The sequence below is a fragment of the Oxyura jamaicensis genome, chromosome 1, assembly GCF_011077185.1.
Source record: "Oxyura jamaicensis isolate SHBP4307 breed ruddy duck chromosome 1, BPBGC_Ojam_1.0, whole genome shotgun sequence".
NCBI classification, from domain to species: domain Eukaryota; kingdom Metazoa; phylum Chordata; class Aves; order Anseriformes; family Anatidae; genus Oxyura; species Oxyura jamaicensis.
Window position 1 is genome coordinate 116,809,244 of NC_048893.1, and position 72,089 is coordinate 116,881,332.

The 72,089-nt window shown below is 39.3% G+C and overlaps 2 protein-coding genes across 2 annotated transcripts; both read right to left on the reverse strand.

The window, feature by feature from the left end:
• Positions 1-7,595: 7,595 nt before the first annotated feature.
• On the reverse strand, positions 7,596-40,029 carry PRRG1 (proline rich and Gla domain 1). Its single transcript, XM_035316035.1, has 4 exons — positions 39,944-40,029; positions 23,595-23,644; positions 19,226-19,386; positions 7,596-11,518 (listed from the first exon to the last, which is right to left on the reverse strand). Exons 2-4 carry the CDS (start codon positions 23,602-23,604, stop codon positions 10,994-10,996), a joined length of 696 nt encoding a protein of 231 aa, XP_035171926.1. The 5' UTR covers positions 23,605-23,644; positions 39,944-40,029; the 3' UTR covers positions 7,596-10,993.
• Positions 40,030-69,682: 29,653 nt separating this feature from the next.
• LOC118175213 (cilia- and flagella-associated protein 47-like) lies at positions 69,683-71,796 on the reverse strand. Its single transcript, XM_035341218.1, has 3 exons — positions 71,455-71,796; positions 70,642-70,802; positions 69,683-70,002 (listed from the first exon to the last, which is right to left on the reverse strand). Exons 1-3 carry the CDS (start codon positions 71,500-71,502, stop codon positions 69,972-69,974), a joined length of 240 nt encoding a protein of 79 aa, XP_035197109.1. The 5' UTR covers positions 71,503-71,796; the 3' UTR covers positions 69,683-69,971.
• Between the last annotated feature and the right edge of the window lie 293 nt (positions 71,797-72,089).

Genomic DNA, 72,089 nt, shown 5'->3' on the forward strand with positions numbered 1-72,089 from the left:
TCTTCGGTCTGCTTCTCCTAGCCTCTCCCAGCAGGTGGGAGGAACATATTCCATATATATTCTGTTATACTCCAACACATGGAATTTTAACAGATGGCATCACAGGTCATCCAGAGGACTGTTGTGGGAAAGGGGACAGAAAACAGAAAGTAGCTGTGCAGCAACAGCCTGAAAAAGATCCCACCCAAGGAAAAGAAAAGGTTTATTTATTTATTTATTTATTTAATGAGGTAGACATGCTATAACATTTATAAAATTGTAATAAAAATAATTCTAAAAATGATTTAGTACCCATCTTAATCACATTCTGTATCTACAGATGTCAATAGCTACCAGGACAGTATTTTATGGACCTTTTTTGAGGTCACAGGATATTTAAAAATACAAGGGCTACAATTCAGGATGTTTAAAGAGCACTCAGGGGGAGAGATCCCTCTTTTACATCTCTGGTTTCCTAAGAAGAACACCTCTCCTGCACATGCTACAAGATTTACAGTAATCTGGTTGCTTCATTTTCTGAAAACACAGGGCTCGTCTACTAGATTTTACATTGTTTGATGGAAGATTGAACAAAACCTTGGTTTTATGCCAGCCTCCTACTAATAGATCGTGATCCTTTAACTCATTTTTCCTATCACAGACAGAGAGTGGAGCACCACAACTTGACCATCTTCCTTTCTGCCTACTCCAAAAACCAAAGGGTGATAAAAACAACAGGCAAGATGGGACGAGGCACACATCTGTTGAATCAGTGTTCTGTGACTTAACGAGATTTTTTAGAGCCCTTAACCCAGTGGACTGTAACAGCTCAGGATGCCTAAACCAAGAAACATTTGGGAGAACTTCGCCGCTGAGCAACAGTGGGGGAAGGAGGATGTGCAACATCATAGGCTGCTCCTAACATTACAAGCGCCGACTGATTTTCCTTTCTAAATCCAGATTTATTGTTTGGGGCCATCACCAAATTGTTCTTTGTTTTCCCACTATGAAACAGATGGCATAAATGTGCTCTGCAGTTTTATTGCTGTGTTATCATTTCATCGTGTCATGCTCAAACCAGTAGGTTCATTCACTCTACAATAAAACTTTCATTCTGCTGTGCTGTCTGTGGATGCATTGAATAAAACGGCAGTTAAAAAAGTTGCAAGTCGCTAAATCAATATTCCATTATTTGTCTCATATTGATTTTATTAGTGATAGAAATGCAGCTCAACAACTGATAAAAGCTCGAAATGGTTACTGGGAAAAAATATAATGAGAATAGACTTGTGCAAAACCATTGCATTTTTAATCTTTCATTTCATTTCTTTATAGAAGTTTAACACATTTCCCCAACATGATTATGGCTGACAACATTGCTCAGCTCTGTTCTTTGTGAGGCTGCTGAAACTACAAGCAGAAAGAATCTTTCTCAAGGTTATACACAAGTGAAAGAAAGCTCCCAATATAAATTTGCCTTGACACAGACTAGAATAAAACAGAAAGCCTAGTCTGTGAAGAGATGTTCTAAGGAGCGATTAGTTCAAGAGGAACATGACTTAGAGGGAAAATACCTGAAATAAAGCAAGATACAACTCTTCCCCGTTCTTTATTAGTGCTTTTCAAACACGGCAAGTCATCTGTGCAGCACATTTAATCATTTAAGGCCAGAGGCAGCCACAGAAACTTGCTACTCTAACCTCAGAGGTATTCTCATTACCCAAGGTGGAGTGGAGTTGATACCTGAATATATAAACATGTACAGAAATCCAACTGCAACCACTCCTTTGATTTAAGGTGAAATAGAGCAGACCACACTCTACTGGCATTTCAAACAGAGCCTTAAAAGAGAAAGGCCAAGGAGAGATGCTGCTGACAGCAATTCTCTCCTACAAGAAAAATAATGCAAAGGTCTCAGCTTTAGGGGACACTTGCCCTGTACAATTAGCCTTACACACACCGCCAAAGGAGCAGAAAGGCAATTTCGGCATGCCAGCGAGCCTCCCATTCGCCCTCTCTCTCGAGGCTGACTCTTTCACACAGATACCGTGAGTGCCTGAACTGGCCAGTCCGGTTCAGTGGACCAGTATCTCTGGTTACCGTGATGGTGACTGGTCCCATGTCTCTGTTTTGATGATCTTCCCACGGGGGATTTGCTGGGCAACTTGGTATCAACCTTTGCACAGAGACAAGCCACGTCAAAGCAGAGAAGTGTGCATTAACTTGATCCAGATACAGACAATAATGTTATAATGATATCAGAGATACATGTACATGAAAAAAAATAGTGATCTGAAGGACTTCTAGCACTCATGTTCTGCTATTAGTCTAACTGTTTCAATTGACCTTCAGGCCTCTTCTTTTTTCTTTTTTTTTTTTTTTTTTTTTTTTTTTAATTTAAAAAAGAAAAATCCTTGACCATTATTTAGTTGTATCACTTTATATATGGCATTAAAAGAGACCTTTTAACGTTTCCAAGTGCCCTTCCAATAATTAGACTTGCAGAAACCACCCTGTAGCATTCCATTAAAATAAATTTACTCACCTGCCAGCAGCTTAAATACCAAAGTGAGGAAAGCAATGTACATCAGACACTGGACAGAGATGGCAGGAACATTACGAAAGCACCCACATAATTTCTGTATCCTCCTTTCAAACCCTTATAAGAAATGCAGCTTTTACAACATGTCCCCAAGAAGTTAAAACTTGACACAAGTCAGGGGGAGAGGCAACTGCACGGACCTGGAGAGCTCCGGATGCACAGACAAACCTCCTTTGCAGGAAAGAATCCCACTGAGATGTTGCTACCTGTGGTTGCAGGGGCATGGCACAAGGAGAGCAGTGATATCTCAGGTAGATCAGTCCAAGGACGCTTAGGGGTTTGCAAAGCAGACCTGTTACCTCGGGCTGCACAGATCTCACAGCACTGCAGTTATTTATGTCTCACTCGTGGACTGAGCAGTGCTTTCTGCATGAGCTTTGGTCACACAGAGCACACTGCATGCAGAAAAATGGCTTTCCACAGTGACAATATCTGCTCTAAAGGGTCTAACTTTCTGGTCACACACAGTTGGCAGCCAGGTGTCATAGGGCGTGCACCGCAGGCACTCCAGGACCACATCCCCTTGATGAGGTTTCCATCAGTGCCGGATGCCCTTCTTCAGGAGGGGGAGGACAGCATCTCTGCCATCTCTGCGTCACCCAGAAACGTCTCCAGAGCATCTGTGCTGAATGTTAGCCAGCCTCAGAACAACATTCCTCCCCTGGAATATATGTATTTTTTAATAAACTTTTCTATACTGAGAAGTAATTTAGTGGAGTTAAAAGTACTCGTGACCACACCAGCTTTGATGAAAACAAGCAAGAGAACTTGCACTGGCAAAGACTTTGCAGGTTCCAAATGGAGTTTGTGATCAAGAAAGTGTAATGAAAGGTTCCTGGTACCAGCACACAAAAACCAAGAGGATCGGCTCAACCCCAACCCCAATGGTATACTTGAGTAGAAAACGAATAGTCGGCTTCCAGCAATGCAGAAGAAGCTAATTAAGTAAATTAAGTTTTTTTTGTAAGTAGTTTAAATTCACTGTACATAGAAAACTGCGTACAAAATAGCAAAATTTCAGGGCATTTTGAAGTTTGAAAAAGATGAAATGAAGACTACTAGCCTAGTCTAAGTGCAAAGCAGCCTAATGCCCTGCAGTGGAGAAAACCCGAGTACAAATCCTCGCTGCAGGGACGTGGGAGAATGGTGAGGTGAGGGCACGAACCAGCCTTCCTCGTGGGCTGGGGTCTGCTAAAAGCACCAGACTCATGTCTGGTGGTGTTGGTATTGTGACTGTGAACAAGCTTTGGGCAGACGATGTTGGGCTGATGCCGAATAGTAAATGTTGAAATCTGAAAGGATTTTAGGACAGAAAATCCTCCTTTAAACAGTCCTTTTTTTTTTTTTTTTTTTTTTTTTTTTTTTTTTTTTCTCCCCTCTTCTAAAAAATACATGCAATGAATACACCAACTTTTATGTACTTTGCTGTAACAGCATCTGAAATATTTTAGTGGGGGAACAGAACAAGGAGGTATTGTTTTTCAGCAGTGCTATTAAATAAACCGTGGAAATCAGCAAGCTAGGAGGGAAAAAGAGTAAAGCTAAGCATTTACCTTTTTACCGTTACTAGTCGTATCTGATTAAACATGTTAGATATTTTTTGTTTTGCAAAAGTTATTAAATTGTTAAAAAAAATATCTGGAGCTCAGACTGACAGTGAAAGTTATATAAATGTTAATCCCAGTTCTTATAGCCGACAGCTCCACTCCTAGCTCTGCTTTGGCTGCTTTGCCCAGCTCAGGGTCCCTCAAGCAGCGACTGCTGCTCTGCAGGGTGCGGTGCCGGGTGGGCTCATGCTGGGGCAGGTGGCAGAGCTGGGCTGTGCGGGCACGGCGTGGATGAGCCAGATCATGCTCTGCTCCCGGGAGAAGATCACAAGTGTGTATGTTAGTTAGAGCAACGTTTTGTTCTCCGCTGGCCCTGCGCCTCAGCACCCACACGCAGAGAAGCAGAGCTAACCCATTACAGTATGCTTATTGTGGGCAAAACTCGCAGGAGCACCACCACACAATTGCCAGGCTTGTACTAATTGCTGGGGTGGCTGCCCTCCTCCCAGCCCACACGTCTCACTAGCTGGGCTGCCAGGCTGCTGCCCACGCAACACGAAGCTGTGCCACCCATCCCTGGCTGCACATCAAGCCCTCTCAGATTCATTGGGCCCTCTCAGAGTAGCAGATTCAGCCTCAGTTTTGAGGTCAGCATTTATTTATTTATTGCATGGAAAGCTGCTCTTTACATTTTAAAGTTGCTATTTACCTTCCATCTTCCCCCCTTGGCAGGTGCTTTCAGAGGAATTTGCTTACCGTTGCCTCCCACTACTAGCAAATGAATACGCATGTGCCCAGACTTTATGATTCCAGCACAGCTGAACTTGTAGGTGAGTTGGGAACAACCCAAGCAACGATTCCACGTGGCTGTTCAATGGGAGAGGTGCAATTAGACACCAATCAAACATTCAGATGCCAAGTCCATGTGACTGCACGCAAAAGGGAGATAAGCGATAAATCCCACTACTGGGTTGCACAGCAGAAATCAGAGTGGAGTTCTCTGGTGTTATTTAAAACTCTAGTGAGGTGGGTAGATTAAAAAATCCTGTCTAACCAACTCACCTTTCAGGTAGATGCAAATGAATGTTCCTGCCCTCTGAAAGAACAACCTATGGCTATAATAAAACCGCAAGCAGAAAAACAGACAAACACACACACACACAATAAAAATATCAGTAATTTATTAGTAAATGGAAATAAATGACTTCTGAGAAGATGGCTTAGCAGTATGAGCCAGGGAATAATTTAGAGCAGGTCACATCATCTATTTTTTCCAACTATCCCTTTTCACAGAAAATCCTGGGAAGAAATGCTGTGTGCAATGGCTTTGATCTTGGAAATGACCCATCTGTGGTGACTGCTTCAACTGCAGTTAGAAGGTCACAGATAACAGCCTGTGCCTCACACTGTTTAACAGCAGACTGATGCCTGTATCCGGCCACAAATCCATGCATTCAGCCCCTCATTTATGTTTGTCCAGCACTGAAACGCTGCATGAGGTGTGACCGAGCCAGCAAGGTATGTGAGCAAGACTGGGTCCCAAGCCCTCACGTATGCAGACCTTGCAACAAGCGGTCACTGACTAAACAAGGCAATCCTTGTGCACAGCAAAGAGCTGCCATTGTGTCAGCGATGGCAACGGAGTAAGAAAATAAAGAAAAAATAAAATCGAGAGTCTCTGACCTATGGAATTGGTTCAGGGCCTGTTCTGCGGGAAAACATCCTACGGCACTGAAAGGTCAGGGAGACAGCCTGGTACAGACTACTCCTTATGCAGAGATTTCATTACTGGGAGTATCTGAATAAATTTTCTGTGTGTTTCCTTCTTGTTTTAAGCTTCTCAGCCAGCCCAAGGAGCCATGTAGGTATGTACAAAGCTTCCAGCTGGAGAAGGAAACAGCAGGTGATGCTAAAAGTTTTTTTCTTAGTTCTTGTTGTTTCTGAGACAGGGGGAAACAGCACAGTAGTTGGTGTGTTTATATTGCATGATATGCTGGAACAGGATAGTGAAAGAACACCTACTAACATTGCAGAGAATTAAATGGAAAGCAAATGGTACATAGTATAACATAATCAAGAGAATATAGACAAGGACTTTCTTGCAGTGACTTGTTATGTAGCATTCAACAACCCATCACCAAGTCAAAAATGCAATTACTGATCTCCTACTGCAAGAAGAAAAGTGTAATTCAACTTTTTGGCAAAGCTCAAAGTTCAATTACCCCGTAGCAAATCAATCAGACGCATGTGCAGCAAGCAATGAAGTAGTGCAGATGTCACCTCCCTGCTTTCAGCTAACGTTGCTTTTCTTAAAAATCGGTACGCAGCACTAGGAAAATATTTGTAAGTTTACAACGTTCACATTACACAAAGATAAAAAAGAATCTATCAGTGTGATTTAGAACAACAGGGAACAGTGTTCAAGGCATATGAAACAAATAATGAACATTCATCACAAGTAACCTGGAGTGATGACTTGGTTTTTATAGACACCAAGATTTATGACACCAGCTCAGCATTATATCCTCCACATTTCAATAGCTAGGAGCCAGGCAGACAGAGGCAATCATGCATTGAGCCATGTGCAAACATGTTAGCCAGTGCTGATGGATGTGTGGTCAGCACTCTGGACGTGTATATGCACAAGCAAGCGTCACTTAACTGCAAACAGCGCTCTGTTCCAACGACACTGTTCTGAGCTCTGCAAATAAAAACATACCAACAAAGAAAGTGAAGTACTACACTATGCATACGACAGCTTGGGAAGTTGCACACAGTTCCTCTTTTTGCACTTTTGTGACTTTTTGCACTTTTTCTTAATGACCAGTGTAAAACTGCACTTGTGTTCACGACATGCCTTCTGTAATGCTTTGCTTACCTCTTCCAACTCCAGTCATATAGTAAACTAGTGAAAAATACCAGGGACATGTCTTCTTTACCAGCAGCTGAATGAGAAAGGAAGACACAATTTCTCAGCTGGAATAGGTATCGTTAGCTTCTAGCACATATCACTATAAAAGGTCTTTTTATTGCTATTAAAGCATCATTCAATCATTGCAGAATGAATCACAGAGCTGATGCAAAATTCTGCACTCATTTTTTCAAACGGCTGAAGCCAACGATGAAATTAAGCCATCTTGACTACATTTTTTTTCTACAGTGTACTGTTTCCTTTTGTTGTAACAAAGGATAATTTCTGCTCTCCCTCTCTGCTTGTGACTTTTATTTAACTACGGCTACAACAATTATTTTTCTTTAATGGAAAATAACCAAATTCACACATCTTGATGTTCTTCCAAAAGTCTATTTTTCATCAATCTACCCAAACCCAAAATTATATTTTCAATCATCAAAAAAAATTTTCACTGCAACTGATAATTACATTTAACAATGGAAATTGAAAGGCCACCACTTAAATATACAGTTAATACTTCAGTTGTGTAGAATTGATATTTTGAAGCACTGGAGGCATTTAAAAAATTTTATTTAGCATATTCAAAAACAAACGTTACAAAAATTTTTCTATAAACATAGGCAAGAATGTTTAAATACGATAATTTAATGTAAACCAAATCCCTTTAAAATACTCAATACTGTAATCAGAGGTTATTTACACTCAGTGAAGACAGAACAACCTCCACTAATGCTAATCATCATCTAAGCACAATTAATTTCCATAATTTCTTAAAGAGTGACACTTAAATGTAAGATTTTAGTGGGTAAATCATCTGAGTCCTAATACATGATGAAATTTAGTGTTACATTCAAAAGTGGGAAAAGCCGTATCCTGACTGTTCATGTCATCAGTGAAGGCAGTACTGCATTCAGACTTGGAAAACCTTCAGAGAAGTACAACGAGAAATTCATAATGTTTATTGCATGATAATGCAATTACAGGATAACAATATTCAGCAAGTGCCCTGGAAAACAAAGCTGTATAAAAACCCGCTACAAAAGAAATTTTATTCTTCAATCAGATCAAAAAAGCCAGCCACAAGTCTAAATTAGTTTCTCACATTTCACAAAGAAAAACAAAATATTTGGTAATTTGACATTATTCCAACAAGAAGAAAGCTGTTTGTGTCTCAGAGGAAATACATTTGGATAACTGGCACATGCAGATTGTTTATTTATGAAAGTTTATTCAACAAGACTTAAATTTATAGCCCAAAATAGCATTCATATTTGTGCATGGATGCAGAAAAGGCATAGCCCAATAAATTCTAGTCACAGATCATTTTCAATATTTGGTTGTGGCTTTTTTGGGAAGACAAACATGTTTGCATTGCACATAAAACTATCTCCAGGATGCAGCAACATATTCTACTTAAGAAATAGAAGTGTGAAAGCCATTAAAACTGGTAGTGGAATACAGACCAAAAACGACAACAACAAAAAAAGGTGGCTCATCTCTAAACCAGATTGCCCATGGTCAGGGGTAGACAGCTGCTGAATGACCTAATGTGAAATTGGTGAACTCCATGCATTTCCTACATGAAAGTCATATATCCAAACAGAAAAGTTACTGCTAAAACTGCCAGCTGTGCTGGCAGGCACAGAAGATGCCAATATGGCATGGACATTGATACCAGCTCGTTGAGGTGGCTCCTGCAGACTGAGATGAGGCACTTCGTTTTGGTAATGTCTGGCTAAAGGCAGTTCAGTATAAAAGGAGCTTTAACTTCTACAAGTGACAATTTAGGTCCAGAGCTAAAACCACTTCAAAAGAAAAGGTGAGACAGTTTAAAAACAAGATCTAAGGCAATTCTTACAACAAATGCCCAAAATATATTGTAATAATCTGCCCAAAATCTGTCATAAATAATAAAAAGTCTCATCCTTTTTACTACAGTTTGGCCTGGAGTTCCATCCATTAACTCCAATAAATTTGCCTTTGCAATTGAAGAACCCCAGTAGACAATTCCAATAGCCTACTCTTTGCCAAAAATGAGAATATAAAATTAATTACAGGATCCTAACTTCATTTGTCAATCCACTGTATCAAATTATTACAGAAGTGTGCATAAGCACATCCATGTATGATCATACATTTTTTTTCAGCAATTTTCTGTAAACTTCCTTAGGTAAAAGATGGGCCAAGGTGCCATGAGATAGTAGATGCCAGCATGCATCTCAGAAATTAACCGAGGACATTAGCAGTGGTTTGAAATGGATGGCATCGGTGTTTCATTTGGAAGAAGATCCAGCTTCAGTTTTTTGTTTTAAGAAAACCAACATAACCCAGTAATCTTTCAGGGCTAATTACATTTCAATTGGTGCTAACGGATTAGTAGAAAACAACAATACTGAAGTTAATGCCATGTTACGTTGGTGTGAGAAGAAAAAAATGAAATGAATATTGATAAGCTAAACTGAATGATCAACTCTTAAATTAAGCAGGAAAAAAGAACCACCACACTACAGCTTGCATCAGCTGAACTACTATCAGTATCTAAACCACTTGGTTGAAATTCTATAGAAGCGTCTACTTTAACTTGCATTAAGCCTGACAGAAATACACATCTCTTCAGCCTCAAAAAGTCACTCCAAACTAACACTTGAGTGTGTGTCTGCGTTGTGTTCTTAGAAAGGCAACACAGTGGGTCCTCATGGTTTGGCCTGATGTCAGGTAGACTCTACAGCTCGCATATGGAGATAGCTGAGCCACACTGGCCACAGAGTTTCTGGAGCCAGCCTTGATTACCATGCTTCCCAGCACCTTGCTTGAATGAGCAAATGTGAAATCAGCAATAAATACTTCAGGTGTTGAAGAGGTATCAAAAATGCCTGCAACGGATTTCTATAGCCCCTAATACAAGATGCACACATGGTACATTTAAGTATGCAAGAGGAAAAATATCAGGATTTGAGGAAGGGGATCTTACTGTTGGGGAAAAAAAGTCACACACCAAATGCTTTTCCTTTTTCCATTTAAAAAGGAGAGTAATATCTTTGGGTTCATACGTTTATGGATAATGGATAAAATCCTGGTCCCAGTGAAGACTATGCTAGTTTTGGTATATGCTTCCAAATAAGCAGGATTTTATCCAATGTTTCAGCATTTCACTCTTTAGTGTTGCGTGAGTTTTCAAGTTGTAAAGTTATAATATGCACACATCTCATCCCTAGAGCACAGGAATAAAAAACAGATAGGAAAACTGAAAGGAAAAGCAGAATACAAAAAAAAGTACTCATAAATTCACTAATCACTGTCTTCAATTATTAGCTTCTAAACATGAATTGTAATAGCAAAAGCTTTCGAATGCACCTTCTCTGCTAGGGCTCTGAAATTATTGCTATTAAGCCAGCATACTCTAATATACTGGTTTGAACACAAAGGCATACTGCTCTTGGCCCATCCAAAGGCCCAGGATAGGACGCAGCACATAAAAATCCAAGTGAGAAAAAGGAAATGACCAGACAAGAGGCAATACTGAAAAATTAGTCCCATTTGGTGTAAATACGTTTTTAAAACATTGCTTAACAATTCCCCATTCTCAGGCAATTCTCAGATTCTGCATCAAGAAGGGAAGGGGATTCCACAAATCTTGTGGGGAGTGTGGACAGCATTTGGAATAAAACAAGTGAAATCCTTCAAAGCAAAGATACTTCTGAGAAGTACGACAGAGCACCACATTTGTACATGCACTTACACTCTCAATACAGGTTCCTTATCGTTTAAGACCCACTATAGGGGAAAAAGAAATCCAAGACCCAAAAAACAAGTGATTCTAAAACAAAAAAGGAAGTTCATTATACAGGTCCATTAAATTACAGAAATGCATAATAAGCCAAGATAAAGTGCTACAAAATGATTAGTTTTTTTTTTTTTTTTTTTTTTAAAGTCCATAGCATTTTTCCTGTTTTACTTAGTACTGGTGATAACAGGAGATAGTGCAATTGCAGTGGCTGAACTGGAATTCACAATGTCTTCGTATTGTGGGGGTGGATCTAAATGTTGTTCAGTTTCACTTCTTCGCATACTGATTTCACCCGTGGCTTCCTCATAGGAAGGAGGAGGATCACAGTTTGACAGCCTTGTGGATATTGAGTCTGACTGTGCATCTGTATAGCTCAGACCTCCAGGAGAGAGCCCACTGACTTCATACATTTCCTCCTGTGGGGAATGAACAATGCTGAGAGGCTGCGGAAGCGAACCTCTGCCGTCAGACACAGCACCATCACCCATTGCTTCGTGGGCTCCCCTACGCACGTACACCGACTGTCTACGTGTTTTCTTTTTAAAGAGGCATCTCCATATGACAAAAATGACAATGAGGATAACAAAAAGGCCAATGATTAATGGAAATGCAAGGTAAAATGAATACCAGCTATGTCCTGTGTTACTTTCTCCCTGAAGTCCATTTTTGTAGACTTTCCAGAACTCCTTCTAGAAGAGCAAGACAGGATATGTCAGAAACGATAAGACAGTTAAAAACAAAAGAACAAAACAAACACTTTAATCAATCAGTTGCGAATGAATGAGGAAAAAATGGCATTTCAAATACTGATGATCAAAATGAGAACTGGCATGAATAAGCACACAAAATAAATTTTCAAATTTTCTTCTGATGTGTTTAGTGATACAAAAGGCTTTTTAAAATTTCTTAACACCAACTCCTTGCTACTTGTAACAATCCTGTATTGGCACTTAATATTTAAAAACCTGTAGCATAGGAATAAGCAAGAAATCTAATCTGCATGCGCATCAGCCATGCGGTGGATCAAAATTTTTCAGAACCACTCAAGCTCAAAGTTATTATTGTTTAATTATAATGCACTGATACAATTTGACAGGGAAATATGGTTCCAGAATGTCAGACCAATTTAGCAAAGCACAACTATTTTGAACTGTCATTTCATAAATCAGACTTCTCCCATCCTCTCACTCATAAAGCAATTGTTGTCAGCATATTCTGAGTTGCTTCAAATCCTCTCTTTATAGTTAAATATAGCTTCATCAATGTGAGAATATTACATGGCTTACTTATTAATTTCTAGGAACTTTGACAACACAGCTACAGATACATGGAACAGTGAGAAGTGAAAATACAAACAAGCGAAAACAAAGATGAAGGGGGATACTACTACTTCAAATAGTTTTTGCTGTATTATTAATACGCAAAAGCAGGAGCACAAAGATCACATCATCATCCAATATTCTCTAGAGTGAACGCTGTGCAAAGCTAGTACAAAGAAAACATACCCTGCCTCAAAAAAGTAGTCATCCTTGTCTGTAATGTGTGATCTCTGTCAAGAAATACTTCCACTGTGTTTTATAGCAATGTATAATTTAATAAAAATAAAATAATAATAATAAAAAACCACCCCTGCCAGAAATCCTGAGGTCTCTGCTTCCTTTAAAAATGCAGAGACCCGAACCTCTTCATATTCACGCTGGCATCTATTTTAAATAACACACATATTACATTCAAGTATTTAAAAAATACTCACCAGGAAAAATGACATAGCCATTTCTCAGTTATTAGTAAATTCAGGTTGCAGACTGACTTTGTGAACAGACAAATCAGATCTATATCCCCCCTCAGTTCAGGACTGCTCCCACATGAGCAGCATTACATAAATACTGCCACCAAATTGATCTCAGCCTGAGTCCAGAAGCAGTCTGGCCTCTTTAGTGTGGAGGCTAAGCTTGCCCTGTGCAAAGCTGGGACCTGGACAACGTGGGTGAAACACAAGCTCACACTGATTCTAAGAATATACAAAGAATATACTAAGGTTAAGAACAATACCGTGTTCCTGGAAAGAAAACTGGCTATCACATTTTTTTTTTTAAGCAATACATTACATTGTTCTTACCCTTACACTCACTGCAATGTCCAAAAAAAGTCTTATTCCAGAGCAATCCAGAATCACGTGTGTTTCATAATTTCCAAGGCTTGACATCACAAGCAAGTCACCACAGTGCCCCTCTGATACAAACCCTGATTTAAATCATCTCAGCTACGTCAGGCAGCATTCACTTCAAACAAAGTAAGCAAGTCTTGGAAGATGCACTAACCCCTCTAAATACTTCTCTACATGGGCCTGGATGCACTGCTCCACAGTGAATCCCAGAGCAACTGTGCTGACTTCGGAAAAGCTTACGGGGAAAAAATGAAATTAGCTGCACAACTGAGGCCTAGGGTTCTCTGCATGATAGGAAAGAAACAAAACCAAACACTCCATCTTTCCCCACCAAATCAATAGGCAATTAGGTAGGTCTGTTACTTATTACCTTTCCAGCTGGTTTGAATAAAACAAACTAGATCTTAAATTGAATAAACAAACACATTCTCAACTAAAAAAAGCAGAAAAAAGATTCATTAGCATTATTAACTACTATTATCTGTACTGGAACCAAGCTTCCCACTTCACTGCTCTGCTACCTCAGCAGCAGCAAAGGAATGATATACAATGTTTATTTCTGAGGCAAAAACTGCAAAGTTTTACTTGAAGTCAGCAAATATGCTATGCAAGGATGCATCTTTTTAAAGACTATGTAGAGGAGATAGGCAGTTTTGATGAAAACTAAAAGAAAAAAACAACAACACAGTTCTGCCTTTGTAATGTACTTTATGTTGGACACTGTAGAGGAAATGCACCCTCCCCAGTGTAAGGGTAGTAAGCTGTGATTGGTATTTTAGTAAAGTTTCCCCATTACTTCTAGCTCAGCATTATCTGCTGGAGAAATGTCTCCTCACCTCTTTCATGAAGCTGAAATACCAGCATTGCTCCTTTTCACTCTTGTCACCAGAGTGGCAGGCAGGCAGTTCAGAATAGGTGACATGGCAGGGGGGCGGTCAAGTTAATAGTGTAACCAGACAGGTGCATAAAGAGCTTAACATAAGAGTTTAAATTGCCTTAAGGATGAAAGTAGTTTAGAGTCCACTTTCATTTACATGCAAGACAAAGGAAATTCCAAGGCACTTTGTACACGCAGTCATCTGCCGAAAATTGCAGTGTTTCAGGTCTGCGGCTGTGTTACAGAGACAAAGGAATAAAGTTCCTCACAGGTGAGAAACTGCTAAGAAACACTTGTTTAGTCACTCTGAAAAATGCTTTCTTTTGATTTTCCCCTTTAAAAAAGAAGTTGCTAGTGTATTAAACCTGAGGTTTCCAGCTTGCAGTTTTGCAAGCCAAGTATCAAAGCGAACCACAAAAACTGTTAGTTCCAGAATTTACGGGAAGTGCAGGAAACTAATACTTCAGCTTCGAGCTACTCAGCTGCCAAGCATCTCCCCACTCTGCTCTGTTATTCCACAGCTATGCCGCATGGTAAAATCATGGTACACAAGGAGGACAAGCTACCTGGTCTGAGTCAAATAATGCTCATCACCAAATAGAACCAGGGGGAACTCGGATGAGTTTGCACAGTGTGGGAGTTGGTACAAACTGCTATGAAAAAAGAAGAGAGGAAAATAATAATGAAACCCCAGGAGGTAGCTGTAGAACTCATACAGAAGTTAAAGGGTAATTTGAAAGTTGGAACACTTACAGCACAAACATCCCTTCCATAGTGGCTGGTCTCTTAAACCAAGGAAATAAAAGAGGACTGTCTTTCTACTTGGAAAAACTATGAACTCGTGGTTTATGAAAGGGACACTCCAGCAATCATTTACCCTCAAGCACTGCATAGCTGGGCTGAAAAAACTAAGTTAAGCAGGCCACAGAATCAGATAACTGCAATGGAAATGACTTAGCATCATCTAGTATAAGTTACCACCAAGAACTACTTTTCTGCATATTTCTTACTGCTTTAGCATACCCCGTCCAAAATAAAAAGAATTCTCAAAGGCATCATAAATAGACATTTACAGACAAGCTGTCAGTTTGTTTGTTTTTTTCCCCTTGTGTATCTTTTATCTATTCAGAACAGAGTCAACTTCAGTCAACTGGATCTGAATGCTGAATTAAACAAGGGGTCCACATGAAAGTTAAGTCTTGCACACTGCTGTGAATTTCAGCAGAGGCCTTTACTACATTTGGCAGCACTGTCAACCTTGAATGACTCTTGGTCCATTGTCTGACTTGTCTTAAAGTTGGACTAATAATATGCCAATCAGGAGAGTGTTTAGCATTCAGTAGGTAAATGATATGAACAAAGCAATAACGGGAAGTGAGAGTACCTGCTATACTATTTTCTTCTGGTCTGCCCTCAATTTCAGATGACAGGAAAGAATTCATATCTTCTCTCCTGGGTATTTACCAGCATTCACAATTAGATACAAACTGATGCTAGAAACCTTATTTGATCACATCATTTTAGATCTGGTGCCAAGTTTTGAGATGCTTTCCAAACTTTCTAGTGTTTTTTATTTTGAGTTGTTTTCCTAGATTAGAGTTATACAGAGGATCTTGCAACTTGTGCAATATTTAAAATAAAGTTTGTGGGAAATACAGAACCCTTACAAAGATTTTTTTTTTTTTTTTTTAATCTTCATGCAGTATCGTTTTAAAAAAACTGAGTTAATGGAATTGAAATGAATATCAATGCTTCAGTCACTCCCAGGTATTTTGCACAGTAACCTTTCTGCAAATCTTTAAGCTTCCCAACAACTTTCGACTATGGACTAGTGACCACATACAGTGCTATCTGTATTATGCTATAGCTTCTACATATAGCTTTAGATCAGGTGTAGGGTTCATGTAACCCATTATCTTCTGACAACAATCATAGATTGCCACAAAGACTGTAAACATAGCCAGGCAGTGATACTCTCCCAGCTTTCATGTCTTTGTACTTCAGAAACTTCCATCAGCCAAAGCTGACCCCTTTTATTCAATGGTCCCAGATTGATTTACCAATATTATTTTAATCTTTTATATCCTCCTTTTCTGAAGCTATGTAAGTTTTTAGCATCCAAGACATCTTGTGGCAAAGCAGTCCACAGCTCTACTACCCGTGGTGAGAAGAGATGGTTCTATTTGCTCTGAATCTGCACCTTATCTTCTTTGAGGTCCTTTTATCTCTCCTGTCAGAAAAATGTCAAACAACTCTGTTCAATCTTCATACTCCTTACAGACATCTACCACATGTTCCCTGATTCAACTATTTCCAATATATTATTGTTACACAAGTATTTTCATCTCTATAGTCATCTCACTGATCCTCTGGAACTTCCCCAGCTACTTATTTAATATTTAATATTTTATTTACTTATTTTATTTCTTTTTAAAAGATAGGGAGGTCAGAGCTGTACATGATATGTTATAGATGCAGGTGCATAGTTGTGTAACTACATTCTCCATTTTGTTCTCTATGCCTTTACTAGGATTCTTAACTTTCAGGTTTTTGTTTGACTGCTGGGCATTATCAAGACAAGTTTTCACTGATGATTTCTAAATCTGGATCTTGTTCACAAGGCAAACATACATAAAAGGAACGTTCCCTTTTCCCCAGCATGCATTACATTCATCAACACTGAATTTCATTTCCTATTTCCCCCCCCCCCCAATCAGTACCACACACTTCTGCAAATTCTTTGCTGTCAGCTCTAGCCTTCACTATCCCGTTAGTTTCATCTTTATCATTAATTTTATAATTTTAAGTAATACTTCTGAAGATATTGTCCCCAGTGCTACACAATATTAAAGGCATTCAATACTTTCATGACATCTGCCTGTATACTTAACGTACACAATGCTAACTTCCATGAAAACCGGTGCATCAAAAATAACTTGAGGGGACTGCTTGGTATTTTAATAATACAAGATCAGATGTTGCCCATCTCCTCAGAGGACTGCAGAAAAGCAAAGGACCAAGTGGACAATTAAAAAAAATACAAAAGGGTGATTATACAAAATAAGTTACCATGAGATAAATAAGCTATATATTCTTCTTGAATTCCAGTCTATCTATACAATAAGATCATTGTGTCTTTGTTATTATGAACATACTGTGTTACAACCTCAGTCTACTGCACCTTCATTCCCAGAAATCAAGTCTTATTAAATGGCTGTAAAGATGGATACAACTGCAAGATAAAGGACCAAATAAAGCCTAAGTAAATGATGCTGGTTGGGCATGACTGCACTTTAGCAGAGTTTGGACACTAGCGAGCTACCAGCAATGGAATTAAGCAACTAAAAAAAAGGATATAGTAGTAGAAAAGTATAGTGGATCAGGACCTCACTGGAAATTCGCTCTGCACTGTGACAAAGGTTGTGGCACAACGGGAAGTGTAACTATGTCTACTTTAGTATTTCTCAAATACCTCTGCAAGGGAAAGGGTTTCTACTGAAACACAACATGTTCCTCAACATTTAATAGTGGAAAAGAAGCTGAAGTGAGAGGCAACACAATTGTAGAACATCTAGAGTTGGAATGGACCCACAAGGATCATCAAGTCCAACTCCTGGCTTCACACAAGCCTACCTAAAATTAAACCCTATGTCTGAGTGTTGTCCAAATGCTCCTTGAACTTCAGCAGGTTCAGTGCTGTGACCACTGCCCTGGGGAGCCTGTCCCAGTGCTGGTCACCAGTTTGACCTATCACTGGTGAACATGTTTAGGCTATTAGTGATACTGTGCTAGATCTTTATGTAAGTTGCGTCATTGTACACACTACTGTTAATTACACAATGAGCTATCATTAGGAATAATCACACCAAGTCAAATTTGGGAGGCAAAAAACACGTCTGTGCATGCACTTTAAAGCTTTGGAAAGAGGAGGATTTGCAGAGACCACCACACATCCTTATTGCTTCATTTTATAAATAAGAAAGCTTTCATTCCAGCCTTTTCCACCTTTCCACCTTCCCATGTATGACCACCAACAAAGAGATGCCAAGAACTTGAAATGTCCATTACGTCTTTACAATAACCTTTTTTTATTATTATTATTTAATGTAAAACACAGCCAGTAAAGATTAGGACATACCACCTGGACAAATTCTGAAAGAAGTTCATAATGCTCCCTGTGTCACTTTGCTCATTAGCCTTGCCTGCACAATTTCCCTGTGCAAAAACATGAGAGATGGAAACTTTTTTTTTTTTTTGAAGAGAAGTTTTCTGGGTCACATTTTCTAGCACCTGTTTTTCATGTTAAGGGTTATCCTCAACTTCAGCCCCAATTTCAATCAGGTCTGTCCTGAATTAGAAAAAAAAATCCTTGACTTTTGCATTAAATATGTCAGATGACACTATCAAAAGCTTGCATATTGTTCTTATTAGTTGGGAGGCAATTTAAGATAGGTTGGGTATAACGTGCAGCTATTGCATGCAGAGCCATTGGGCCACAATCTTCTTTTGAGAAGCCAACAGACTTACACAATAATTCTGTGTGGGCAGTATCTGCTTCATTCCAGTCAAGTTAATATATCACTGCCCTTGCATAACATACAGCAGCACTGAAATTTTTACTCTTTCCATATTTTAGATCACTGCTGCTTAACAATACACTCTGGGGACCTGCAGAAGTTACCTTCAAGAACGACATTTATCTTTTCTTATTTTTACAACTGTGAATAATCTGGCCACTGAACGCTTTGGTCAGCTACACTGGCACATGGGATATAAAGTCTATTTGAAATGGAACACTTTTTGATTCGTGTGCTCATTTCATGCGAACATATTCCATAAATAAGGAGCAAGGTAAGTGAAGACTTGTGATCTCTGCTTCTATATATTCTGTAAAAGTCCCAATGCCATCATTTCATCCAAGCAAGACAACAGCATCTGTGATATGTAGGTCAGACTTAAGTGTGTGATGATACAAAAACCAGTACACATGCTATTTGGGTAAGTAGTGCTGCCAAACTACATAATGACAGATTTGTCTATGTTTCATCAAGTGGGGGTATTTATTTGTGTTCCTTTTCTTCTCAGCTGCCAATTTTCACTTTTTTTTTAAGAGCATAATTATCTTTGAGATTTCTGTCCCTTTCAAATTCAGTTTAATTTGGATGAAAGATTCAAAATTTATTGCTGTGGAATCTAGCCATCTCCACTGTTGACCTTATTTGCAGAAAGAACCGTGTCAAAAAAAAAAAAAAACAGATCTAGTGTAATGTTAGAAAACATACAAACATTCAGCACACCCCAAAATTAATATCAAAACACCCCACCCATCTACAAATACACACCAAAACATACCGTCTTTTCTTCATTTTCAAAAGCTTCTCTTGCTTCTTCATAGGTACAGATTTCTTCTCTGCATTCGTGTTCTATATCACCTTGCTTTAATTCTTCCAAAAATTTGTTGGCTCTTGGATATCTTTTTAACACAGAATTGGCTTTGTTCTCTGCTAAGAACACTAAATAAGAGGAAAGACAAGAAGGGTCACTACTGAAATAGATACCCAAAACCTCATGGTAAAACTGCTCAAAGAAAACGCATGTGTGAGAAACAAAAATCTTTTTTCAAAGTCTTCCCCTTTATTTAATATGATAAAAAGCCTTACTAGTTTTGTTCACTATTATGAGCATTCAGGACTACGATTTCAGTAGTTATTGCTACTTCATAAATGTGATGGACCCCAGTCCCACATCATGTTCATGTAGGCTTAAACAAGACTGAAGCCTGTGCCTAAGAAGAATGCTCAGAACAGACAGGCATATGCTCAGCTCAAGTAATTTCTTAAACTAAGATGACACAGAACAAACAAAACCTGCTTGAGAACATCAGAAAGATATCTGCAACTGCCTGAGGACATCACAGCCAGAACACTCAGAAGTTTTTGATGACATAAATATTTCTGAATATTACCTAGTCATACACACCAGAACAGCTGTCTTTATCAAAGTTTAATTCCATCTGCTTTCCTAAGCAACTTTGAAGCAGACTTGCTGCCTTCACTCCAGAAATGTCAGCCATGAAACAGCAACTCTTTTGAGGATGTAGAAGTAGTCTATTCTCTTAAATCATACACAAAACCTACTTTATTTGATGAATCAAATCAAATAACCCCAAAAGGCAACCAGTTATGACAAAGGTATTCTTTTGTTTGCTTTCCTTAGTTTTCTGTTCAAAGAAGAGAACTGGAAGTAATCTTCTGATCCATTCCTTGAGGGAAAAATTCAATTTCTGTGTTAAATTCCCTGACCAAACGATTTCTACAATAACACAGAGCAACTGAATATTGCACTGATTTTGCACATAGCAAAATCCAGTAGACTGATTCACTCAAAAGGTGTATCTGCAGTGAATGGTGCAGAAATTTTCCAGGTATTTCAGGTCAGGAAGCATAAAGGTCATGCCAACTCAACACCACTCACGGCCTCTCGCTGCTAGCAATAGGGGATCTTTATTCAATGCATGACCATACTAACCCACTCATACAGCCTTCCTGACCTATGCTACCATTTCTGCACTGGCTCATTTACAGCTAGCCTGGGACCTCCAGTACGGTAAGACGACAAACTCTCCTTGTCTGCAGAAGGACAGGAACTAAGTGGTATTAACAATGATTTATCTATGACTTTCTAAGAATCAGTTTGCTACTTTTTCCTTAATCATCTTATTTGAATACTAAAACAGGATTTGCAGCAAGTCTACAAAGACAGGTCACTATACTTTTCCTTTCTCATAAGTTAGACGTGGTAGCATTTTTCAGCAAGGAAGATACTACCACAATTAGTCTCACCTACTTCACATTAATTTCATTCTGTTAAGTCGCTGTGATGTGTCTACTTTGTTATAAATCAGTAGACAGTCATCTTCCTTTTGAAAAAGACTAAGTATTTGAAGATTAAACTTCAATATACTGGTCATTCCTATACTTTTCAGTTGAATACATGTGGTATGTGCATGTACCACACAAATTACATTATTCATAATGCTGCCAGAGATTCAGTGCATACTACTCTACAACTGCTCCTACTGTAATTTTGATTTCTGATAGCATCACAGACAAACGCATGGGCACCTCTTACTGTGTAAGTACATAATATAAACAGCACATAAATCAATTTTTAAAAGTCTCTTCAAAAAAAAAAAAAAAAGATAGCTTCTTTCTGTTTCCCACACAGTCCTCCTGACTCTCCTCTAGGCCTGAAGAACCAGCTTGCTTTCCACATGCCTCAGCAATCAGGAAGAGTGATGAGAAGGAGGATTTGGCCACATCAGGAAACCAGCATGCAGCCATGTATGGGGATGAACTGCCCATGCTCTACCTACTCCTCAGCAACTCCTCTTGTGGGCATTCTTGAAGTAGAACAAGCTACAGCCAAAACACTTTTAAAAGTAGAGTCACTGAAGAGTAGATAATGCACTGTAAATCAACAGTTTCCCTTCCTTCAGAGGATAAAACCTACAGAATTTCATTTCACAGATAGAATCCATCTTTGAAAATAGAAAACAGGAAAACAATTTTGCTTTGCACTGGATGCAGAGGGAAAAGAAATAGAGAAAAAAAGAGGTAGCTGACAACATTCTGTTTTGAGAATTCTGGCTCTCGGAAAGATAATAAAAATCTGTTTTTACACGGACTTAACCAAATAAACAAACAGAGTAAAAGTTTAAAAGCTGCTATACCATGAAATATTGCATTCACTACATATTGTCATGAGTTTCTAGGTAATAGTTTAGTTTTCCAAAAAACAGCAAAGCATACATTTCTGCTGCAAAACGCATTGACAAAGAACAGCAGAGTGCTAAAACAATTCAATATTCAAAAATGGCCAATATGGAAGAAAATTCACCTTTTTTGTTTAGCAAGTCACATTCAGAAAGTTTATCTTCTCTCACAATATAGAAAATGCATATCTCAAAAAGACAAAAAAGCCTACTGAGGATAATAAACCCCACACCATGTTAACCCTGAATGTATCTGCTAAATAATGCTCTGTGATTAGTCCAGACCAGGAATGGCTTTTGACCCTGCAATACTGGAAAGAATGAAGTATAAAATCATTAATTTGTTTTGCTCTGCCATTTTTAAAGCTCTGCATACCCCTTATGACTTTAAATCCTCATTGAGAAGTCAATACCAAGGCTGCAAGGAAACAAAAACATGCACTGATCAAAGCAATCTTGATTGAGATACTGATTGAAATACAGTGATTTAATGAGAATCACTCATTGCCTGATGAATCCTATAAAGAGAGATAATGGCACCATATTGCAGAAACCACGTTGACTTCTTAGTATTCTATGACTGTCATCATGGGGATATTCTGTTATAATTACGGAGGAGGGTGTAAAAAAATAAAAAATAAAACACTCTTTGGGTTGGATTGTCCATCTAACCAAGCTATAACAGGGCTGAATTCACTGCAGCTGTTACTACGAAGCTGAAAATGATTAGGGAAGAATGGTGTGGCAAGAATAAAAGAAATACAATTAAACTTTATTTTTTCACATTGTCAAGGAGATTAACTAGCAAATTCAGATAAAAGAAAAAAATCAAAATAATGATTTTGGTATTAAGATAGACACAGAAACAAATAATCTAAAATCTCTTCTTTCTCCGCATATTTTTATAGAACATAGATGAAGGTATACAACTACCAAATATAATGCATTGGAACACATTTCTCAAACATACTTGCACTCAGTGCAGTGTGTAACTAATACTCATTTTTTAGCAAGCTCTTATGTATCAGAAAGATACAAAAAACCCTTTCCAAAGTCTTCATTTGACATTATTTTTGGAGAGAGTAATATAGTCTGATCATTTTATTATACGTTCTCAGGAAAACCTGTGGTTTTCTATTCACACAATGAATAGATACTCTAGCAAGGTGAAGGTCAACCAGAATCAAGAAGAGTCAGGCAAGGGCATGAGTGAGGATAAACATGTCTCGGCCTGCCAGCTTAAGCTATCACAAAGAAAATTGGCTTCAGGTCTGTAGCGACAGAGAAATAGGGAGCTGCAGTGTGGGAAAAGCATCCTGATACACAGAAATGCTGCAGAAGCAAAGCCAAGGGCATTGTGGACACCAAAGGCAGCTCTATTGAGGCAGCTGTTGACACTCCCCTTTTCTGACTCTTTACCAACACCCAAGCAGATTAAAACTTCTAGCAAATACTAGAAGTGAGCATTTTACTTTAAATAAAAAGCTGCAGCTACTGATAAATGTGAGTCTTTCTGTAGGTGATCTTAATAAAACTATTTGGTTTGCACAGGGGAGAACATATAAAAACATTTTGATCATCTTTTTATAAAGCTTAAAGAGTGACTTCTGCTGTGAGAACCTGGAGTTACTGGAACAAGTTTAGGATGCAAGGCTGGAAAATCAGCTCTGCAGTCTCTGCTCTACAGCCAGGTTTCAAAGGTCCATGAATGAGTTTCTGATGCTCATTATTATGGTCCACATTTAATATCTATGTCAGAACAGTAGTACAATTCCAATTCAGTTTAGTATGGACAAAGAGCTGTATCATATGTAACACCAAAATCAGTTCAATAGCAAAGAACATTTCCTGTGCAAACAGATTTGGATTTTCAGTGGAGGACAATTTGGGGGGAGTGCTTCATGGGGAAAAGTAAAGAATACACAATCATATCAAAGCTAAACTTACCACTATCCATGATGATTACTGTCAAGGCACAGAACTTGCAAATATCAAATCTGAAAACGAAAGAGGAAACATCCTGTTGAGCTTGTGAATCATGATGAACTGGGAAAAGTTTATAATAATATATGGGAATTGAGAGAAACGTATAAGAGCGTTGGAAACCCTGTGGTAAAGATTTATCCCCTTTTGAATTGCATCACTCCTGCATACATATTAGCTTTGGTAGTGTACGAGTACTATCCAACAAATGATGACTCTTGAGAAAGGGTGAATGCTTCAACCTTTTTCAAAGCATTTCATATTTAGAAGAGGCAAAGATACTAATTTGAAATATGTGTATATAATTTTAAACTAATCTGCAATCTCTGTTTTACCCAAATCAACTTAAAAGGTTAAACTACTTGTATCTTATCCAAGACTCAAATTCATTCTGCGGAGAACATCACGTCAACTCATTACCTCTAGTTTATGGATCAGATTTTTGAGATCAGAATGAACACATGCAAATTCAGAGGCTAGTGATTAAAACAGGATGCCTGCGTTAAGTTTGAGGGTAGAACAAAACCTGCAATTTGGCAAAGGAACTCGCCATACATGTAAGGATCCAGCCCGGCCTACAAGAACTTACATGTACATTATACCTCATCTTGGAAGGAGAACAGACAAAAGATGCACTCAGGCAAGAAAAGGCCTGAAGCTCATTGTACCCACCAGGCAGAGAGCCAGCAAGAGCCACACCTGAAGGCTGCAATAGCTAGCTGAGAGACTGTTTTCAGTTTCTTGGAGTCTTTGTTAGTATGAGATAAGAAAATAAAAGCTTTCAGCAAAGGACTAGAAAGGTGCAGCTGTCTAACCAAGCTGGTAGAACACCACATGAGGTTAAAGATTTTTTACTAATAAATTACCAACTCCTAAAGATTAGCATTAGTTCTACTTCAGAGGCCAAGTTACACATCAACATATCATTCTATACTCCTGCCCACAATCTCCTTAAAACCAAAACCTCACAGGCAAACATCTCCATAAAAAAGTGTTAATAGTGTACAAGTGTTGGCTGTAGCGGCTGCAATAAAGAGGGAAAGTTAAGGCTTCCAGCACAGCCCTTCCAACACTAATTTGTCTAGAAAGAGCAGGCTGCAATACTTGTTAGAAATGCTGCTGAAGTGAATGGAGCTCTATAAAAACATCCCAGTCTACTAACAGAATTGTAGGACTGGGACTAAATGAAATGTGGGTCATGGGAGTAAACTGATTTTAAAGCAAGTTCATCAAGTCTCTGCGAAGGTAAATAAATGCAAATAAATAGTGAAGATTAAAGCACTGAAATCTCACCACCATGTTTAGTATATCATTACTAAGTATGCTAGGGTAACAGAAGCAGAGGGCTTACATTTTTTTCAGGACATATACAGTCTCCTCCAATAGCCCTACTTTTTCTTAGCAGACTACTCCATGCAAAGACAAAAACACCTTTGCCACTTGCTTGTTCAATAAAGCTGACATTAGCACAGCTTTCTGGTTAGTCTCATCTGTATAAACAAAATACTCGTGTTGAAGAAATTGCTAAACTTTTAGTAATAAACAGATCGCAAAAAATCTGTTTACTGGTAACTATTTGTTTCATCTGATGCAACGTAAGTTTCTTTCCCCATTTATTATCCTCCAGTTTCAGAAAGCTTCCTTGCAACAGCTCCTCAAACAGCATTAACAGCAATAGAGGAGCAAGACCCATGAGCAACACCCTCTCCCACCCTCAGCTCATCTGCTGTAATGCAGTAGATGAAATGAAACTTGCCAAGCTTCTTCCCTTTAACAGTGACTTTTAAATTTTGTTAAATTTTGTTAAGTTTTGCTTAGCCTTTAATATTTCAGCCTTATAACAAATAACTTGAACGTAGATTTCAACATCAGCACTTAAGAAAATGCAAAACATACATCCCCATCCACACTCAGTGAGTCACAACTAGATATCTCTGCCTACAGGGAGGTTTGGTGGAAATGTGGGCCCTGATGTCCCCCTTCCCTGCTAAGGGAAGTTTTCCACCAGGAGCTGAGTCTGATACAGTCTAGGTGTGCAGTGCTGCCTTTGCATCTGGCATAAGGAGCTTCGTACATCTAATATTTGGGAATAAGAATCAGAATATTGACATACAGAGATTGTAGAACTATGGGAAACACATAGATGAGAAAAAATACCTTTTGTTTTCTTCACTGGAAATTGATGCAAATATATTATGAACTAGTGATGAAACAGAGATTTGCTCAATTGGCAGCAAAACACAAGTTACAGCTCTTCTTACCCTTCCTTCATTACAGAAGGAATCAGTGCACGCTTCTCCAGGAGACATCAAATCCATCTTTCCAGTCACCATGGTGCAAAAACTTCATCAGTCTACACTAGATTCTTATGGCAATGACAAGTATTTGTCATTTGATCCCTCAAACTAATTACAACCCTTTTCCTCCAAATGTGCATCATTCTTTTTTATGGTCCCCTGCCTTCCCTCCCCCTCTTTATCTGCCCAACCTTCTTCGTTTCCCAGCCTCCTGCTCTCCCTCAGCTCACGGCTGGTTTCCTGCATCCCACCACCTGCTGGGCAAGAGGCTGATTTGGGACCCAGGCACCGACTGCCCTGCTGCAACGCAGGCAGGACAGAAAACTTCAGCTCACTGAATTTTCCCACTACAGAAGATTTTCCCACTACGGAAGAACTTCTTGGGTCTTTGCCCTCTACTTAATCATCCCTTCCCCCAAAGGGAAAGAGATTAATAATATTTCAGTCCTCTACCCCCTGACAGTTTTGGTTCAAATTGACTAAATTTGTTTGGAAAAAGGGTTTGAATGCAGAGAAGTACATGAATATTTTTCTTTTTTTCCCCTTCATAAACAAGCTAATAAAACTGAAGAGGGTTGGCAACACTATAGGAACATCTTGACCTGCTATTGACTCATTTACTCCCCCACACAACTTTTTAAATTTAGTTTCCTGCTTTTTAGTCCTCAAAAACCTCACTGAAGGCTAGGATGGCCCTATGGTGTCAGAACAATGTTTTTCTTATATATTTATATACATACACAGACACTCACCAATGCAAGAACAAAGTGGCCACAGATAATATCTTACTAGTGACGCTAATGCTTGTTATTTCAGGAAACACTCTTCATCCAAGAGTCAGTCATACAGTAGACAGCATGGGTAGTGCTACAGCTGAGCATCAAATTCTGCGTTCAGCAGTAAGCTGACGTATTTGACCAGCGACTGTTCAACAGAGGATCTTTTCTGAGCACATACTTGACCATCAGAATGATGGTAAAAAATACGAAACAAAAACAAACACTAACACGATGAACCACCCACCTGCAACAGAATATAAAGACTCAATGGGAAATAAAATGAGTTATACAGCCCATATGAGACAGCAAAGGAGACCTACCAAAGCCTGTGCAATAGCACAGCACTATTTACCAGCACTACTGTGATCACCAAAGGGCTGTAGCATCTCACCAAGAAGCATTTTACATGAAAGCTTATGAAGCTAACATTGAAGCAAACCAAGCTGTACGCTTTTTTTTCCCCATATCTAACCTAAGTATTTTTTCCTCAATTTTTACCTAAAATCCTGTTCACACCTTGTACACACTATGTATAAGCACAAATCACAGAATATTTTTACAAACATTTCCCAAGCTGTTAGTCATAGCCTAGCAATGCAGCGTATCCCATAAATTGGGATAACTAATTTCAACAACAACAGTTGTTGGCCCAAGATAATATTTCTGCAAGATTTTTTTTTTTTTGCATTTATTAAAATAACCACATTCTGTTAGCAAGTACTCTTCTCCTGGCTACATTTCCTGTGTACCACATACCATTAAGGGGCAGAGGATCTGACAGAGGGCACAAGTCCAATTTGCCTTTGCTATTCTTGCTCACTGCCTGTCATGTATTCTAGAGAAAAACAACATCAAGAACAAAGAACATCCTGAAGGAAAGGATCCTTAAGGGATAACGTGAAGCGGCAGCAATATCTTGCCTCACTCCATTTCTCACTCGCTGCGTTACCAGGGACTTTGAACACTTAAGGTCAGCAGGCTCTTCTCCCAACAGGGGAGAAATGTGCACTCCAGCACTCAGGTAGGGAAGAGGATTATTTTTTTTTCCCCTCCATTCTGCAATACAACCCTAACAGGGGATACAGTTGTTAAGCTTAGTTTTGTAACCCGTACAATTAATGAGACTACTGGGATGCAGTTTACAACCAGATGCCACACAGAGCTATAAAATTTTTCATACTATAAATATTTAGGTTCTTCTGGAGCATTTTATGAAAGCAAATACATTCAAGGGACACTGCTAAGTAAAACATCAGATGTTCAGTCCAAAAATAAACAACTCTTTTCTAGTCCCCAGCCCTAAATCGTGTGCAGTGAAACAAGTAAAATACTCCTGTGGGAGGTCTGTTTAGAAGAAAAAACGAAAACAGTAAATAATTACACAGGAAGACAGACAATAAGTTTCAAACTGCCATGTATTCAAAATGTGGGATGTGCTTACCTAAAAATCCCAGTTCCACCATGTTTGGCTTTTACATCCTTGGAAAAAAAAGCATTACAGAGGACTACAATTTTACTCATTACGGTCTTTTTAGAAGACCTTTTTTTCCAGGAAAAGTGCACACAAGGATTTATATGGATTCAAACACCATAGAAATACATTGCTTTTTCTCTGAGCAGGAAGCCCACAGTTTAAGGATATGGGAGAAGCCTCTACTTAGTAAGTCTGATTTGTTTGGAACAGCAAGGTTTGCCACGGAATCAGACTGGGAATAACAAGGGATGAAACCCATTGGAAACTACAGTCAAATGTACAAGATTTACCCCACCCGAGACTACAAAGAACAAGGGTAAGAGTGAAACAGATCTAGGAAAAAAACCCTTCAGCTTTATAGATGCTATCCAATCACATCATTATAGTGCATTAATTTTCATTACATAGGGATCGAAACCACAGACCAAAAGACTAAGGGAAGCTTGTAGTTAGCAGACTGCCATTATGGCTTAAAATCAATAGAATACATCATCGCTCACAGAACTAGTGTGGTAAGTACAACTCTTCACACAGAGCAGCATTTGACAGAGAGTGGGTTGCTCATAACTGCAGCTGGGCAACGCTTCAGATGGCTGAGGCTGAAGTCCAAGTTTCTGCCTCAGCTTCATTAGCCATTCTTTACTCAGTGTTTTTTGTCACTTTAAAGCTGTGATAGTGTTCTGGCTGCCTGTTCTCTGGTTACTCCCAGGCTCCTCTAGCTCAAAGAGGGAATTACTGTAAGTTAAGACATCTATTCCTTCCCCTGCCCTTCAAAACCAGACAAGAACAATCTCCGAGTACACACATTTTGGCGAGCAGGACATCTGTGCAGAGAAGTAACACCACTCTCCCTTTGGTGAGGGAGAGCTTTGGTTAGTTTCATTGTTTTGAAGTGCATGAGGACCATCTGGGCAGTTCTTGGGAGAAACAATTGAATACTTACAAAACCAGAAGTATTGAAACAGAAACTGCACAAATACTCAAGAGCCCAAGCCTTCCTCATCAGCTCACATAGCAGCATCTCAGGCACTTTAATTTTCTGGAAGCTGTCACTGAAAAATGTTGCTTTAGGTTAGACATTATCACCCTGCTTTGGGAATATAAATTTGGAGTATTTAATTCGATAACCCACTTGAACTTTGACATTGCAATAATTGATTTCTCTCCTTTTTTTTTTATTTTTCTAAGTGGGAATGGTGCATGATTACATATAGCCTTCACAGTATGATGTATTTTTGTCCTGATCTTGTATGGAATCAAAGCTAGTGATTCTGTGTTACCTAACCATTCCAACTTCTGCTTCCCCAGTATCTTTTAACCAAATCTGACACAGATTTCTACTTCTGTGCTCCTGCAAGTTTTCCTTGAATACTGATGCCCAAGAAGAACAGAGAAAAGCCATTAATGTTCTCAGTGAAGTATAAGTTGGGGTTTACCATTTGTGGAAGCCTTTCAAGAGGCATGGTGCCTTTGTGACTGTAAATCATTACCCATTTTCACCAGCATGAGGTAGGCAGGCAGGAAGCATCCAGCCCCAGACTGAACAGACCTTTGCAAGCTGCCAAGTCCAAGAAGTTGGAGAGATGAAGATAGGGAAATAGCACACCAGCACACGGGAGGTGTCTGAGAATACCGAGCTTTGGTTAACAGCTGGGTCACAAAAATACGCATGTTAGAGAATGGAAGAGAACTCAAGATTGCTAAAATAGAAAAGTGCAAAAGGTGACAGACAGGAAAACAGCTTCATCATAGTTCTGGTGCTCCATGACCTAATTGCTGTTTAAGTAATGGCTTCCAAATCAAACTCAAGCTGTCAGCTACTTTGATACCATCTATTCTGATTTAAGACTTGAATAGATGGACACTTATCTGCAACATGAATGATAACCAGTATGTGCCCTGTATTTATCTCTATCAGTGCCTACACTCAGGTTAGCGAGGAATGCAGAGCAATAGTGGTAAGTCTGAAAAACAAAACAGTTGGTGATGAGGACCCAACATTAACACAACATGCATGGTCAGAATTTTCCTTTACCGTAGCTCCTACTTGATTCACTGGGCTGAATATTGTGCGGTTGTCGGACTGCATTAGGTATGCTCTCAGAGCACATCTTCAGGTTTACTTTCATCCAAAAGTAATTCAGTTTGATTGCTTTGAAATGATTCTGCAATGAGAAACCAAAGCATGGAAAGTGGCGACAATTGGGAGTTTTGCTTCCATAGCACACTCCTAATCTGAACCAAAACGCTGCTGCAGATATGTTCAATGTGTATGTAGTGTATGACTACACTTGAAGTTAAGCTTTGAGGAAGGAAGATCTGGATAAACCATTCATCAGCAAAGAATTAAAGGTCGTTACGGGACAGCAGTGAATGTCTGGAAAAACTTCCTGTGGTGCTGCTACAGAATCATTTTGACAAAAATGTAGCCAAAAACAGAGGTAACACAAGATTTTCCTTCAAGCAAGAAAGGAATCACAGGGGTGCTAGTCAGGGGTAACACCTCCCAGACAGAACCTCCCATTTTTAGGGCATCACCCAAAAATGTTAGGCTTACCTACAGATGGAGGGGGGGGGAAAAAGGCACCATAAAGCAAAACAACAACAACAAAGGTAAAACAATAAAAATTCAAGAAAAACAAAAAACAAGGAAACAACAACAACAACAAAAAAGAACAAAAAACCCTCACCACAGCACAACAGATTTCTTAAGCAGTCTAGGTGCTTATCTTATCTTCAAAAGCTGTGTTCTCCCTGTGGAAGTTAAACAATGCTCTGGCTCTAAGAATTCAACCTTGTTAACCCACTGAACTCTATTCAAATTCAGCTGAAGTGATGTGTTGAACCCACTTAAAACTACAAGAAAAAATAAAACAGCATTGCTAATACACAGGACACCACAGGGCCCAATCTAAGAATTAAAAATTTGAAATGCCAGTGTTTGCTCAGAAAGACCAGAGGGGAAGAAAAAAAATACCTACAGCTCATCAGCTAACCTGGTAAGCAGGGAGATAACCCAGCCACTTCCCACAACCTCAAAAAAATGCACAGACAAAAAGCACCCCCCACATGTAGTGGAAACCTACTATTACAGACTACAGAGTTAAAATCTGGTTTATGACCACCATTACAGGCATTTTCAGTAACTTTCTCTCCAATATCTGTTACCAGCTTCTAGAATAATAAAGAAGCACACAAAGTCAATTTATCATAAGCCAGGGAAGAGCTCCATTATGATCCTTCTGCCTTTCATTTACAGGCAGCTGAAGTTTTAAATAATGCATTGATAAATTCTTATTCTACCCTATTAAAGTGGCAGCTGCTAGCTCTTTTCATGAAAAGAACCACATGACCTATATCAGAATTGCTGCAGACTGCTTCATTTATAGTGTTTTCACCCATAACCTTCCAAAACTAGAAGCAGCTTTGAACATGCACTCATTTTACTTTCCTCCCCTGTTCTGTGCTCCTGATTGAAACGCTTGCATATTTTGTAAATTACAAAGAAGCCAACTTCCATTTTGCAGTTCAAACCATCTACTGCTGCTTTACAGATGACAAACTGAGGGACAGAAGTCAAAAGCTCCCAACTCTACTTAGAAACTGGGACGTATGCAGATTAAAAATGGCATGCTGCTTTAAAAAAAGGTGGAAAAAAAGGAAAAAATCCTTTGTATTTGAATAATCACTGTATGACAAAGCACTCACTTTAAAGCAGGCAGACATTTCAGGTGATCTAATCAGAACACAGACAGTCTGTCAGGGTAAATTGGTCTTTTGGCTACACACTTGTGACCATGCTAGAGCAGGTAATTACATTACAGCTATCCATTATTTCTCATGATAGGGGAAGCAAGAGGGCACCCACTGACCCGAGCTGATGTAAATAAGTACAACCACCTTAATTTTCACATAGTGCCTAAGTTAGGGAACTTGTTGCTGCAAAATAGTGTTGAGGAAGAACACTGAGATGGCTGTAAAAAAAAAAAAAAGAAAATAAAAATCAATAAACAAAGGAGAGATTCGGAGACTTCTGCAACACACAGTTCTCCAGCTATATCCTTTATCCCAGGAAGATCCTCATCAACTGATAGTCCAGCAAAACACCAAGGGATGGATCATCACCCTGCCCATACTCTGCCATAAGACACCTCCCATGGCATCTCCTCAGACAACACCAGGCTGACGTTTGTGTTGATCCAGTTCCTACAAAAGTATGCTAAAACAGCTAAACATTTAGCTTCCAGCAAGCTCCATGTTAATACCTCGTTCAGGATCTTACGCAGCTTATGGCCAGACAATTTCCCATATGCTTCAACCCTTTCCTAAAGTTCAGAAGTCAGCTAACCTTCAGATCTTAAAGTGTTTTTCAAAGAAAGCATGTATTATTACAAATCTTCAGAGGCACCATATATGCTTCTTCAGGTAACAATCTGGCTGTAAAAGGGAAGTGTTCTGGTGCCCAGCACGGAACGAGTGACCCTGCTCAATTCCTCTCCAAAACGGTTTATGACTGGGTTAGGACCAGGGAAGTAAATACCTGCACATAAAAATCGAGTTGGTAGGTGGCAAGTGGTCTCTTCAGTGGTTCCTGCCCTCTGCTATCTACAATCTCCCCAGACTCTGGGTCCCACCTCCACCTGCCAAATCAACACATTCACGATAAGCAGAAAGCAGATTATAACCCTGCTGGTTTCATAAAGCCTTTTCAAAGCACTTACAGGTCAGGGAGGAGAAAGGAAAAAATTACTACGTTTACTTCAGATTATGCCTCTCCAGGAAAGGCAAAATACTTTCTTCTCCTTCCTGCCAGCAAGTGACATTTAAACATATTTTTCATGGCCAATAATAAAGCTGCTACAACTGCAGGATACAGCAGGGTTGTTGTAAAGTGCAAAGATCTGGCTTGGTATTTGACTGGCACTGCCCATCCTTGGGATGTGAAAAGATTGGGATGTGGGAAAGCCACATTTTATTTGGGATACAAAAATCAGAGAAGGGTCAAGCGACAGGACCTGGGCAGTCTGTTCACAAGACTGTAATTTAATTGCACGTATGGTGCTTGCCCATTCAGAAAAGGTCAAAAGACCATGGCTAAATGAACACATACTTTTTTTTTTCCTACTTGGAAATTCTTATATTTTTCTCCAACACATCTTAAAAAGCAAAGCCATAACCCAAATGTCACAAATAATATCTTCACGGATTTTCCAATAACACAGGTTGGCTGCACAGAATGCAGCCTCCAACTGTATCAGCCTGTATCCAATATTCAAGCCTTCTTTTTTTCCTCTGCATCTGCAAAAAAGACCTCACGATTCTGTACATTTGAAAAAGATTATCCTCGACTCCCCGAACCCTTTCTTGAAATTGTTACAATGCTGTGAAGGGAAAGAAGCACTAGCTGCTTTATTTCCCTCTAAATTCCTGATATTTTGAAGTAAAAGGGAGGAAGATAGGAAGAGAGGGAGGGAGAGGGAGATCAGAATGTGCATTTTTGTAGCCAAAAATGCCTGGACACATCTTTGCTGTGCATACGATAATTTCATAATAAATCTCAGCCTGCTACTTTGTAAAGTTTATTTTGCTTTTCTGCAGTGAGGAAAAGGTGAGGTGAATATTCTGCTCTGTAAGTAAATGGCGTGTAGCACTTGCCTGGTAGGCCAATGTCTTACACCTCATTTAATTTAGAAAAATTATCCAGAAGCAATACAAAGTAATTTCTCTAGCTTAGTGCAGCACTTCACGGAGAAATGTGCAAACAAAGCCTTCTCTTCCAAATATTTATGCACCATCAGCATGTTTGAATACAAGTTTCCACCCTGCCTGTTTTCCCCTGCAGCAAGGCACATACGACGGCATTTCAGAGCATGTTTTAATGGGATTTTCCAGTCAACCAAAAATCAAATTGCACAGAAGTGCCAGATGAGTTATATGAAAGCTATAAATAAATATTTCATCTTATCAGTTATATGGTAACTAGAAAGAAGATAATGAGGCACAACTACTTTACTGATTTTTATGAATTTTTCTGTCACATTGGGGAATTACATAAAGAACACACAGGCACACCACACACACACACACACACATATATATGTTTTAATACCACTACTTCCTCTCCCATAATGCCAACTCCTCTCCCCTCCCAGTGGAATTGAGGGGGCTAATGCAGCTCTGTGCCCTGTACTGCAGCTTCACAGCTCTTCCACCCATCTCCCCCCTCCCCTCCTCTCCCCCTTGGCTCTCAGAGGTTGCTGCAGGAAAGAAATATAACTTCCTAAACTGCATTTGCCACTGAAGCCAACCTATCAGTTTTGCATTCCTCAAGTTACCTTCAAGTGTCAATAACAAATTAGATTTGGTTTAGAAAGACTGAAACCAAGTACCATTTTTCATTTTAAACACTTACAATTCAGTAAGAATTGCTAGAAATGCGAAAGTGGAATACTTCAATGGTGTTTCCTGTCAAAGGGTGTGAACACAGTTTTCCTATTTTTAGACTGCTTTCCTTTAGCTTTGTGCCTACCTGGGGTTTCCTTCTGTCCAGTCTAACCCATAGGTCCTTTTCAATCACCTAGTACAGAACAGTAGAAAAATACAATTGTATCCATGGAAGTTTTCCCAAATAACCAAACTAGTATAGAGGGTGGAACCATTTCGAACATCGTAACTCAAGAAAAGACTTGAAGTTACCATCAAAATAAGCACCGCAGTAAAGCTTTAAGTCACAGCCTATCATCGATCAACCACATGGCATAAATCCATAGAAAACAAAGCTACACGAGTTCCAGCAGTCACAAAACCACCAGTATCACAGCCTACGTACAAAGAACTTCTGATATTTTCCAGCACTGTGGAAACACTAGAGCACCTCCCAGAACTAGAACAATAAATCTATTGATACTCTCCTACTCCTTACAAAGTGATTCAGTATATTGCACATTCTGCTTGTGAGAAGGAAGCATGCAAGAGTATGGAACAAAAACAATTCTGAAAGATTTTGGCTTAAAAAAAATCAAATTTAAAAGATTGAGGGCAAGAAAAATGTTGAAGTCACTTAAACACTGACATGCCGAATTAATATGCAAAATTAACTGTATTTGAAGACATGACTTATCTTAGTTATGTCAAGAACACACAGTTGAAATAGCTAATTGTTGAAAACTTTATTTGCAACAGAAAGGTCCTCTACCAGCATCTGCACATCTAACATTTGTTCCTGAAGGATTTAAAAGACTGTGGAGGGAGGTGCTCTGCCCACCCCTACAAGCTGTACCCCTACTCCAGCACCTAGGGAACGTCAAGGGGAGAGGAGTCTTCTAATGCACACAAATAGATCACTGACATATATATTTTTTAATTTGGTTAGTTCTGTTGTGTACATTTACATAAGAAATCCACTGCAGGAGTCACTGGAGAACTCCCAGGCTTTCTGCCCACCAGCAGCTGCATCTCCACTTTTTGTATTTCTGCGTAGATCATTTCACCTGGCCAGAAATTTCAAACCTTTGCCAAGAGTTCCTGAAGGCCAAACATAGCGAAATTGCTTTGACACTTCATTTTTTCCAAGACAGATGTGGCAAGCTTGCAGTTGTTCACATTTTTATTAAGGGGTCTTTCCATACAAGATGAGTGTGTTCACCTTGCTCTTCATTTTGACTTTGCTTCCCCAGATCTATTCACCAGGCCCTTGCCCCTCTTGAAGACCCTCCTTCTGCCTTCCTCTCTGAGCAGCTTGCTGCTGCTCTTCCAGGATGCCAGCAGAGAAAGTTACTGAGATACTGATGCTTTGCTCAGAGTCCACATACATCAATCCCAGCTGAAGCTGCTGTCTGGGCAGGTAGTCAACCCCACAGCCTGCTCCCTCGAGCCAACACCACGGGGCCTGGCTGCCAGCCCCATGGCCAGTCGGCCAGAGTTAGCCCAGTGGAAATCCTCCTGTGTGCATGTGTGAGTGCACGAGTTGGTTTGACTTCTCGTTTCAAAGCAAATCAGCTCCGTGATTCAGCTGACTGCACGCTGCTGGGAGTACTACTGCGGAGGTGGTCAAAATGCAAAACCTCGCAAGAATGGAGGGAAAAAGCAAGAACTCTTGTTTTCAAGCAGCAGGACACACTCCGATCAGTTAAGCTGCTTACAAAGCCACGCACTAGGTTCTCCAGCCTAAGCCATGCCTTTATGTTGCTGCTGCCCACAGCTCTGATAAGCAGCAGCAGCAAACAGAAAATAGCACAGTGAGTCCGTTTCGCTGCTGATACTCAGACTGCTCAGCCGTACTGAAAGGAAATGTCAAGGACTGTGCTAATTTCAGCTGCTGCGGGACAAATCTATAGGAAGATGGGCAAGAGTTTGCTAATGATACTGCTGTTGAGACCTCTTTCCCTCAGCAGTGAGAATGGAGACCAGGGAAAAAAGAACAACCAGGAAGGCGCTTCTCCTCTCCCAGCTTTAGCAAATAGTTTGGAGAGAAAGACTCTACAAATAAGAGCTGAAAAATACACACAAGGTCAGTAAATAGCACACCGATAAACCTGGAGGCATAGGCAGGTGCAAAAGTTCACGTCTGATGAATGCCACTGTCTGGCAGCATTCCTATAAACCGCCTAACAAAACCCAGTGAACTAACCAATTCATGCTTTTTGAGCCAAAAAGGAGTAATTCTTCAATGTTGAATAGTAAACACTCAGAAATAGGGCTTATCATAACGGATAGTACACACTAGTCAGTTAATTTAGAGACAGGGATTTAAGGAGGAATTGGTATAAACTGATCCTTGAAATTGGTTCATGGAATTCATTCTTACAGTATAGGGAAACAAAGAGCTCAGAGAAACAGGAATATCCAGAATTACAACAATAGCAGATAATGTCTTGCTGTAAACAGAAAAACATCTCACGTAACCTACGGTTCTGTGAAAAAACAGAAGTTCTGCAGTTTCAGGCAAGAAAATGACTATGATAAATTATTCAATTATTACCTTCCACGTCTTCCCTCCGTTTTTTAGTATTAACTAACCTGACCACTGTTGGAGTAACCTTATTGGAGCAGACTGACCGCTATGCTGAAAAACCAAAAGTACGTTGAGTGGATAATCTTAAAACATGAGATGCCAACTTTCAACAGTTGTTTCAGAAGCAACGTGAGAAGGTGGATTCAAATGCTTTAAAAGACACCTTCCACTGAGCAGGTACACAGCACAGTGCAATGGATAAGATTTGAGTGATCTCAAGCCTCTAAGACATCTGCTCAAGAAAAAAATTACACAAGGAGGCACTCTTAGTTTGAGAGCAGTTTCATTTGCCACTGCATTGTTTTAGGAGTCTTTGCCCTAAATTCCAGCAAAATGGAGCTGGGTTGTACAAACGTTTCTCGTCAGTTTTTACAAATGTATTTCTGAAAAGTGCATAACTTTTACCCAACGTTAATAATGATTACATAAAAGATATTTAAAAGTAAGCCTCAGCCTGAAAATATGTATATATCAGCTTTCAACAAATAGATGACTAGTAAGCCAAAACACAGGGTGTGATTTTAGGTGGTTAGCATGCAATTCCTTTAACCCTGCTTGCAGATAGGCTTTGCTTTTGAAATGTAGCTATTTTAATACTGATATTCATTAAAGCACAAGTTAAAGCACAAGTCACTTGATCATTAGTACCATCAAAACTAATGGCAAAAAGAGAATGGTATAAGCTTATTTCAGATTGCACAAATGTGTATCCCATTTTACTGAACAGGATTCAGTAAATAGAACAAAGGTAAACAAGGAAAAGCCTGGGTATTGTCAGATTAGATTTCAAGAGGTCAAATAGTTACTGACATCTGAACTCAAACAAAAATAGCTGGCAGCAGAACAGACATTAGACATGAGGTCATTTAATCCACTCCCTTACCAGTTCTGTATTATTTTCTACTGTGCACTGCAAGTACTTTTGTTTATAATGTCGAAGGGGAGAGGAAACAAGGGATGTGGGGAGAGACAGGGGGAAAGCAGGCTGTCTCTGGAGGCTGAAGCAAAATAGACACTAGTGACATGAGCCAAAGACAGCACTCTGGAAACACAGTTGATAGGAGTTCTTGAAAGGGTAAGACTGTATGGAAAGCAGCAGCAAAGTTCAGAATCAAACTAAGAACCTGAAAGCAAAAGATCTTAACAGGATTGCACTTTTTTTTTTTTTTTTTTTTTTTTTTGCCTATAGGGAGCTGGAGAAAATGAGAAGATGAGAAGATACCGAACAAATGAGACTGATGAGATTAATGGATGAGGAGAGTGGATGGGCAAAACAGTTCCGCCCCCCAGTACTCATACTGGGAGTGAATGGTACCAACTGCATGTTGTGTTGCTCCCTCGCCCACCCAGTTGTTGATAGGAGCTGCTGGGTAAGGGATATGATCCGAGGTCAAAAGCAAGACAGACTTTTTTTCCCCAGCAGGATTAATCCTCTGATCTACCTCGCCAGATGAATATGGAACAGTTATGCTATTAGAAGGGAAGGAGACCACAGTGGTACGCAGGGCAGCACATGGGAAAAGAACAGGAAAAAGGAAAGGAGCTGCTGTAAAACAACATAGCAAACACGTTTCGCAACAATATGGCCTAAAATAAGCTAACACTGTGCTGAAGCATATTCTGCCCCTTCTTTTGCCTTAGAGTTCCTTTGTGACTTGCCAGAAGTCACTTTTAAATGCACATAGTTAGTGCCCACGCTTAAACAGCCTTTTATTTTAGAGACGTCTTTCTCAAAATCTGAGTGTTTGATTTGTAAAAGCAGCACAGGCTTAGACCAGCAATTCAATTTATTTGAACCTGTGCACTTAATATAAACCAGGATATGGAATTTGAAACCATGGAAAAAGACAGATCCCAGATGTTCCTGAATCAATCTGCACAGCTTCACCCTTCATTCTTCATATGGAAGTACAGGGATGATAACTAACAAAGCTCTCCCTAGACAAGAAAGCAAGGAGGGGTTTTGTCAAGTACTGAGATGTTAACGTGACAACAGACAAAGACACAGGAGGATTTAAAATTCAATATCTGAAGCAGAATGCAAACACTGATTTGAACAGCATTCAGAAAACAGATCTTGAGGTCACGCTGCCTAAGCAATGACCACAGACCAAAGCACTTCATCTCATTTGCACCCTGAGCAAAACAGGGTTTTTTATGCAACGAACATCATGTTATTACCTAATACAAAACTGCAGTTCAATCTAGACGTGCAAGGAGGCTGAACTGAAGTTAACTGAAGAACTTTTAATTTGTGAGAGCTTCTGGAAATGACGATCGTGGCACAGCTGTGTGTTACTCCCTACCTTTAACAGAAGGAAACTGAAGTGCCTATGTTACAACCTCGGCACCTATACGTGTCAGAACCAGATGCAGTGCTTTGCGGTTTGAGCTAGCACTCCCCCCGCTAGCAGTGGCTGGCTGCGGATCTCTAGGTGAACTTTTGCCTGGGGACTTCCTGATATTTGCTAATTCCGAGGAAACGGAGATACTCGGTGAGCCCAGGCTCGGTCCCAGGCTGCCCTGGAAGACACGCTCCTTTACCTAGGAGAGGCTGAAGCGAGGCGGCCCCTGCTCTCGCAGGCAGCTCTCCCCCAACCCCTCCCCTCCTCCCCGGCTCCCACCGGCGCTCCCCTTCTGCGCGCAGCAGGAACCGCGCTGCTCAACTCGCCCTTCCCGGCCAGGCCCGCTCAGACCTCGCGGCCGTCCCCGCGGCCGTCCCCCCGGCTCCCCGCTCCCCCCGCACTCACCGCCCGAGGCAGGCGCGGAGCCGCCGCCGCCGCCGCCCCAGCGCTGCCGCTGCCCCCCGGCTCCCCGCCGCACGGCGGCGGCCGCACGGCGCATGCGTCGCGGGGGGAGGGGCTCCGCCGCCTGGCCCAGCCTGGGTGAAGGGGAAGGAGGGGGGGCGTGTCCAATGGGAGCCCCGCCCCCGAGAGCGTGGCGCGGGGGCTAACGGCTGCTGGTCCTTCACGGGGGGGCGGTGGTGGCGCCATGTTGCCCTGAGGGGTTTAGTGGGTGCGGAGGGATGGGGATAGCGGCGCTCGTGGCCCGTGTACAACCGCCACCCGGAGCTGCAGCGTGGTTGTAAAGGGTTTAGGACCCGCTGGCAGAAATGGCAGCACGGCTGCCCCCTCTGTGCCAACTCCAGCTGGGACAGGGCACAGCATGCCATTCGTCCCGTGAAATGGAAGCAAAGCACACCATAAATTCGCAGTGTTTTTCCTGCTTTATGTTACTGCTGTCTTTGTACTTAATAGTTTCAGTTGATAGTGGGTTATGATACTTTATACCAGTACTTTTTACCACTACTATACCACTACTTTATATTACTGGCAATCAGTAGAAAATGGAATGAGGCAACAGCTTGGCCATGTAGACATTTAGGTAATGGAAAGGTGAGGCACAGTTTGCAATAGTTTGGACATGTCTCATCTTCTCCAGTAGATCCTGACTTCTAATTTAAAGTCAGTATTTTCATATGTGTCAGCTGAGACCATCAGAATTCAAATAAATGTACTTTTACAGAATTATCTAGAAATTCAAATCCTTTGAATCAAGGGCAGACAAAATACCTTGGCTCTTTGAAACTTGGCTAAAGCCAGCAAAAGGCCCTCAGGAGGTCCCGTGTACATTTAATATCTATCTGAGTCTGCCAGGTCTATCAGACCTAAGTCTTTGGTACCCTTCACCAATAACAATCCAACCCAGTGACAGCCCACCCTCCTCCAAACCAGTAACAATTCCAACAGTGAGACAAATGCTATTTTTGCTTATGTTGACAATACTTCTTAGTTTTAAAAAGGCATTTCCAGTGCTATGAAGAAGGAATTCAGAGAAAACATGTATTTTTAGAACAAAAGTTACACTTTAAATTATGGGATTTTTACTACTTTTCAATACAGATAGCTTAATTTTCCATTTAGAGTTTGCCTTTCGCCATGAACCACTAGATCTTCTATTTTGAATTACAGACACATAATTCACTAACCTAATGTTTTATTTATTTTCAGAAATGAAACTGTGTGGTGTAATTCAATATACATATACCAATTAGGTTCAAATGCAATAAAAATAAAAGGGCATGATATGACTCAGCTGCAACTTTAAAAATATTTTACTAAATAAATGATGGGAAAGGTACAAATTTTAGATACACTTTCTATCTTGGAGTGGAATATTTTTCAGAATGGCAAATGGCCTCAAGTTTGTGCTAAAATAATACCAACTGAAATTTTTGTGGTGTGAATAAAAAATAGTAGCAGGCTCCTTTACGTGACCTGAGAGTAAGATGCCTTCCTCATGATGCTCGCATCTGGCCTTTTGCATTTTCTTGTAGGTGACGAGGAACAATTTTAATGTAAAATGCTGCATTTCTGCCTGCCACAACCTGACACAGGTGCTTGTGATGCAATTGTCCCTGCTGGTCTGGGAGACTATGTGGTAGCTCATTCTAGCCCTCTCAATGCATGTCAGCAGGAGCAGTCCACTCTTCTCATCTCTGCCTTTTCCCTACTGCTGTGTGGAGCAGCAACACTTCTTCCCTTTCCTTTCCATATAGTTGGCTGGAACCTGGAAAGGGTTTGGCAAATTGGTGTTGCTGTTAGAGAGAATGAGGAGGAAGGCAACTGCTCTTGCATAGGTGTAGGTATAGGCTGCTGCAGCATTTGGAGCTCAGGAGGTGCATATGGATGGGTTACAGAACTTGGATTTGACTTCTAATCCTAATGCTTCCAAGGCTGTCCCATTCTGGATCTAGATCTTACCATATTTTTCAGCATCTTGGCACCTGATTCTAATGCTTTGGTGCCTATTGAAAAAGAAGTTTCCAGGAGTTCCTATTCTGTATTATTTTCATCAACCAAGACATCAATCTGGTTTCTTCCAAATAGCCCGGTGCACATAGCAGACAAAATGGGGGACTCCCCAGGTGGTGGCTTTCTCACAGGCAAACAGACGCATGAAATCTGATCCACAGACTCTAGTATGAGGAATGGGCAAGCTTTGATAATTGTTAATTTCATCTTTAAGGAGTGAAGGAAACTCCCAAGCCATGTGGATGCCTGGAGTTAAACAATTTCCCTGCAGTTTGGCTGGACAATGGAGGCAGGTACAAACCACTGTAGGTTAGGTCTCAAAGAGTCATAAATTTGCATTTGCCTTTCTTTGGAAGGCAGGTAGTTCTTCTGTAATAATTTATTAATGCTTACCACAGGTGGTTTAACTATGTAGTGTTTGACCATACCTATTTAATTTAGTAGCAGATGACTGGGAAACAACCGGAAAAGACTATAGGCAGAAAATTCTTTATAAGGGCTGAGAGACAATATTTAACTTAATAATTATGCAGTACTTTCTTGATTCCAGACACATTGCATAGTTTGTTTTTGAAGGCTTAGAGCCAAAATCGCAAAAAGGCAATAAAAAAGTTAAAAAGGATTCTGTGATTGGAGGACAAGAAATGTCACAGTTATATTGGATGAGAACAAATTATCATTGAGACTTACTGGAAGTAGAGGAGGCATAAAAGCAGAACAGACCTTAAATAGAACTTACGAGGGAAGCTTACAGTTACATAGACTCTCTCCAGAAATTTGTAATTTTTAAGGATATAGTATAATAATAAATTGTGAGAGGTATCTTGCTTCCAAGGTGGAATTTCTGAGAAAGAGGTGCATTAGTGGTGGCAATAAATTTACTGTTTAAGTATTTTCATTGGAACTGAAAACAAATTAAGATCCCTGCTCTTCTACTTCACATACATGAAGTGGGTAAACAGCTGTGTCTCACGTCTTGGAGGTGTTCCACTTTATGTAAACACTCAGGTACTCACTACAACAGTAGAAACCCATCTGCCACCCAAAGGTCACCTCCTTGTTAAGCTGAATGACTCTCTGTTTTCATGAAAATGTCTTAAACCTCAGTTTATCCCTAATTTGTGTCATGGAATAGAAATAATTTTGAAGTTTTATGTCATATCTGCTTTCACCTCAGTGAAAAAAAAACTCATTTGTTTTTAAAAAGATTGTTATAGGCAATTACACAATTGCTTGTAACTCCAGGTTACCCGCAGGAAGTCTGCTCCTATATCCTGAAGAGAAGAGGTATAAGAGTGAGAATCCAGCCAGACCTTTCTGAAGTGAAATGTTTATCATATACCCTGTAGCCTGAGAGCAGAGTAAAGAGTGGGACAAGCAAGGATTCCAGCTAAAGGGAGATGGAAGTCCAAAATCTCAGTAAAAAAAAAAATGACAAGACCTAAAAATGTAGGAGGAAGCAAAGTTATGGCTTGCACAATAACTGTGTTGCTATACTGTTTTCTTGAAAGAAACTTTCATCAATATTATGGTATATATCATAATTATAGACATAGCATGCACATATAAATAAAAAGTCTTATGAATTTTTTTTTTTTTTAATGTGTATAATATGATACAATTAAAAATACTTTTAAATATAGAACTTGGAACAAGCAAAGGGAAAAGATATAAAGTGTTATTTACTGCCCAGAATGGTGCATGTTTACTACGGGTGCTGTGTTTCAAACTCACAGTTTTCCTTTTTATGCTGCACATTATATTTGCACAGATAAATTTTATCTTGCACTAGAGCATTTCCCTGGATGCCACTCTTCACTCTTCCACATAAATGTAACTGGTTTATTATCTCTTTGTCATCAAGCAAAGCAAACAATGGTAAACACGGGAGGTTTCTAAAGTTGCTGTGTCAGACACATATTCAATGTCCTCATTAATCAACATTTCCTGCACTGTGACTTTTCTTCATCTCCTGACAAATGACGAATATCACACATGTTGTTGTTCTGTGCTGAAAGGGCTGTTTCGATAACAACAAAAAAAAAAAACAACACAGTCTCTCCTCCTTTTACCCCCTGGTCTTGTTTTACCATCTAATTTTGAAGCTTCAGATGGCACAAAGAATCAATAGCTGCTGTGGGAATTTTCCAGTGTATTCAGCCATTTGTACCCTCCAGTCCTTCTGCCATGAGATCTTGGACAGGAGCAACATTCCTCTCAGCCATGTAGGGCTAGATTAGCCTTTTAGAGTCCATTAAAGTTGCCTCTTAATCATCCAGAGGAGTTGGTCTGGAATGGCAGCACTGATGAGTAATGATCCCAAAGAGCCAAGCACGTTGCCTTGTAATGACCCCTAACCCTGCTGGATGCCTCTCCTCAGAGCTGCTTCTCCACTGAAACAATGCATTGCAAAATCTTTACATCAGCTGCCAAGCTTCACTAAGCAGTGAAACTTCTAGCTGTGTTTTGTGTATATACATCACATGCACGAAATATACACTCTTGGAATATTTCCAAGTGTGTTTAAAAATCACTATGTAAAAGATTAACTCTTTTTTTTTTTTTTTTTTTTTTTTTTTTTTTTTTTTATAAATAATCCTTTATTATTGCAGCACAATGACATCGGAATGTTTGGTGTTCTGAATGACTGACCACTCGCATCTAACTGGCTTTGTGCTTTCAGAAAGTAATTTATGATAAGCTACACTTCCTTCCCAAACACTGACAGGATTTTTTGTATCTTCTGGTTGTATTGTGTATTGTGCATAAAGCACCATTTTGCATCCGGGAAGGCCTGAGTCATAGTAGATCACACGTGTGCTGTTGAACAAAACCAAACATTACAAAGTAACTGCAAGTCTTACTCCTATTCTATATTCTGCAATAAGGAGAGGAGATTGTGTGGAAGACATATTATTGTTTTATCGCATACGTTTTAGCTTGATTCAGGTGATCTATGAAAGTGCCATCCTTATTTTTATGATTTTGAGCATTTCTTCTGCGGTGTTAAAACAAACACAGACAAAAAGAAAAAGAAACTAAGAAAGGGAAGTGAATAAAAACAAAACGGGTGCATTAATTATACAATTCCACTCTACAGAAAAGAAATCACAAAGCCCCCAGCATTGCACGACATGAATCTACAAGTTGTTTAAGGCTGTGGTAGATCTTGGAACTGAAAATTATGTGCCCTTACAAAGTAAGCTTGTCTGTGAGTCTGCCTCCAGATCAGTTCCTTGTAAATGAGAGTTTGATAGGTGTTAGGACTATGACCGTGGGTCTGAAATATAGGTCTTGTGTTTTGAACCAAAGCTGTACGTGTTTTGAGTAAAAGAGAAGAGGCACGTGTGAGGAACTAAGTGCATGTAGAACAGGCCTAGCTGCAAAGCAGGGATGTAGGCATGATTTGCGGTACCAGTGTGCAGCAGGCACCTGCCACAGGATGAAGAGCAGGGAGACAGAGCTGTGGGTGGCAGCAGGGCAGGGGCCTCCCCCGACAGCCCTGTCCCATTGCTCCCAGAGGTGGTGAGCAGAGCTGCGCCAGGGCTGGTGGCCAGCCCTCCATGGACCTGGGACCCCCAGGCCTGGCTGCAGGGCTGGGGCAGCTCCATGGCTGAGCTGGGCCCCCTGGCAGGCTCAGGAGGTGGCAGGGCCAGGACCGGGCCCTGGGCCAAGACCTCGAGCCTCCCTCAGCCCTACTCCTGGCCACCACTCAAGCTTCCAGGTGCTGTTCCTCACTGCACCAAGGCTTTGCCTACCAGCAAGCCGTGGTGCCATCAGCTCAGAGCTGGTGCCTGCTCCCTCGACAGGGGATGCAGGGCCCTGGGGCACTCCAGGCCCAGACATCTAAGTTGTGCCCACGCTGGACTTCAGGTTAAATTAGCAGTTCTTTCACAGCCATCTATGACTAACCTAACTGAGTGGTTGGAGAGGACCAATGAAAGTAATTTTAATGTCAGAAAACATGTGATTGTTACTGTTGGGAAAGCAAGCAAGCAGAGGCCCCCCGGTGAGGTGCTAGCTCCTGGTGTTCATGAGTAAGCGTGTGAGTGAATAAGAGGCTTTCAGTTCACTGCACTCGAGCCTGCATGAAATCACGTATGAGCTTCTGTATCAGCAACAGCAAAGTAATTATTTGCCTTTGGCTCTGAGGCTTATCCTTCTTAGTATTACAAAGAGCTAGTGAGTTGCATGTATTCATTCACAGATTATTTTGAAATGCCCTAACTAATGTTTCTGTCTATCTGAGGAAATTGCAGAATGACAAAGGTGGACAATTCCTGTTTGGGTAATGCTAACTTGTTTCTACATAGCTAACAGTCATATAGGCAAAGAACTGATTTGTGGTAAGAGCAGAAGCAAAAGTAGATCTAAAATTAAAGGTAATTTTTTTTGGTAAATACACATCCTTTGTCACTTCACGTTAACTTGGTAATACCCAGCAACCCTAAAAAGGTCGTATTTTTTTATAGCTCATTACCCTGTTGGATTGTAGCTAATGGAGGGAGCTACGAGCCATTCCGAAAAACATTCCACAGTCTGCATCTCTGTGGCTGATAGGAGAGCAGTGAGAAATCATCTCAACTAGATGATGAGATCATAAAGAGAAGAAAAAGGCATACGGAAATAGGAAAGTGTCAGATGAGTGAAAATGAGCATGAAAAAATAGTGTGGGTATGTAGGGATTTAATCAGAAAGGTTATAGGACAGCAATATGCAGGCATAGAGCAAACAACATAAAAGGTAACAAGTCATTCCATAAACATGATAATTATTAGAGGATGAACCAGGAATGGTCTTTCAACAACTTAATTAAAAGGAAGAGCAAGAGATGCTTGGAGAGTAGTTATCAATATCTCACTGTCAAAAGAGCTTTTGGTGGATTTGTTCAGAGTCCAGGTTCATTCACTGAGTAATAAAATGGAAAATATTCTTCTTATATTGTCAGATAATATGTGGAGAAATTGCAGGTATATTTGAGGACAGGATTAAAATGAACAATAATTTTGATAAAATATAGTATGAGATTAAATTGAAACAAATGAAAAGTGCTACAGTTATGCAGGAATAATCACCTACACAAATGTGATATGGTGCTATACCAGTTCTTCAGTGATGATGTGGTAGATCATAAGTTGAATGTGAGGCTGTCTTGAAATTCATATTGGGACTTATAAACAGTAGTGGGCTGAAGAACATAAAAAGTCACTTTTCTATTCTGATCTCTTAAGGCCTGTGCTGGAGTACTGTATCCAGTTTCTCAAGAAAAAAAATAAATGTTGGACAGTTGAAGAGATTTTAAATGAGACGAGAAAAACAACCAGAGATCTAAGAAGCATGGCTTTCTAGGAAAGACTGGTGGAGCTGGGATTGCTTAGTCTACAGAGGAGAAAACTAAAGGTTGATGTCATAGCAGTCATGAAGTATGTACAGGCTCTTCCAAAGAAGGGAATAGTCCATTCCACAGGTCCTTGGTGTACAGAAAGAGGGAAAAAAGACATTTATATTAAATATTGGGAAAGTCTTTCTCATGGCAAGCTTAACAAAACAGTGGCATTCATTGCCTGAATAGCTTGCAGAGTCTTCATCAATAGTACCTGTCAGGAGCGACAGTGCCATTGATCCTGAGTTGGAACAGAAGGATTATGATTACTAGGTGATCTCTTCAAGTCTTGTCAGGTTCTTAGATAGAAGTTTCTACCAATAAACCTCAAAGCACTTTTTGCAAAAGACATTGTGTTTACATAGTATCTGTAGGATTAAAGAATCCCCAGCCCACAGGAATATTATGAATATTTAGAAGCTTAAAACCTACTGGGTTCCTGTATCCTGGCAAATCTCCAGCAACCCAACTAACTACAACAGGTCTACCAACAACCTGTCATCAGCAGCCATGCAATAAAAACTTATCATTGTTCTTTAGCGTTATTTTAAGCTGGGTATTTGGCTGTCAAGTACTGGTATAAGTTTCTCACATAGCATCACATAGGAAAGGATCTTTTATTTCCTGGTGAGGAATTGTTTCCCCAAGTATTCATCCCATCTGTAATGAAGTAGTTCCACCTGTCCCTACCTGCAGGTCTGGCCAGAGCTGAGGCTTTGCATAAGGGAGTCTGCAGTAAAAGGCAACACCAGGGAACCAACACAGTGATGATCCTTAGAGTTTGGAATTTAGCAACCAGCCATCACCAGTGCCTACTTCGCGAACAATGGTTCTTACATACATGCCATGATCTCATGATCTTTGGGCCAAAAAAACAAACAACAACAACAACAACAACAAACAAACCCACACAAAGAAACATCACTTTCTTACAATAAACAAGCAAAGCAAACAAGCAATGAAAACTAAACAAAAACAAAACAGAAATTAATGTCTCCTTTTATCAGAAGCAGGATTTATATATAATGATAAAACAAAGATAAGACAACACAATACCTGAGTGTGGTCTTTCTCTAAATATTTCCAGGTGCCTTCACAGTTCTGCCAAGAAAAAGCAAGCCTGATAGTTCACACTGAAAATAATAGTTATTCAAATGTCTCCTTGCAATATGATATTTTTTTCTTATTTATAATCCAGCAAAGAGTAGGATTTCCCCTATTTATGGCAACAGATATATTTCTATTGCTTGGGAGAGCCTGAAGAATCCTTAGCGTTTTGTCTTCCCCTTTGTCTTTATTTGGTGTCTAGAAACCTCTTGGCTGTAAGAATCTCTCAGTTTAAATCTTATTTGCTCTCTGTTTTATTAAATGGAATTCTGAACTAGATCCAATCTGTGAAACTGAGTTCCTGGTGTCTTGCCTGTGTCTTACAAAGAGCTTTTGCACCAGAAAAATACATTAGATACCTTAGAAAGAAGGTGTCAGGTGCCTGTGATATGTCTGCTTACCTGTTGGAAGTACAGCTTAGAGACTAATTGAAGACAACCTCATCGCTATTTAATGTCATTGCATCTCGTAGTGAGGTGTTAAGAGAAGTATGGGGGAAATATTTTTTACAGAGATACATGATAAAACCATGTAATATTACATGTCTTTTATTGCCTATTGTCATGTACAGTCCTGGTGAATTAGATAGGCAGTTACTTTTATGGGCAGCTCCTATAAGTAGTGCTCCGTGTTCCGTAGTAGAGGCTTTCTGCTTGTTGGCTGGGAGCTTCCCTAAAGAGCCTCCTGACAAAATATGGACTTTGTGAACATAGATCATTTCCATCTACAGCCTTCAAAAGGAACATCTATGTTTTCCTAGCCCTTTGCTGTAACATATCATTCACTGGGGGCAAATTTGGTGGTTTACTGTAGCACTTTTCTTATCCGTTGCATTGCCAAGTGACACAAATTTTTATAAACATTCAGTGTCAGTTTTGTGCAAACCCATTTTATTTTGCCTTCCAGTCCTCTGGTAGTATATACACTGTCAACTGTTACATTTCAGCTATGAAGCAGCCCTTTCAAACTCAGGGCTAGCAAAATAATCAGACTTTTCCAACAAACAGGGAAGTAGTGTCATGCTTTTAAAATGCGTTAGAAAAAGCATTTAATCCAAAGTATTTGAAAAAACACAACATATATACTACCTCAGGAAAAATGTCACAAAATTTATATTGTTGTACAATCAGATACTGTATCTAGACTTAGGAGCTAAGGAGACAGGAAGAAGGGCTTTAGGAGAAAAACAATTTAAACCAGTCTATCAGGCAAACTAGAGGAGATTTTCTTCCTGATACTTGTGATTTTACCAAAATCACTATATCAAAATGAAGACTGTATTTTTATCCCATGGTGTAATTTTTGCTAACTCAACACTCTGAATAAGCTCTGAAGATTTTAAATGGTGAATGATCAATGTAATGCTTTCATTTTTAGATTTTTAAAAAAAGTCTGACTCAGGCCAAGTAAACACATTTGAATGCTTCCATAGTTGCTGTTTTATTACATTATGCCCTATTTATTATCAGTAATGCAATATGTAGGCACAGATCCTCATTTGGCTGGAAAACGTATGTTTTTTTCTATTGCTATCTGAAGTTGTATGCATTGGATCTCCATTAAACAGTCAGATATTGGAAAAATAAATTCAATTTCCTGATTCCATATTCAACTTTCTTGTTAAAAATAGATCCTATTACTCTTGTGTATTATTGCTTTCCTTTAAATAGTCACACATATGTTTATTATTAAATACAAGATTGAAAATGCACAAATAGGAAGTAATTTATTTTGCAGTTCAATAGTGATCCAAAGTCAATGAATTTGTTCCCAGGTTTGATTCTTTCCAAATGTAAGAAATTTATGAGAGCATTTAAATTAACTGTTTAAGATAATATAAAGCATCTTTGATTTCTTCTGGGAGCTCTCTTTGTAAATTTATACCATAGCTGCAATCAGCTAATGATTTCAGTTTGAGTCATTCAAATCGTTAGCTCTGAGAACTAATTAAAAGGCTGATATCAGGTTAAAATTCATATTATCCAAGAGAAAACCATGTTTTTGTTACAGATGGCTTCTGAAGTTACTTGCAATGCAAGACGTTAAAAATATTTTTCCAATCATCCTTTTGCTCACTTTGTGCTACACAATGAATATAAACAAACCGATCTGTTTCTTCTCAACTGGTCTTCAGGCTTTATGCAAAAAGAAACCAACATAGATAGTTGTTATTTTTAACTGATTTTATATATGCATTACAAAAGTGTTGTTCTTTTCTCTTGGCTTTCAGTGTGCAAATGCTTGGTCTAAAATTGTTTTGAACTTAAATTTGGGCTCAAAATTGATCTCACAGTGTTCTTTAAAATCTCTAGATCAAAGGCACTTTGGAAAACACCTGTCTAATATACCAAAAGGCCAATGCGTTCAGTCTTTGAGACTTCAGTTTGGGGTGCAGTTCCATGGACATCTGAGCTGATCTGCTTACGTGCTGTAACTGAAAGGAGAGCTTCCTTTGCCTTTTTGTCTTCCCCTCTCTCTAGTTCTCCTCTCTCCCTTTTTCTTTACTTCAGACTCCTTTTTCTGTCTTCCCTCCTCCAGTTCATCCCCACTTCTGACCCATCTCATCCATCCTCACCACCTCCCTTCCTTATTCCAGTTCTGATGCTCCTCGTGACCTCACCTGTCGTGGCAGCAATGAGATTTTACTGACCCACGCTGTGGAAATGAAGTCTGAGATGCATCGGCACCAATAGACTTGCGAGAGACAGACAGATGACAAAGGTTTGGAGAGTATCGTGCAATCAATAGTCACCCACAAAAATTACCTGAACCTAGAGGTTCGGTAACCTACTGACAGGTAGTCTCTGAATGTTTCCGAGTTCTTCAAACATAGAGTTGTGGTTTTCTGCACTCCATAATATAGAGAAAAAGGGAACAGCCTGACTGGGTTGTCACTCTCAGTTACAGTATGGCAGTTTCAAAGAAAGGAATTATGCTAATCTACGTCTGGCTCTGACTAATGTTCTTTTCAGCACACACATTTCTGTACTCCATCAGCCTTCGTGGCTGGCTTCCTGTAAAAAAAAAACACAGTGTATTCAGGACAAAATCTAATATGTGGGGAAGAGCAGTTACAAAGTTTTGTTCTTCCCTTTATAATGTGCCTGGCCACTATGGACAGGACAAATTTGACTGCAACAAGAAACTCCTAATGAGTTTGCCAAGATGCTATCCCCAGCGTCTCCCTAATTAGACTGAGAGATTGTGATTTGTGTTGTTATTATATTTACTCTACATACATAGAAACATTAGCAACCCTTAGGAAGGATTAAGTTCCTTCTTAGGGGTATTATTGGTGGCAAAATAAGGAGTTGTTTTCACAAAAAAAACAAAATTAGAAACAAACAGGAACAATTGGCTCAACACCAGCAGTTTTCCATCTAAGAGGATTTTTTCGTGTATTTTTGTTCTTCTATCATTTAAGAACTGGATCAATTTATTTTTTGTTTTAAACGGGTGCCCTGTGCAGCGACCTTACTCAACTGAATGAAATCCCACAACGAGTTTTCTAGAAATAATAAATATTCTCCACGTTAATGAAAAAGCCACCCCTTTCCTTTACCTGAAGGAGCCTAACCATGCCAGAATACCTAATAATCAGCCACAGTCTCAACTAGTTTCAGTTAATGCAATTTAGAAGTTAATGTACTGTGTTTTAAAATGTCATAAGAGGCTTGTTTGCCTTATGGTTAGCAGGCATTTAGACATTCAGGTTTCTAGCCTTCTATAAGAATGTGTCTGGTTTCTGTTCTTCTTAACTGGAAGCCATAGTTTCTAGAAAATAAATGTTAGAAAATGTTAATAATTATAGAAAGTGATAAGAAAGTCATTCTTTTGAAATCACTGGTTTGCTTACACAAGGGCAGGGTAGCAGCTGAAACCCACCGGAGTGAGGAAGGCTCTTCCCAGCCCACTGGGACACGGTGCCAGGGAGCAGCAGGAGCCAGGTGCTTCCCGGGGGCTGGCAGCCGAGGCAGTGCAGGACCAGGCAGGGCAGGGCTGTGGGCAGCTGGGGAACAGCACTGCTGTGGCATCACTTTGGGAAACGGGGTCCTGGGCCCACGGGTGGGGCTGCGGGAGGCCCCCAGGAATAGTCAGTCCTATCAGCACACTCAGGCCTTTCCAGATATGCATGGGCTTTCCCCCGAGAGCCGGTAGACGGCTGTATTCACAGTAGTGTTAGGTGACTTGAACAGAGTTCAACATCCACGTTGGCATAGGGGAAGACTGCTTTTTCCCCACCTGTTTTGAGATGGAGTGGGAGGAAATAAGTTTACTGGCATTGGGGAAACTTGCACTGCTTGTACTGTACCTGTTCCACAGATAAAGTAAGAGCTCATTTTTCTTTCTGCATGACGTTAAGCACAAAACACATTATGGAGGTTGAGCAAAAACTCTGCCGTCAAAGAACTGCTGTGACTGAAAGTTCCTGCCATAATAGGAACACTTTACATGTCTTTTGTACTGTACAATAGAGACAAAATAACAATCAGCAATGTACCCAGGATTTGTTTTTTTTTTTCAAGAATGTAATTGATCAGCAGTAACAGATGCGAGGAAAGGGATTTTGTTAATGCAGCAGCGTTCCAGTAGCTGGGATAATGTGGCATCCATTCCAATCTAGGTGTAACTGAGGTTAAAAAGGACACTGTTCTGAATAAGAAAACCTCTTTAATGGCATTATAAGCTTAAACATTTTTTTTTGTGACAGGTCACATATTGTAGTTCTCGGAAGATAACTGTGCTCAGCAGTGGGAGCTGCATTAACTACAAAAGGGCAGGTAGAGGAACACTGCTGAGACCAGTGTCAAGATCCCAGAAGTCAGGAAATGGCAGAAATGTGTAGGCCTGTGTAATCTCAGTTGATGGCTTCTTGTTCTTCGGTTATAAGATAGTCTTTAGTTGTAGCATCAGCATCCCATTGAATCTGCAGAATAAGAAAGGCTTATCTAAAGTGAGATTCATCTTGTTTTTCTGTAGCAGCCTACAAACAGACCAAGTTAGATGTGTAGGGTTTCTTTTCTAGTCACTGGAGATAAATAGTTATCTCCAGAAAGCAATATATGTCCCATCTGAAGACAGAGATCTAGGATTTTCAGAAAGGAAAAGTTCTCAGTAATGTCTTCTAGAATAGGCTTTGATAATTTTGTAGGCTAGAAATCTATGATTTAAATCACCAACTTAAGATGAAAAAAATTCTCTCCTGAGCACAGAAGAGAGTTTCCTTCTCTATGTTCAATCACTGGCTGCACACCAAAGCAAGGTGAGGAGTAGATGCAGCCAAAGCCCTTCTGAAATGCATTCTCCTTTAGATGGCACACATGCAGTTTGATCAGTTTGAGGAGCTGCAAAGGTTTGGCTATTCAATATCATTAGACTCTTTATGGATTGCAGTTAGTTTTTTATTGAGACTTTACTAGTATGTGCAATCTAAGGTTATTTTTTCTTATTGTCAGCTAGACAGATTTTCACTAGGTTGCCAAAACTCTTCCCTGACATAAAAATTACCCCCCAGATAAAGGTCAAACTTGTGTACCACAGACTAGGTAAAGCAGGACATTCAATGGAAAGGCTGGCAGGGCTGTTTTTTAATGTGGGTAAAACGATGTGATTCCCTAGCTTTATTCTCAAAAATGTCTGAATTATTAGGGCTGAGTTTTTCCAAAGAAAATAGCATTGTGCAAACATCAGATATGGGAAAATTTCATTGTATGCAAGTTCAATTTGCATAACCATAAGACCTCGAAAACTAGGTCTTCTAAGAGCATATATGGCTCCAACAGTGATAGAATTTATTCGAGTTGCTTGTATTGCAATAATCCCAAAATATGCAAAAGACTACAGCTGTCTGGCAGATCCCCCAATTTTTATTATGCCCCAAACGTTCAAAGTATGTTGAGAAAGTTTGCATGAGCATCCCATTCTCCAGAGATTTAAACATCAGTCTTTTACAGGCAGGTACGAGCTTGCTCTCATCACATTTTAAGTTGACTGGAAGCCATGACAATGTTTTAGCACATGTTGGAGCCCAAGCTGATGTACTCTCACAAGGGTTATTAGCTTTGCCCTGTGACAGCAGCTCTACACAGCTTCTAGTTTGGAGCTGACTTGTATCCAGTCTCTCTGGACCACGCCTGCCTGCAGAATCTGTGTAGGGGTGCCCACGGGAAAGGAGTTGAAGAAGCACTGCCTATCTTGTGCATGTGGGAAGTGCTGCGATGGTGCTTATAATGGGAGTAGTAAACTTGCTTACAACTGGGAGATGTCTCTTTGGCAGCTTAGAGGGAACTGGCTGCAATTGTAAATGTACACTGGGCAAACGGTACTGCATCAGCTCATTATAATGGCTTCGATCTCGTTAGTACCTGGCACAGTTACGCACACTGCACAGAAACTACATTAGCAGGAAGAGCGAAAACCTGTCATGGGACGGTTACGTCCCGTTAAATCCAACAAACTAAATAACTTGCAGTGGCTTTCAGAGCGTGTATTATTTATTATCAGTCATATGGCCTCCCTCAGCTGTTTTTCAGATTTGACCTGCACTGTAGAGTTTTGCCAGCAGAGCTATTTCAGCTGCAAGTGTGAAAATAATCATACTCCCTTGCTGATAGAGCTGTGCTGCAGAAGAGGGGTTTTGCTGGCTTGATTAATATTGCAGGGGAAAAAAACATAACCTAGTAGACAGAAAACTCCTCTTCAATGAAGGCACACTGCATCTTCACGAGGCTGCTGTGCCAGAATAGCTGTGCTCAAACAGTGAAGTCAACAGAGGCTCTGCAGGCAAGATGAGCTCTCAGAGATGAGGTCTTTAAAAAGCAGCCATAATGGAGCCCACATGCAAAAGCAGGAGAAAGTAAATTTCACTTACTGTGCATCACAGAGAGGGTTAAACAGCCTGTGAAGTCCTGGATCTCTTGAATTTGCTAGCAAAGACCTTGTTCTTGTGGGCACAGACCTAAATGCAGGATTCAGGATGGGATTTATTATTTGGCTTAAGCAGTCCCTGTAGAACCAACTTGCTTATCTCCTCACATTACACATTTTTTTCTCTTTTCAGAAAAACCCCAAATATTTAATTCTTTAAAATATTGAACGATAATGTTTATTCTATGTTTCTGTTTATTGGAATGCCAATATGCTCCCTTTCCTTATTGTTGCTTTATTAATGCATTGTTTTCTCAAGATAATGGAAATCGTTAGCACAAGAAAAATATCCATGGAGATCTGTGAGCTTGTAGGGATTAATCATCTTTCTTATCATATGAGATTTTTTTTTTTAATTCCGAGAAATCTCTGAGGCTGAACGGACTGAGGGAATGGACTGTGGGTCAGATGAAGCCAGGTGAGTAAAATAATCATTCAAAAAAGAACATTACTCTGAGCAGTGAAAACAAAGATAACAGCCGGGGAAGAGCAGAGAGGTGGAATATGCTTTGCAGATAACTACCCAGTGGGTCCTGGCTGCAGCATATTGCTATACACTGCAGACCTGTCTTCATTAAAATTCATTGATTTCCTGAGATGTGTAAGTTGTGCTTGTCTTCCTCCTGGTACAACATATAATGGCTTACTTCCTTGGTGGTATTAGTCTTCTGTGCATATGTCAAGATAGTGTTTAATTCCTTCAGACAGTCCCAGGGTATTTGTCTTGTTCATTCAAGGCCTCAGAGCTAAACATTAAAGTGATTGAAAAAACAAGACCAAACTATGTTAAAGGCTGAATTTCAGTCTATGAACTACTAAGATGGCTGATCTCCCCTGGAGTGATGGAGCTTACAAATCAGAAGATAAAACACACAGAGCTGGGAGGTTGGACAGCCTCGGGATCACACACAATTCTTCCAGAGGAAGCCTGTTCACACACTTACTCCCACCTCCTGTTTAAACCAGGCCTCAATTTTGTAGTCAACATAATGAATGTAACAAAAATACACATTCCTAAGGGTAGATATATGTCCTGATACCTGATGGAGACCAGATACTTAATGAACACCACTAAGGTCTTCATTGCTGGAATTCTGGGTCACAAGTGGAAGTTGTTTATCTATGACAGCAATAGGTAGAATTTTAAAACCCTGGGTAACTAGACATGAGTTAGCAATAATGATGACAGTATTTTGTGACTTGGGATGTCTTTATATGAAATCAGAATGGAGCAGAGCTATTTTTTCCTACAGTTCTGTTAGATTTATAACAGTACCATACAGAAAATCACGCTCAGATAACCAGTTGAATAACATATTTTGCATCTCTGTGTTATGAAGGATGAGTAGGACTAAATATGAAAGAAGTCCTGGTTTTGAACACTGTTCTTTCATCACAGACCATCAAAGGTCATTTATCTGCCTCGCTGTCATCTGTCATTTGAATAATAACCTTGACATTTTTACAAACCTATTGCCAAGGATCGCTGACTAAGAAAAATAATAAATTTCATATCTGTACAATGGTTCATTTGAGACAGAATTATTCAAAAACTTACACATCATACTAATCTCAGAGATGTTAAAAGCTGTGTCTTTTGGAACGGAAAAACTGTTATTTGGATTTCAGCTGAGAGAATTAATAAAAACGAGAAAATGCAATGCATATAAACTCACAGATCAGTTGATTGCAAAGGTAGATGGATGTCACCTAATGTACTCATTCTGAAGTCACAATTAAACCACAAAAATTAAAGTTAATAACAACAACCACAGCTGCTTTCCACTCTCAAAGTTTTCTCAGGTATTTATGGAGGCATAATGAAGCTAACACGGCTGTATTAATATAGCTGTCTGCAGAGATGCATATTCCAGTATGAGAAAGCCTTTTTCTGGTCTAGTTGAAATTAGTTCTGAAGGAATTAATGCCAAAACTGGAAAAAAAAGCCCTCTTATAATGAGATAGAAGTGTCCACATATGAATTTGAATTAATGCCATTGTAGCACTTCAGAATCACAGCTTACCTTTTATTGCCATAATTTTCCATGTGAACAAGCCATCGCTGTGATCTGCTATCAAATGCCAGTAGCATTAATAAAATCTGAGTGCAGTCTTGCACGAGGGTCCTATTCTAAAATGAATTCAGCTGTGTTTCAAGCTGTTCCTCGCATTTCCTTTTTTTTTTTAAAAAAAAAATATATATATAATTTTTTTTTCTGGTTCTGGGAAACTATGCTAAAACCTGACGAGTCACATTTTTTTGAATTACACTGCTAACATGTACATTCTTTGAAAACTTATGGTATTTTATACCCTCTCTTAGAATGTTTCATTACTCTTCAAATGCAAATGTGTATTTACATGTAGTGTGTCTAAAATGTTATTGCTAATTGGAAAATACTGCTCTGTATACACCAGAATATTTAATTTCTTAAACAAACATAAACTAAAAGTGTATTAGTTGATCTAAGAAAAAAGCATTTGCGATGATAGTGTCATGTTGGTTTCTCTCTGCTGGTGAGGACACATACTATTAAAGCAACTCAATCTACATGTGCAATAATAGGACCACTCTAACCCTGTTTTACTTTTTGGATCACGTGGGAGATGTGTATTTCAGGTATGACTGCGGAGTAAATGTCATCTCATATTTGCAGACACCTACAATATATGCCAAAAGTATCGTTCATGCCCAAGCTATATTCTTCATATCACCACAGCATCTATCATAAGGCAGCACTGGAGCTTCTCTTTCATGTACAAGTAATTCTGGAGTTTTCAACACTTGATCAATTGCCATCGCGCTTCTAGATGTGATGCTTCATCAGTTGTACTAAGATACCAGTAACAGAAGGACTGTCATAAAAAGAGGTTTCTATATCTTTTCTGTTCTTGCTACATATGAATCAGTGCCCATGGATCAGATTATTTGTCTATTCACTCTTGGGATTCTAGGAGGATGATTTTCATTGCTTTCTTGGTGAGGAAGCCCCTGAAAGGGCTTGAGAATCCTTTCAGTGACTGGACTATGCCCCCTAAAAAGAGCTAGAAAATGGCTTTTCCCTTATTTTCATGTCAGCTGCTCTTCCAGATGTCTGACAGCCTTGACAGTTGATACATGGCTATTGGGTGTTGCAAACGTGCTGCACAGCTGCTCTGCAAAGTTGTGTGCACAGGCACAGGGAGCCTTGTGCTGGAACCAGAGGGGCCCCAAGTCAGCACTTCTCAGGGCCTTCCCATGCCCTCTGAAAGCCTCCAGCAGGATCTTTCAGCTATGCCTTTTCTGACCAAAGGCAAATTGCCTCTGGACCCGGTAGTTCAGCATGCTTTTCCACACACTTAAGGGACTTGTGTACTCACACAAGTAGTTCTTCTTTAACTGCAATGCTATGATGTACAGCCTTGAGAGGAACGTGGACAACATCTGGCTGAGGGATGTATTGATGATAGTATATACTGCCTGGCTTGCTCATCCTGCAGAATTTTGCTACCCTGCTGCAAATCTGGCAGAAATAAGTGCTCTTTAGTTCCTCCGCCTTGCAGTTTGGTGTTATAGCTCAAGCCCATCTTGACAGTTCAAGCATTTGCTCTGGAGGAGTTGAAGTATGTGCACATTCTCACCCTGCCAACTCTTCTCGGAGGAAAACAGCCTCTGGCAGAAGAGAAGAGATGGTTCTGAGACAGAGATTATAGTAAACTTCTTTGACAGGTTTCACTACAGCACTTCAGCCAAAGCCCTCAGTGGTACTGAAGTGGATAAGTTCCAGAGACCTCTGCAGGAAGAGGAATAAAGTCCCATCCTATGGATATCAGCAAGGGGTTTTATATCTTTGTGATGCAAACAACCACATTCCCAGGTGTACTGGGAAAGCATAGTCAATATGGACACTGAATCTCAGTCAGGAAAGTTACATCTGGCTCATTATGTCATTATTTATTTTATTATTCTGTGATTAATGAAAGCCATATTTAAGACTATAGGAAAAGAGGAATAACCTCAGCCATTTTAAAGTTACAGAGTCCTAGGTAATTCTGCAATGCCTCAGAGACATGAAAATAGCTTTGGCCCTTTCATGGTTTCAAATGAATTATTCTTCCTTAATTACATAATTTGGAAAAAGTTACAATGAAGTGATACATCTAATTTCTTTTTTAGTGATGGAGTTGAAGAGGTGAAAGTGATTTCCAGTTACTGCAGCAAAGCACAAGGATCTATTTAGGGAAATAAATTGATTTAGATGCCATAAAAAGTGGCAGCACAAAGACAAAATATTACTCATACTGTTAAATAATTTAGCTAGTCATTTCTGATTCACTTGAGTATATCTGACTTGCTGCACTTCTGTCCTGCCTTTTAGGATTTATATTAGTAAATATAAATGATCTCTTTGAGCTACTTTGAGCTACTTACTCAAAGGAAAAACTTCAAAATGAACGATATGCTTCAAAAAGCTTTTCTTTCTCTTTCCTATTAACTTCAGACCCAAAGGTGCAAGGCCATTCAGGACTGTGAAGCATTGTTTCACTTACCCCAATATTATTCGGGGCAGCTCTTTCTCCTCCAGGAAGGGCCATCGTTTCTCTGAGTGGTATTCCCTGCAGTTCAGCAATCTCTCATAGTGATCACAGAATCATAGATACATCACGATACATTTCAGACAACTTCTCTGAGAAAGCTTCTATTGACCGAGATGAGAGAGCAAGCTGGTCCCTGACCTGTTGTTTGAACTGTGATGTAGGTCAAATCCAGTGTCTGATCCAATAAAGTCTGGATGAGCTGCTTAATTCCTTAATCACAGGTCTATTTTGAACTCCAATGGGGCAGTTAAAAGTGAGTGAACTATCTCTGCAATTGGAGTCGATGGTTACCTTGGGACCAGTGCTGTCACAACATCTATCATGAGCAAACTATGGACAGACACATTCAGCATTATATATTCATTTTAAAAAATATATTCTTCAAATAGCAAATTTATTTCCAAAGTTGAGAAAATGTATGTGATATGCTGTGTTAAGAAAAAAAAAAACACACACAAACAAAAAACACAAAACCATATATTTGCGAAATAAACCCACTAACAGATTGATTCCACAGTCTAAAAAGAAGTCGAGTAAATGTTGTTTGACACTTATTTTTTGTTCAGTGGTAAGTGAAGAAAAAAATATAGGAAAAAAATGAGAAAGAAATTAAAGTAAGAAAATGCTTAAATGCCTATATTACTAAGTATGAATTACAAATTAAGAAAAAAGAGATTACAAATAAGGAAAAATAGGGAGAGAAACACATCAGAACAAATGTGGTTTGCAGGTCTGAAGACAAAAAGGTATTTAGAATTTAAAATGTAATTGGCATCTGTTGCCACAGGGAGGTGGACATTGTTGAAGAGCAAAAGAAATACTGTTTATTCAATATATATATATATTTTTTCCTTCCATTTGGAAAGAATCTGAGGACTCTGGTCATAACACATGAAGATTGAAAAAGTCCCTTCCAGTCTGTTAGAATGAAGGGAATCTCATGAACTGTAGCTGGCTGAAAGACAGGTGTCCAACTCGTCATGCTAGCCAGCTATGCCTTCTCACCACTCAATAGCACTTCCAGAGTAGAAATTAATCCACAATCTGTATCTAGGACCGTAGCATCCACATTCCCACCAGGCATTGAGGGTGAGGAACCAGGCCAGTTGTGCACATTGTGTTGCTCTTTGATGGCAGTAAAACAATACCCGCACTTGTGGCAGTTAGGGGCAGCCTGTGCCAAAGGTTCTGCCTGTGCCAAAATTTTGTGACAATCCACCCCCATCTCCTCCCTCCCCATAAAATGACTGATTGTGCCTGTTGAATTCTTTTAGCTGCCATCAAGATAATAGTCTCTGACAGTATAAGCACTGTTTATCCAGGCAGAACCTGTCATTCTTCATGCTGACATATTCTGACTGTCTTCCAGATGTGAGTTCCTGATAACCTCAGCACTTTGCAGTCACCTTCTTGTTCTAAGGGCAGCGACTCAGTCATGTATGCATTCTTATTTTAGGATTCCTGAAAATTCCCTTTGCACAGCTCTGTTTTCAAGAATATAGGCTTACGTGTACATAATACCTCATCATCCAAGTATTATTAATATCTGTGTACTTATAGCAATGTTAGCGGTATGTGCTCAGATTTATTTGCTTTTCTTCAGGCTGCAATAATTCTCTCCTTGATGGTGACCTATTCAAGTCACAATCACCTGAAGAGTGCCGTTGATCAAACTGTTTCCTCCTCAGCCTGCCTATAATCACTGTCCTCTTAAGGAAACATTCTGGATTTGCCTCATAAAGTATTGATTTTTCAGTGCCTTGTTGAAAATAACCTTGAGATAACAAATGTAACAAATTATATATAGTATGCAAAATCATAACCGGCATTGCTGCTAACTCAGTAGTGGATGGAACAGTACACATAACAGATTAGATGCTGTAGGGCTGCAGAATACCCTGTCCCACCAAGAATTACTAACTGTGATTTTAACCTCTAGTGCTTATATTGTAATCTCTTGCTGATTATATTCAAATTTCATCTTGGTTTGCTGAAACTGTCACATTGGTTTACTACAGATTCATAATAAAAAGCTTTCTTCCATAATTTCTTCCATTCAGCACCCACTGTTCCTATTACAGTAGTAGCTGTCATCCACTGGGAAGGTTTACATGTTATTTTCAGTCATTGTGATTGGAGAATGGTGTTTGGTTGCACACCTGATATTTGGTAAGTACAAAACATAAAACTCCTTGTAAATTGTGGGTTTTGACTTTAAAATGTGGTCTTACTCTGAAGATACAACAGTACATGCTTTTTCTCAGGCCATACCAGCTGACTTCTGGATCTCGGTAATTTGTGGTGTTTGCTTCCATTTCTCTACAGCAAGAATGCCGCTGTGGTACCTTTCTGAAATTACCCATTCAGCTCCTTCTTGAGGAACAACTGGCTTCCAGGTTTCCACCAAGTATGGATTTTGCCAGTCCAAGGGTCATCATTTTATGTGTGGTCCTCATGTATCTGTGACACAGCTCCACACAGATGACAATGTCATAAAGCTACACTTAATTGCTTACTATCTCCTAATATACAGTTTAGGGTGGTGGATCTTTCCATACTTAATTATTTCATCAGATACGTCTGCTATTTGTATAGCATTTGAAACTAATGAGAACGCAGCTTCTTCATGGAGTGATAATTCTCCTTGGCTATGTCCTGAAATTTTTAGTCTTTCATTTCTCTGTAGGAAGGCTTTAATCTCGTCATTGCCCATCAGTGATAATTTATCCCAAAAGAATTCAAGGTCTATATTATTCAGTGTTCCATTCACTACACCTAAATTTCCTAATATAGTACTTAAAATGTTACCTCTCCCTTTCACTTTCCATTATTTTTCAGTCCATTGCCGAAACAGGCTTTGCTCAGCATATATTCCAGTTGAATAATTAGGAAATTTAATGGAAACATTACTTGAGTTAATGTCAACCATATGTAACTCCCTACTCCAAATTTGAAAGACTTTCTGACTTTCCACAGTTTTCCAACTTTTGGAAAGTTAGGCTTTTAGGGACTTCGATTCCCTTCTAAAAAAATAGTTGGTATTTGCACAACAGAAGGAAATAATATGAGCAGATGAAGATGGTCTGTGAGCATGGGTAGGTCCAACACTGGTACAATTTGATTTGATCTGTTCACGAATAAGCCTATCCTAGCAAAGCAAAACATTAGATTGCAGATGGCACCAAGCTGAGTGGTGCAGCTGATACAACAGAAGGAAGGGATGCCATCTAAAGGAACCTGGACAAGCCTGAGAATTGGGCGCACACGAAACTAATGAGGTTCAACAATTCCAAGTGCAAGGTGCTGCACCTGCGTCAGGGCAATCCTGGACACAAGTACAGACTGGGAGAAGAACTCATTGAAAGCAGACTTGCAGAGAAAGACTTGGGGGTTCTGGTGGATGAAAAGCTTGACATGAGCCAGCAGTGTGTGCTTGCAGCCCAGAAAGCCAACTGCATCCTGGGCTGCATCAACAGACGAGTGGCCAGCAGGTGGAGGGTGGTGATTGCCTCAATCTACTCTGCCCTTGTGAGGCCCCACTTGGAGTGCTGCATCCAGGTCTGGGGCTCCCAGTGCAAGAAGAACGTGGGGCCGTTAGACTGGGTCCAGAGGAGGGTCACAAAGATGATCAGAGAGAGGGCTGGAGCACCTCTCCTGCAAAGAAAGGCTGAGAGAGCTGGGGCTGTTCAGCCTGGAGAAGACAAGGCTCTGGGGTGACCTCATTGAGGTTTTTCAGTACTTAAAGGAAGCTTATAAAAAAGATGGAGAGCGACTCTTTTCTCAATCAGGTAATGACAGGACAAGGCGGAATGGTTTTAAACTAAAAGAGGGGAGATTTAGATTAGAGGTTAGGAGGAAATTCTTTACTGGTGAGGCACTGGGACAGGTTGCCCAGAGAAGCTGTGGATGCCCCATCCCTGGAGGTGTCCAAGGCCAGGTTGGATGAGGCCATGGGCAACCTGATCCAGTGGGTGGCATCCCACTACTGTGTGATGATTGCTGAGACAGAGTAGCAGGTACACAGCTGGGTATAGTGGGCAATTGTAAATGCTCTAATACATCCAAGACAAATACAGCTGCAGTACAGGAGGTTTTTTTTGGGCCAGGATACTGGCTGATTACACAGCACCCCTTTGGACGACCACCTGGGGAAACCAGCACTGTTATTATGACCCATTTACAAAGTGGATGGAAACTTCCCATAAAAAGAGCCACCACACAGTTAACTATAATGCAGTCATATAATGTGACATTTTATCAATGGAAGGCTCCAAGTGAAGCTGTGCTGAGAGCAAGTCATGCAAGAGTTTTGCACAATCTTATGAATCAAGCAGTAATCCCAAATAGTAGGACATCCCCAAAGTTCTGGACAGGCAGAGTGCAGCAGCAGAACGACCAAGGGAGCTTTTTGAAAATTAGTAAAAGCTGGCAATAAAAACTGGGATGAGGAGCTTTCTAGGATACACATTGGTATATGTTCTTTGAGACTGTGACCTGAAGAGAACTGAAAACAAATAAACAAACAAACAAACAAACAAAAAACCACACAACAATGCTAGCAGAGTATTGTTCTGCTACTCTATAAGCAGAGTAGCCAAGGTACAGGTGAACACCTAGAGAATGATTGTGAATGGAAAAATTAGCAGAGAATAGTCACAAACAGGAACACCAGTGGCAAACATGATATACATATATATATTTTCAGAAATTTACACAAGAAACACATTTCTTCGTATAAATGGGATGGCTCTAGCACCGTTGTCAGTAGAGCCTATCCAGCACTATATTTAGTTCAGATCAACCCAAAATGAAAGTAAATGTTTGCTTATCTTTGCTGAAAAATTTCAAATACTTCAACCTGACTAACAAACTGTATGGTGCTTGGTTTAGCATTTGAGGAATGAAGATTCACATCAACAACATTGGGTTTATATCACAATGATCTCTTTTTTTTTTTTTTTTTTTTTTTTTTTTTTTTTTTTAGGTGATTTCCAACCAAGACACCTCTGGAAACACCCTGAAGCATTTAAAAGTTACAATTAGTGGGCTGACTGGACTACTAAAATTAACAAAAGTCTAATTCAGCTAAAATGTAACAAGCAAGACATATGTTCAATAATCCCAACTCCCCACTAATTTTCCTACTGAGGTCTCTACTTCCTTTATAATGCTCTGATGAGTGGCATCTAATTCCACTTTAACCGTGATTTGTGCCATGTCTGCTTTTACTGCTAACTTAAAAATTTTTGAGTTGATTTTTGGTTGAAAACTTTTTGATCTCTCCTTTTACTTTGTAGTATAATCTAAACAACAGTCTGTGCGTCACTTCATTTTTTATTTAGATCACTCCCTCTTCTGGGAATTGTCCACTCTTTTCCATACCAAGTGTCCTTTTCCTGGAAATCTCATAACATAGCTGCCATCCTTAATCCTTCTGCGATTGCATCATATTCCCACAATTTGTATCCCTCTGCTTCCTGTTATAAATTTTCCAGTTACTCTTGGGCTTCAATAATGTTTTCAGTTTGCTTCCCAAACACTGCAATGCCCCAAATGCTCATGCTTTTTTGGTACCCTTAACTACATTCTCTACTTCATGTTACTATCCACACATTCAAAAACTTGCTTTGTATTTCCTAACTGCCCACGGAAAGCATCCTCTGTCTGCAGATTAGTACCCCACCGAACCATGATTATTCCTTGCTTAAAGATGGCAAAACAAAGGTTGTGTTCCGTCCAATTTATTGCTTCTATTCCTCTCTTTCCATTACTGGTTACTTAATGGTTACATTTTCAGTAATCTCCCGCTGCATATCTTCTTTGGCTATATGAACCTGGGTTGCAGTCAGTATGAGAAAAAGAACAACTTTTTCTGTTCCCTCATTTTTTTTTTAGGGAAAACTTAACTGGATATACTGCCCATATTTTTCACCACGTGTAGTATCCAAATTACAACGTGGCCTCAGGTAAGGAACCAGGCCAGATGTGCATATTATGTTTCCCTTTAATGATAATAAACCTAATGATAATACCTTCATTTGTAGCAGTGCAGGCCACCACTGTGCTCAGTTCTGTACACCCTGTTTTGAAGAAAAGGAGTGTGCACAGCTGGTGGTGTTTGCTGCAGTTGCATATGGGTACGGTCTGAAGATGGCTTCACCTATGCAGTTAGGGCCAGCTTCAATAGGTTCTGTACATGTTGTAAATTATTGACCGCTTGTCCAGCTCTCACCGTATGTATCTGTTTTTCTTTAGCAGAAATCAAGACTATAGTTCCTAAAAGCATAACTGGTGTTTGCTTGGTCTCATTTACATACTTGTTTCAGGGTTCCCAAACATTCCCTTTACACAGAATTGTACAAGAATATAGCTATATATTTATTTAATGTGTGTTCACCTGGTGTTATTAAAATCTATGTATTTACAGGAATGTTACTGGTACATATTGAAATATATTTGGTTTTCTCCAGGTTACATCAGGATAGATGGAATCAATTGACTCTCTGGAAGTTCTTTTCTTTCTCTATTGTGGGAATTGTAGGTAACTTAGACAACTAATTTTAGATGAATTTAGCTGAGATGAATCATGCCATTAGAGGTCAACATGGATGTTAAATGGCATATATTAGCAGAAGAAAATTTCCCATTAGCAAGCCTAGATAGCTCACACCCAGGAGTCCTAAAAGCAGTGACTTTTAGGATTGTCTCCTGAAAATGTCAGGTATGAATAACTCTTTGGTTCTGGATAATTCTGAAAATTAAAAACATTAATATTTTATGAATGGTCAAGAAGTTAAGAGGGAAGAGGAGGTAACGGGAGACATGATAGGTAACATCAGTTCTTGGCAAAATTGTGGAAATATGAAAAAGATTCAGTTGAAAAAAATAAAGCAGAAGATTTATAATTAATATTATTTAATATAGCTATAATTTATAATTAACCTTGGTAAACATTTTATGAAAAATAGGCTTTGATTTATTTCTTACAATTATAATTGATAGAAGTAAGTATGTAGTGGATTTTTGTAAATCCTTTGATTTACCATAAATAACATGCTGATAAAAATATTAGGACTATGCAGTATCAATAAAGTACATTTTAAATGGATTAAGAACTGTCTCACGGGTCTCAAAAAGTACTTATGAGCAGGGAGTTATTATTGATGATGACATTTTTAGGAAAGGGCTTTAGAGAGTAGTCCTAGTTCTTAATTAGTTTCATTTTCACTAGCTCTGTTCTTCATCATTTTAAGTCTATTAGCAGGAGTAAGTAAAAAATGAAATTGGTGCTGTTAACATTTGTGAATGGTTGGAAGTGGTAAAGAATGCAAAAACCAGATCAGCCAGAGAATTCTGGATTGCAAGGGAGAACACAGCTCCTTGAAAAACAAACTGATACAAGGCAAATGACAAGAAATGACTGTAGGCTATACTTAACAGGACAGGAAGTGGATCCTGGAAAACAATGAGACAGTTTAGAGAAGAGGGAGCAGTGTCTCACTCTGTGTTTTGCTATAGCAAAGGTTTTAGGGTGTTTAAATTCCAGAACTGTAAGTGAGGAATAGGGAGGTAATTTTACCTGTCTACATAAAACTTTTAGTATATGCAGTTGTGATGTTAATACTTTATAAGACAGTTGAAAGAACAGAAAGGGGAAGAGAAAAAAACACAGAAATGACTCAAAGGTTGAAGAAAGTATTTTACTGCAACAGACATCTTTGTGCATTGGGTTTACATGGTTTACAAGTAGCAGGGAGCTGCTGGGGTGGCCTCTGTGAGCAGAACCCAGCAGCTGCCCCATGTTAGATAAGGGCCAGTTTCAGCTGTCTTCAAAGGGACCACTGCTGGCCAGAGCCAAGCCAATAGGCGATGTAGCCTGTGCCTCTGTGAGAGCAGATTAAAGAAAGGAAAAATAAAAGCGCTCTGCAACAGTGACTGGGAGTGAGAGAGGAGTGAGAACCAGCCCTGCAGCCCCAAGGACAGTGCAGCAAGAGGGCAGGAGGTGCTCCAGGCACGGAGCAGCAGTTCTGAAATTAGTTGGCTGAAATTAGATGGTCGGTTAGGTCCCTTCCAGCCCAAACCACTCTATGATTCTATATACACATATACAGTCAAGAGCTGTTTGGAAATGTATTATAAGCACATTTCATAAGGATTCAAAATATGAACCAAAACATTAAGACATTGATCTACAGAAATATATTTTAATAGTACTTTTGAAACAAAGAAACATTTTTTATTTTAATATTTATTTAGAATTTTATTAAATACTGATTTATTAAATTAAGTATTTATTAATTAAATACAGATTTATTAAAACTGTAGTATCTCATCAATTCATGATTGCCCTGGATATGAAATACCTACCTGAAAGTACCAAAAATGTCCAGTAGCTTATCAACCACTCTGATACTTGTAGAAAGAACCAGTTTTTAGGCAACTTCACATTTCATCCCATGACTTCCTGTTTTAACTTCCCCGCAATACTTTAATTGAATAAAATGGATATCGTCTTTCTGTTTTTCCATTAATCACTGCATCTTCAAGTGGGCAGGAGTATGTTAAGGAGTATTCAGCTACCCTCCTCTAATTTATCTACGCACAGAAACCAGATGCACCACTATGCAGTACAGCTGTGCTGCACTAGTACTACCTGCAGTCAAAAACTGAAACCTTCATTTTCTGATGTATAAAAGTTAAATGTGATGAAAAATTATGCTTTGGAAGTTCCATTTTTGTTAAAATACAAGCCACTTTTTCTTGCCATTATTTCATTTTTTGGGGGGTATACATTATAGAGTTGAGCATTCTCTCAACTCCCAAAGAGAAATTACGTTTTTAAAAACTAAAATAGTAAGTGAAAAAATCTCTACAAAAATGTTAAAAGTGTACTTCTAAAAATGTTTTATCACATAGCATTTACATTTTTAGTATCTTACCAGGATTAGTTTTGAACAGAATTTTTTTTGTCTTAGATTTGCACACACCAATAAAGCTCAGGTATATTTGGTGAAAAGATTTTGTCTTCGAAACCTGTAAATTATTTTCTAGTCCTGTACCAATGATATCAACAACTTGCTTCACTTTAAATGTTCCTATTTGATGCGGAGAAAATGAAAATATCACATCCTGTAAAAAAGCAAAGAGAAGTTGTGTAATTATCTATTTAAGTTTCTTCCCTCCCCAGTTACTCCTAAAGATGTGTATTTAACCCTGTGCTTTAAAAATATGCCAGTGGCTACACTTAGATTAGCAATATATGTATACTGCTACATATTAGTAAGAATTTGTTGATGTTCTATCTCATTTCTGAGACACATTGTTCTCTTGTTACTCGAGTTAGAGTTTTGTTAAATTATGCCTAAATATTGAGCTTAAAATTGCCTTACATTCCTCCATTAAAGAAATAGTTTACTCAGGTATTTGTGATTAGGTGAAGGAAATGAAAAAAGTCCTTACAAAGGTCTGAGTTTAATTTACTTTGCTCAAGTCACTAAAATTCCAAAAAAAGCAAAGCCAGGCAAAACCTGCATCAAGTTTCCTTAGCAGTACAATTATCTTTTCCAAATTTAAAATAATATCTGTTGCTTCCTAAGGTACAGGTAAGAGCATGAAATTACTCTGAAAAAGCAGGAAAAAAATATACATTTGGCTGATATTAAATATCGTGGCTACTGGAATGAAACTACTCTATTTTAATTAAAAAATCTACATTCCAAATATTTACTATTATATTTAATGAATAAGATAGACACAAGTTTCCCATAAAGCTATTAAATGGAAGATTAAGAAAATCAAGACATACAATCTTATCGTCCAGATATACATTTCTGATAGCGACTATATGTTTCTGTAACATACTTGTGATTGGCGTGGTACCATCACCGCAGGCCTTCCGATAGCCATCTTTATTCCCAACAGCCTCAAATCTCAGAAAGAGTACATAATCTTGTTTTGGTGACAGGTCATTCACTCCAAAGGCCTTTTTAAAGTGACGCTCCTGTGAGCGTCACAATGTCTAATTACAAGATGAAAGAAAGAAAGAAAGAAACAAAAAACAACAACAACAACAAAAAAAACATTTTTCATCATCTAATTCAGCTGTTGCTATTGATTACAGCTTTAAATGGTCTTTATACTTCCTTACAGAAAATGGAAAAGTAACAAATTTAACTGAACACCATATGTATGACTATGATACTGGTCATTTGGTATCTTCTCCATTCACATACATCTACAAGAGTTTTCTATAAGTGATTCACATGCGTGTAAAGGCATTTAATTTGACACTGCACGACTTCCTCAACAATCTTTAGAGATTCAACATACTTAATTGAAGAAGCAATTAGTTCCCTTTGCAAAAATCTAATAAAATTTTTCAGTCAAAACAAGCTTATCCAATTCGTGGTTCAAAGGCGTCCTTAATGAATTCTAAGATATCTCCCAGATAATCACTTCTGACTTGGCTTTATCATTTGTAGTATCACACCAAGGAATTTCTTTTAACACACATAAGTATCAAGTAATTAAAGAAATCTGCATATTAACTTAAAATGATTTCTCTAACACATTTCTTTACATAATAGTTTAGACAAACTTTTTTTTTTTTTCTTGTTTGTAATTTGAACCATTAACTCACTTGGGACTAAAGCACAATGTAAGAACAGATTTCTCATAAGGTAGCAAGGTTCCTTGACTGGGAAAGCACAGGATCAAAGTGGAAACGTTTACATCTTCTGTTTTATTTATGAGGCTTAAATCTTGTAAAACAGCATCTGCACTCCTCTGAAGATCTGTTCCCTAAAAAAATAATCAAAATATGGGTATATCAACAGTTCAGCCTGCTCTAACCACCCTTTTGTTTTGCTTTTTTCCCCATGCATAGTTTCACATCTTTCAAAACAGACAGAAAGACATAATGTAAAAAGTTCCATATCACTCAGCTAATTAACTGCTTTTATATCAGTGTTTTTAATTCCCTTTATAAAATGTGATGCTCGCTCAGATTACTTCACTGACAGAGAAAAGCAAGTGAAACTAAGCGTTTAACACCTTGGAATACCAAAATCTGTTTTGACAACTCCTATATAGCTTCATCATAACAAATCCAATAAATCATAACAAATCCAGTAAATCAAGCATAACCACTCCTGAAAAACAAACAAACAAAAAAAAGGGCAGGGGAGGTGGAGAAGGAGGGAAAACATACTTAACATCATTAATGCTACAGTGTCACACAGGGAAACAGAAATGCTGAAAAAACTTAATTGCAAGGTAAGTATATAGTAAACAATTTGCTGATTGGACAGAGGTGACAGGAAGTTTATTGATCAAGAAATAGCATGACATAAAAAACACTGCTAGAAGATGAATGATGAGAAAAGAATGCCAATGCAGAAATAAAAACAAGTCTTCAACTAAAATAAATTTAAAATAAAAAACATTTTCTTACCATCTCTCCTCCAATGCCATTGTCTTCCAGCACTGCTACCCAGTCCATACACTCTGGGCTTTTATTGTATAAACATATTTGTTCAGTCTTTGAAGACCCAAAGTAAACCGGTCCAAAATTAATGCATTCCAATACATTTCCACAATATACTCCTAGAACTTTCAGAATTTGTTCAACCACAACAGCTTTGATCCATACTTCAGTGCAGCCACGTCCTTCCAACTCCACTCTGTCAGTAACAGTAGCAAGTAACAGGTAACGTACAAAAATGTTAGAAATAATCAATTTGTTTTATGCAAAGCTAAATCAAATCAAGGCATTTAAACTCACATTGTCATCTCTCCATAGATAATATAAACAAAAACATGTGTACTTGACAATACGACACCTAATAGGTATATTACCAATCACAAGGAATCACACATTAAAATATGAGGTTTGGGGAGATTTCTTCAATTTTCGTTTTTTTTTTTTTTTTTTTTTTTTTTTTTTTCCTTCCCCCTACTCTTCTTAGTTGTGTTGGCAGACTATTGTTTGAAACGATAGGAATAGCATCTCAGAAGAATCAGAGATGTCCACAGATGACATACCTCTGACAATTGTTATGCCTAGCTCTCTATTTTGGTGCATACTTA

What these genes read in the sequence shown, in the direction of transcription:
- PRRG1 (XM_035316035.1), bottom strand. An exon ending in TTGAAAATGAAGAAAAGACG is followed by an intron (nt 11,519 to 19,225) that starts GTATGTTTTGGT and finishes TTGCTCTTCTAG; the next exon opens with AAGGAGTTCTGGAAAGTCTA.
- LOC118175213 (XM_035341218.1), bottom strand. Translation starts at nt 71,502, where the DNA reads ATGGACTGGGTAGCAGTGCTGGAAGACAATGGCATTGGAGGAGAGATG. An exon ending in ATGGCATTGGAGGAGAGATG is followed by an intron (nt 70,803 to 71,454) that starts GTAAGAAAATGT and finishes TTATTTTTTTAG; the next exon opens with GGAACAGATCTTCAGAGGAG. An exon ending in ACATTGTGCTTTAGTCCCAA is followed by an intron (nt 70,003 to 70,641) that starts GTGAGTTAATGG and finishes TGACGCTCACAG; the next exon opens with GAGCGTCACTTTAAAAAGGC.